Source organism: Octopus bimaculoides, chromosome 3 (assembly GCF_046866305.1).
Source record: "Octopus bimaculoides isolate indiv1 chromosome 3, ASM4686630v1, whole genome shotgun sequence".
Lineage (NCBI taxonomy): Eukaryota > Metazoa > Mollusca > Cephalopoda > Octopoda > Octopodidae > Octopus > Octopus bimaculoides.
Window position 1 is genome coordinate 40,436,460 of NC_142930.1, and position 60,000 is coordinate 40,496,459.

General features: G+C 33.7%; 1 protein-coding gene and 1 non-coding gene across 2 annotated transcripts; one reads left to right on the forward strand and one right to left on the reverse strand.

Annotated features, from left to right (window-relative positions):
- Positions 1-2,239: 2,239 nt before the first annotated feature.
- LOC106869299 (uncharacterized) lies at positions 2,240-28,333 on the reverse strand. Its single transcript, XM_089348820.1, has 8 exons — positions 28,277-28,333; positions 24,695-24,899; positions 16,516-16,674; positions 16,058-16,201; positions 12,858-12,994; positions 9,968-10,109; positions 5,031-5,203; positions 2,240-2,577 (listed from the first exon to the last, which is right to left on the reverse strand). The coding sequence occupies exons 1-8, from the start codon at positions 28,316-28,318 to the stop codon at positions 2,299-2,301; spliced, it is 1,281 nt and encodes a 426-aa protein (XP_089204946.1). The 5' UTR covers positions 28,319-28,333; the 3' UTR covers positions 2,240-2,298.
- Trnal-caa (transfer RNA leucine (anticodon CAA)) lies at positions 21,058-21,145 on the forward strand. Its single transcript has one exon. It is a non-coding gene; the product is annotated as a tRNA-Leu (tRNA).
- Positions 28,334-60,000: the final 31,667 nt, after the last annotated feature.

A 60,000-nucleotide genomic window follows, 5' to 3' on the forward strand; every position in this document is an offset into this window, starting at 1 on the left:
TAAAATTTGGTGTATGTGTGGGATTCACTTCTCGTACACATGAAACAAATGTAAATACATGTATTGATAATAATACAAGCAGAAGTTTTCCCATTAGTATATGTAAATATGTAGGAGGAATGTAAGAATACACACTCATACATGTGTGTGTACATGTATGTGCATGTATGTTTTCAGTGTTATCTGTCAGGAAGTAGAGAATTCAATATCATAGTCAAGGTTATTAATATATTTTATTTTGAACGAGTCACTTTCTTGCTACTTTAATTTTGCCTGTAGGTTCACAGGATCTTCAAACAAGTGATAAGTTATGATCCTGTACAACTGCAGCTGAAATTCAAAGTAGCAGGATACTGACTAAAACAAAATAATATATGTGTGTGTATGTGTATATATGTGCGTGTGTGTTCATATCCACGAATGTAGTGTTGAACACTCATTTTCATCATTCAACATTTATGTATATATATATATATATATAATACTTTCTCCATGCATTAAATCCATGTGTATAGATGCTGAATACATTAATACACAGGTAAACTTATCTGTGTGTGTGTATGCTTCTATATATGCAGATGCTAAAAAGTATTTTCAGCTTTATTTTAACATAATAAAGTATATTTCAATTTATTAATGGATTCTTATGTATGCTTGCTATTAAGATTATTAAAATAATAATAACAATTTTCTTAATAACAATAATAGTCACTCTATGTCTTGTATATTTCTTGAAATCTACTGAGATATATGCTGTTTCTCACTCTCACATGAACATGCATGCATACACCTGAGAACACACGTACACACATGTAATTTTATATATATCTATATATGTATAGATATTTGTATGCATATATATATATATATATATATATATATATATATATATATGTATGTATGTAACTACACACATACATGCTTTCATATGCATTTGCATAGATATATATATATACATGCATTTGTATGTATGTATGTATATTCACACACACACACATATATATATATATATATATATATATATATATATATATATATATATATATATATATATATATATATGATTATGTCAGCTATATCTGGAAACAAATATATATTTTTCATATTAAACTTGAATTCAACCAATAAAACAAATATAAATATAAATATTCAACAAAGTATGTGAAGCAAGCATTTACAAAAACAAAGAAAGAAAATAAATAATAAAAAAAAATAAAATAAAGAGTTAAAACACAATTTATATAACATTTTCATGTTTTTGGTAGTTTTCAATTATTTTTTTTGTTTGTTTTTGAAAGATATCCTTGTATTGGGAAAAGGGTGGGAGTATCAGAATATATCTGGAGTATTTGTCTTCCAGCCTCATATGTTGTTTTTTGTTTCTTTATATATATTTATTTTGTATATATATTATATATATATATATATATGTTTTCCATTTAAAAGATGGATTTTTTAAAAATTTATATTATTTATATTTTTCGGTTTGTTGTTATTTTTTCTTCAATTTCAACTATTATTTTATTTTCTTCTGTTTACGGTTATTTATGTATGTCATTATTCAATTATTCATTTAATTATAACATTTAATGTTGATGACCTGTACTGATTTAAGAAGAATTGGAGGGGTTGCATTTATTTATTTATATATATATATATATATATATATATATATATATATATATATATATATATATATATATATATGTATATGTATATATATGTATATGTATATGTATATATATGTATATGTATATATATGTATATATATATATATATATATATATGTATATATATGTATATATATATATATATATGTATATATATGTATATATATGTATATATATATATATATATATATATATATATATATATAATTTTTTGCATTTTGGTGAAATAATTTTCTTAATTTTCACGTTTGTTTTTTTGGCTTCATAACATCATGCTCTCTATGAGAGAGCATTTTCAGGCCTAAAATGTTTGTGTAATTTTTTTCTTTTTTCTTTTAATATATCGTAAATTTTAATATTATAATTATGATTTTATAATTAATAATATCATCTTCATCACCTTCATCATCATTATAATCACCATCACCACCACTAATATTGTTATCATTAATATTATCATTAGCATTAATATTATCTTTTTTGTTTTAAAAATTATTATAGTTATAATTTTTATTTAATATCAATAATAATTATATAGTATTATAATTATTATCCTTATCTTTTAAATATTTTTTCTTTTGTTCGATTTTATTTTGTTGTTTAATTTGAAGTTATTTCCTCTGCAACATCATTGCCTTAGAAAGAACACTATTGTAAAAAAAGTAGTTAGCAATAAAGTGATGTGACAATTTGTTCGGTATGCCTCATTCTGTGTAATTTGTAATTTCGTTTGCATATTTTCATTTTCGTCTTGACTACCTCTTGGGGGTTTCCGAGTCCGTGGCGGATTTAGAATACTTGGATGAGCAGTGATGATTGAATGCACGTTGTGGTGCATTTGATTTTGTGTGTCGTCATTGCATCCTAACCACCAAGTACTGACTTTACGTGGGTAGCCTTCATCAACCTGAAATACCAAGAATAAAAAGGAGAAAATAGTTTTTTTAGTTTATTTCAGATTGTATATTATGTACTTCATAATTTCATAGTTTGACACGGAGGTTCTCAACCTTCATTTGCTTATGGATCTCTTTGATTCATATTTTAATTTAGCCATTCAATGTATATAAAGTATTAATGCGTTTTTATGATTGAATGTTATTAGGAATTTTATAAAAAAATTAAAATATCTTGTGTATTGTAGATGTATTGTTGTTGGCACTCCATCACTTACGACGTCGTGGGCTCTAGTTGATCCGATCAACGGAACAGCCTGCTCGTGAAATTAACGTGCAAGTGGCTGAGTACTCCACAGATACGTATGCACTTAACGTAGTTCTCGGAGATATTCATCATGACACAGTGTAACAAGGCTGACCCTTTGAATTACAGGAAGTAAGAGAGAGAGAAAGTTGTGGTGAAAGAATACAGCAGGATTCGCCACCACCCCCTGCCGGAGCATCGTGGAGCTTTTGGTGTTTTCGCTCAATAAACACTCACAACGCCTAGTCTGAGAATCGAAACTGCGAGTCCGCTGCCCTAACAACTGGGCCATTGCGCATCCACATTGTAGATATATAAGCAGTTTATTGCACAAATTTCAACAAAATCTTATATGGACCCCCAAGTGCCATATGGACCCCAGGTAGGAACCACTGGTTTAGCAGAATGGTTCTCAAACCCTCCCCACTTCAAGTAATGCTAATAAATTATTTTGACCTCCTCTTGGTTATTGTTATTAATTTAGGTACCAAACAATCAATGCATTTCTTTTTTTTTTGTTTTTTGGTGTGGCAAGTTAGTTGATTAATTTAATTCAAGCACTCGATTTGTATTTTATTTAATCAACTCCAGAGTGATGAGTAGCAATGTTCACCTAGGTGAAAGTAAAAATCCCAGAATAAATATTACAATGAAATCTATTACATGACATATTAGTGATTCTGCTAATCCATTCTCTTCCATTGTTTATCAATTTATCTTTTATCCTTTACTTGTTTCAGCCATTGCACTGAGGCCATGCTAGGGCACTGCATTCAAGTGTTTAGTCACACATATCAACTTTCAAGTGTAGAGTCAAACATATAAACCTCAGTAATTGTAGTTTCAAGGACTTTCCTTTGCCAAACTACTAAGTTATGGGTGCATAAGAAAACTGACACCAGCTGTCAAGTGACGGTGTAAGACAAACACACATATACAAATGAGATGAGCTTCTTTCAGTTTCTGTCAATCAAATCTACTCACAAGGCTTTGGTTAGCCCAGTGTTATAGTAGAGGACACTTGTCCAAAGTGCCATGCAGTGAGACTGAACCCAAAGCAAGGTAATTGGAAAGGAAGCTTCTTACAACACAGCCATGCTTGTACCTAATTATTTTCATTTTAGGCACAAGGCCAGGAATTTGGAGGTAAGGGGCTAGTCAATGACATTGATTGTATTATTTGACTGGTCCTTTTTTTTCTTGACTGCTGAGAGATTAAAACCAAAGTTGACCTCAGTTGGATTTTAACGCTGAATATGAAATGCCCAAATAAATGCAAGATCTTTTGTCTGATGATCAAATGAATTTCCAATCAATTTATTTTATCTCTTATTGTCTTTGTTAATTGTGGTATTAAATAATTATTTCTAATTTACACACAAATCCTGGTATTTCTGAGGAGATTGGAATTAACTGATTAAATTATATATACACGGATAACGTGTATATATGCTTATATATGTATGTATTATACACAAATGTATGCTTCTATGCATATATATATAATTATGTGCATATGCATACATATGTGTGTGAGACTATATATATATATATATATATATATATATATATATATATATATATATGGTGTTTGTCATTGCCGGATGAGACAAAAGTTGAAAGAATATCACCAGATAATTATTCTTTAATAAATAAAACATTATTGTTCCAGAGGGTTAGGGTGTTGCACACACGATCATGACATCATGGTTTCAATTCCTAGACTGAGTGGTGTGTTGTGTTCTTGAGCAAAACACGTTTATCTGCAGTCACTTCGAAACCTGATGCGTGGTACACTGTACAATTGTTCAGGCAATGTCGATTTGATGAAGAGAGTGAGCTAATGTACGGCACAAACATTTGATGATGTTGTTCAGCGAAAAGATGAACATTCATACGTCGTCTCCGAAGGGAGAGTCCCTCACTATTCTACAGTAAATAGATATGAGTGCCATCAAAACATATTGCATATTCAACTGCATGTATATTTCATGTCAACCAGTATTCATTAATTTTACTAATAACATATAATAATTATTATAATACATTCATACAAAAAGTATTGCATGAAAACCTACCAATAAGTTACAATTACAACATTATCCTTTTTTATTATTTTTTATACAAATATCACAAATATAATAAATCTTTACTTACTCTAAAGTTTTTGTCATTGAATCTATAGTAGGTGTCATCTTTGAAGAAGTAGGTTTTTCCATTTTGCCATTTGAACACCGCGGTAACACGGGAGGGAAGGTTAACCCAGACGTTCAGCTGCTTTGGATAACCAAAATCTACTCCATATTTAGCCCATCTCCAATAAAGCTGACCTGTTTATTTGACAAATAGAAACAAAAGTCAAATTTTAAAATATTGAGTTTAAAGTTTCTTTTATTAGCATTCATTTATTGATGGCAGAGATATTTTTTTCTGTTCCTGTCACAGATCTTGAAATCTTTAAAATCAAGTGAAAATTTTCAAAGTTGGTATACAGTTGTAATTTTTCATACTGAATCGGATCTTGTTATTCGCTTGTTCCAGAAAAAAAATGTAGAAAAACGTTACAGAGGTTTATAGTCTGATCATTTTTACCCAATCAGAAAAAAGATTTGGAAGCTGGCATTTTGTGCGTGATTGCTGTCTATGAAAACATTACGACGGCAAGCCTGTAAGAAGTCTTGAAGTCTTAATAAGCCTTAATGCATAAAGTCATGTGAAATGTTGGAACAGGCATGTAAAGTATATAAAAAGGAAATCTTCCTCAATGATTTCTTGGGGGGGGGGGGGCAAAAAATTACAAAAATACAAACTACGTTGAATTACAAAAATTAAAAAGAAAAATACAAACTGCAGTTCAGTCTACGTAAACAATTTCGAGTAAAAATTCAAAGAGAAAATATGTCTGGTCTCACAACACACTCCTTCGAAAACACTGCTTAGGTAGTAAGCACACTTTCTCCGTTATTATTTACATTTTGAGAAGACTGTACCGTCTCTCTCAATAATTTTCCCATTTGGACTGCTTTTCGGAGCACATATTCCGCGAACATAGCTGCTGTAATCAACAGCTGTACAGTGGCTCATCTCCAGTTCTTCAATACAAAACCGGACCCATGAATAATGGAAAAACAGCAGTACAGTCTTAAGAGGAAGGGTGCCACCTTACAACCACGTATCTTTGCTGACAGACACACACTCGTTGTTTCCATTTCGGGAACACCACCAGTAAATTTTACCACAAAGCATCTTCTTGTTCATATAGTGTCTTTTTGTACATAGTTTTCTTTCAGGTATATAGAACTGCATCCTCCTCTGTTTTCAATTTCTCCATCATATTCCAAAGGTTAAACAAGTTGACTGCGGTCATACTTTTATTTAGCGTGAAAAATTATGAAAATGATATAGTGACAGGACAGCAACTGAAAATACCAGGTGGTATATATATATAAAAAAAAAAAACAGGTCAAAATGACAAAAATGTGGTAGTGCAAACGTTTAGAAAATAGTCACTTGTCAAAGAAAATAGACAAGTAAACACAATACAAACACGTGGTTGGAATTTTAAGCAGACTATACCTTGGCATGTTACTATGGAAACAGGCACCAATATGTCTTTGGCTTTCGATTGGCTAAAATTACCGAAAAATCGGACACTTTAAAATCTATTAACTTTTTAATCATTAATTTATTGCAAAAACGAATTTCCTTTCCATGATTAGCATGCAAAACTACATCAGTACACAAACTTTGAAAACAATTGGAGCAAAATAGAGTTGAAAACTGTGACAGCAATAGAAAAGATCCAGTCTGTGCAAAATATATCAATTCAGTGTCTCTTCCAAAGAGATATTAACTCCAAAATACTGAAATATAAGAGAAAAAGTAAACTGTCATTCTGTCAATGCTTCTATTTTATTTCACTATTTTATTTCAAATTTACTTTGAAAATCTGCAATATTTTAAAAGCAGTTGAGGTCTCTAGCAATTCCAACTTTAATTACAAGCAAATGTTTAAATAAATATTCAGAGACATCATAGTTTTACATTATATAGCATTTGTAGCTGATTTGGTTGGAAGTTGGATTATTAGTTGAATGTTAGCGGTTTATTGTATTACCCGTTACATTTAACTTTGCTAAATGTTATTTATTAATAAATCATGTTTAACTGAAACAAACAGAAACGTTACAGAAGCGTTACAGAAACTTCTTTAAATAGCCATCTTCTTGAATATGAACTTCCATCTCACATACACACGCGCGCAAAGACACAAATAGATATGAGAGAGGGAGAGAAAGGGAGAGGGAGGGGAGTAAGATAAAGAAAGGCATAACAATAGTTTTGGAATCTTTTCTGTCTGGCTACTCCTGTGGAAATTTTAAAGTTTAAGTTTTTTTAGAATTTGGTGTAATGATGTCATTTTCTACACTGGATCCAGAAAAGACTTTTAAAAAGTTAGAGATAGTTTTTACCCAGTCAGAAAACCGGGTTTAGAAGCTGTCATTTTGAGCGTCCGGCAGTGTTGTCAACTGTAGACAAAGGAAATATTGACGGAATTCTGCTTTATGTACACCATTTAACTCAGAACTTTTGTATTTTTTGGAATTATCAGAAAAGTTTTGTGAATTTGTATTCTACACACAGGAATTCATACGATTATGCACCCACCCCACAAAATTGGTGCGTGATTCAAGGCCTATTTAGCTATTAATTTCAGCACATCTCACGAACACTTCATACCCGGTGTTTTAAGCATTTAATAAGCATAAAACAACCATGTAGGTAAGCAGCTTGGTATCAGCTTGGTTTGTTACTATAAAAATAGATACTTATATGTTTGTGGCATTCGCTTGGCTAAAATTATCCCAAAATTGTAAACTTTGTAATCCTTATTATTGATCAATGATTACCATTCGACACTACTCCAATACATCAAATATGAAATCAATTAGAACAAATATCGAAGAAACTGAAAAGTAGCAGCTGAACAGAAAGGATCCCAGTTTGGTACTTCACCCAATATCTTGGTTCTTGTAAAACTTTAAAAGAAATATGCGTTTTAATTATGGGAATCCTACGCAGGGCTTTGGTCGGTTAGATCCATAGTGGAAAATACTTGCCTAAAGTAATATGCAGCGAGACTGAAACCGAAACCACATTGTTGGGAATAAGCTTCTGACACAGCCACATCTGCAGCTCTTTCTCTCTCTCTCTTTCTCTCTCGCCCCGAACTCTCCATATATATATATATATATATATATATATATATATATATATATATATATATATATATAAACAGACAACCAGAGAGATAGCCATTGATGTATAAAATACATCTGGATTTCTTTAGACGTCTGGAGGTGGGGTTACACAATGCACTTTAGGCGCGTAATAAGGAAGTGAAAGTAAACAAACCAGAAGTGACGACAGTGAAGTCTAATTTCATTGAAACAATCTGCACAATATCCAGTATAAAGAACATACATTTTAGATAATAGGAAAACTCTAGATACAGTTATATACCAATTTAAAACAATTACGTTTATCAGGAATCGTAACAGATAGTAGGCACAAAATGGAATTTGCGAATATTTTTAAAGATCTGTATATCTTTCGTCGAATATTCCCATAAAGATATGATGTAGATATAGCAAGTCACTGAATTGCTTTCTCAGTACTCTTTGGTGCTGGGTACAACAATGTTGGAACGGTGTACTCCAGCTGTCATCTCTGTAATATTTAAGACATCAGGATAAATAAAGGTGTATGTGAGCTCATCATGGTGACGGATTTCACTTTTTCTATAATATTATGAGATGTCACTGTCACAACTTCCGCTCAGTTTACTTCGATTTTTAAAATTATAAATTGAATGGTAACTGTTTAAATAATGCTTATGATTACTAAGTTTAATTAAACTGACAGAATTAACATTCTATAGTATATTTTGTAAGCAATAAAACATACGGTGAAATGTCTTCATTCTTAAATGGTCTTTGTGTAAACAGGTAAACAGCCACAAAAGGCGTGGGAATTGGAATAAGAGTCATGTGTCTTTAAGAGCATTCAATATAATGTTTTTGCATTTAAAGTTTATCGATTGTCAAATATATATATATCTTTATTAAAAAGTAAAAATTTATGACCGGTCATAAAGTGATTACCAGTCGCGCACCTACAAAGCGCTTCGCAGTATTGGTGACTCGACAAACTCAATGGCTACTAATATAACTCCAGAGTATCCGAGAGATTGTAGCTTTCGTACTTATGTAGCGGCGCACAGCCTCCAGTACAGCTATAGAAGACAATCCACTTGGCGGCCTTTTGTAAAATACTCTGCGAACAGTGGTGTGTAATGAATTGTCTGTAGTTCATATATCCAAAAAAAAAAAAAAAAAAAAAATGAAACACACTCCAAAGCATTAGGTAATATATTTTAGGAAGTTATATATTGGAAGTTATGGTCGGTCAGAGTGTGACCACTGGTCTTGCACCATAAAGTGCTCAGCAGTATAGGTGTGAAAACAATGATCCCTATGACCGGCCATAACTTTTAACTTCTTAAAATATATTACTGTTTTAATGTGTGCTTCTTTTTCGGATATATGAACTACTGACGATATAACACACACACACACACACACCTAAATATATATATATATATATATATATATATATATATATATATATATATATATATTGGGCTTTTAAGTTACTTTTCATCGAATTTTGCTATACCATGGTAGAATGAGTTGCCCGCAGTACTAAATGGGGCAGTGGTGTTAAACCCGAAGCAACATGTATACGAAGCGAACTTCTTAACTATGCAGTCAGTGTTTTAAAATAGACAGGTGGCAGAGAGAGAGAGAGAGAGAGAGAGAAAGAGAGATACGGTTTTGTGTAGACGACACCTTTGTAATTATTAGGTCGATAACGGGAAATTCCTCGAATAGGTGTTCTGAACAGTGCATAAATCTCTAGATTGGATAAAACGTTGATATTGCAGTTATATATTTCTGGTTGTTTTCTATTTAACACCCTTATTCCTAAATATGATTAACTTATTCAGTCACCGTAGTTCGGAAATAATATACCTTTAATAAAATAAGTCTTTCCGTTTCCACCCCATACAAAAGCTGCGTCTATATTATCCGGCACTCCCTTGAAGCCATCGCGTATTTTACGTGGATATCCACTGACTGCTTTCATGTGGTCAAACTTCCAATATTCATCACCCTATTGAAATAAAAAGTAAAATAACATTATATATATATATATATATATATATATATATACAGCAAATTATGATTTACATATGAAATGATCAAAGAGTATATATATCGTTAGATCTCTTCAGTGTTTTAGTTGAAATGGATTGAGAGAGATGGACCTAGGCGGTGGAGTTGTGAGCAAATAATATTTTAAAATAATGTTTGATATACGTGTGTTATTGTTATCAGCAGTGAAGCGACGATAATGAACTGTTTGATACCGCGAATTACCTTATCTATTTATTAGTTTGTTTGCTGTATGAATAAACTCATATTTACTGATTATCAGCAGATTTTATGTTTCTACATAGGTGAATGTTTTCATAATAAATGTTCACGTGAGAGAGAAAGAGAGAGAGAGTATGCGTTTGTTTTGTTATTTAACCCCAGGTCAGCATTGATGGTGCAGATCTATGATAAATGACGTTCCCTTCAAGATGTTGAGGTGATTTCAGAAAGATTTGGTAGTCACATTTAGCAGGGTGAATGACCATATTTATGGTAAAGATATGTTCCAGTTTTCAGCTCTAAGCATTCTTATGGTAAAAATGTTTTCCAGTATGACCATAACTAGCTATTTCCCGGTGTTGTATATCTAAGTCCATATTGTACTTCTTTGATCAAAGCAACATTGTGTTTCTGAAGGAGAGTTGCTGTTGAAGACAACACATACATTCCTTTTCAGCTTATGTGTGTACTTGTAGGAAATGCCTGCACAATATTCTATGAGGTGCACATTGGTCAATGAGAAACTAAAGTATAATTCTTAATATATTCTGGCAGATTCGAATCTGAATACCTGATTGCTTTTGTTTTTCGTTATCGGAGAATATCCCTTCCCTTTCAACGGCGTGCGTTTACAATACATACGATTCATCGGAATAAGACTTCAAGATACCGTGGTGTTTCAACATCGTTATGTGTCTCTTCAGTCAAAGCTATCACGCTGAATTTCTTCGATGACGAAAAGCAATACCCGTGTGATATTCACGTGCCAGAACTTATTTTGCAGCCAGCCCATGAATTACTGAGGTTGATAGACATCAGCATGCACCTGCAACTAGTTTGTCTACTAATTCCTATAAACAAAACTCTTGCTTTGTCTAGATTCAATGAACTAGCGGGATAGCTTCGACTGAAGAGACACACAATATCGAAACATCACATATCTCAAAGTCCCCTTACACTGGTGAATCGGGTGTTTGTAAATACCTCATGCATGTGAGGGAGGTGTTGTCCGATGAGAAAGCATGTGTGAATATATATTCACGTTTGGATCTATCAGAATGTATTAAGAATACCAAGATGCCTAAAGAAACTTTACAGTAGGTGGATTGTATGAATGTTCAATAGATCCTGTAAGAGAGGGATTCAATCTATATACTGATACGAGATCCAGAGCGCCAGAACAGTAACTTGACTAACAGCTGCACCTCTAATTAAAAACAAATTTCACAGTCTATTTCAAGTTTGAAAGACGCCGGCTCTCCGGGACCAGAAACTATTCAATTCCAATTCGTCAAATTTTGTTGGTGGCACTGACTTTCAACAGAATTTATTTGTAAAGTTGCTCTAAGTTGTGCAAATCCGAACCTGAAGGAATATATCGTATATATGACGTATCGGTCAACTTCACTTTTACAATGAGTGGAGTCATCAAAATAGTCTATGTAAAGCACCTTCTATTCTAGTCATAAGCACTCTTTGATGTTCTGGCACATATATTTTAGCTATATCTATCTATATCTACTGTATTTTCGATGTCGCAAGCTTATGTTCAGCTCTCTCACATGCAGTATAGAAGTGCAGACATATTGCATCTATGGGTAACAACCAGAATCTGCAGCTAGCGTTTGCTATCCTATGTACTCAACAAAGAAGGAGGAATTTTTGTTTACATTTTGGAGGCCATATTGAATTAGTTCTAATCTAATATTGAGCACATTAAAAAAATTGTTAATTAGATATATGAAAATTTATAATTGCATTTGTAGTGAAAATGTAATTACAAATATCAAAGTAAGAAATAAAAATATAAACTGATATTTAATGAGTTTTTAAAATAGTCTGTAATCAACATGTTTTGAGATTTCTTCCAGAAAGGGGTAAGTTCCTCATGAATACCTTACAACTGTGGTTCGCAAAAAGGTGTTCTATAGCACACCAAAGTGCCAGATAGGGGCATTTTAGGGTTTCGTAAATTTTTGTAGTCATAATTTAAACTTTTAGCCTGTAATCTGTCCATATCGTACATAGATATTCCACCTGTTTTATGTTTGAACTGGCAAGATCCGGTCTCTCACACCTATCCTACACTGCCATTTAGAAATTAAACAATTGCACCATCGAAACAATATGAATAAATAAGCATTACATTTCACTGAGTTATCTGAATACTAAATAGTTAAATTCTTGCAAAATCAATACTAACTCAAGCGTTAGTACAGATTGTCTTAATCTTGTAACTTGTAATCACATTGAATACATGCCTAATTGACAAAACTAAGCAAAGAGAACGTTTTCTAAATTTTTCTTCTATATTTTCAACAGCTTTTTTAAAAATGTGACAATAATTCCTTTTTTTCTATTTGGCCTCCAGCGGGCCACAATATCGAGGAGATTGAGAACCAACGTTTTAAACAAAGGTATACATTTCTGAAACACAATATCAAATGATGAGCAATATGTAGGAGGGCTGTTAGATGATGCTTACCTTAAATATAAATGTGTAGCTATTATCCCAGGTAAGGGCTGCGTCAATAGGACCAGTGACACCGAACCAGTCCCATTCAATTTTTCTCGGATATCCTACATCAATTCCTGTTCCTGACAATCGATAATATTTATCTCCTGAAATATATTAAAAATCACCGAATGTACTTAGTGTCCATAGTTTGCTTTACATTAATAAGAGACCTAAGATTGTCACGTAACGAATTAAATCTAACACGTTAGCTCAATAACTCTGGCTACTGGCTTAATAACATATCACATTGATGATGACCTCACCGAGGTCGACGACAGAGACAACAAAGCTAATATCGATAGTAACGATAATGGTGATGATAAACGATGGTGGCAGTACAGGTTGTTGTTGTTGGTGTTGTTGTTGTTGTTGTTGTTGTTGCTATTGCTGCAGCTGTCGTTGTTATATTGATAACTATGATAATGGCAATGACGATGATAACCGTGGTGATGATGATCTGAATGATCGCGATTATGATGAAGACGTTAAGGAGAAAACTTATGATAATTATCAGTCTCGTGTTTGTGTACATAGCAATAAAATTGAAAGTGGTGATGGTGATGTTACTGTTGATGAATACGATGATGATAGTGATGATAATGATAAGCTAGCAAGAGAAGGAGAAATAGGTGGTGGTTATACCGAGTCATATTGGGTAATGGAATACTAGATATAGAATACTTCAGAAAGTACGGAATAATCACGGTAGGAACTCCATTCATCTGTGCTATGTAGTACACACACACACACACACACACACGGGTTACTCCATATCAGTCAGGAAGGACTATAGGACCGGTTTCCCTGTGTCTTTGGCACAAGTATACATATTCCTCACTGATGGGACGCCGGTTGATTACAGCATCGCCTGCTTTTTGTCAGTGCTCTGTAGCAACGTGAAAGGAAATGTATTGCTCAATAACACAACGCTTCACCCAGTGCTAGAATCTTACGGTCACGAGTCCAACACACTAGCCATTAAGCCAGAGTATGGGATATTCTGTCATCCTAGAAACAGCTGTAAGTCATTGAATCTTTTCCAATAATAACAATGTATATGAATTGAGATGTTTGACTTGCCTTATCGTTTGTTTCCTCCTTAACAATCATATATTCGCTATATCGGAAATCTGCAATGGCTCCATAACTACCGTCTCGGCTATAATCTTGGAGCCCTAGTAATCCGTTACAGTATTTACGTAGCGTACCTAATCGTTTAGCTCACCTGTGTGACTAAACCCCCATATTTTGCATATATACTCTTTTTACTCTTTTTACTCTTACTTGTTTCAGTCATTTGACTGCAGCCATGCTGGAGCACCCCTTTAGTCGAACAAATCGACCCCAGGACTTTTTCTTTGTAAGCCTAGTACTTATACTATCGGTCTCTTTTGCCGAACCGTTAAATTACGAGGACGTAAACACACCAGCATCGGTTGTCAAGCGATGCTGGGGGGTGGGGGTGGACAAACACAGACACAAACACGCATATATATACATATACATATATACGACGGGGTTCTTTCAGTTTCCGTCTACCAAATCCACTCACAAGGATTTGGTCGGCCCGAGACTAAAGTAGTAGACAATTGCCCAAGGTGCCACGCAGTGGGTCTGAACCCGGAACCATGTGGTTGGTAAGCAAGTTACTTACCACACAGCCACTCCTATATATATATATATATATATATATATATATATATATATATATATATATATATATATATATATATATATATATATATTTATTTATTTATTTATTTACATGCACATACACACACAAACATATCTATATTCTGTCGCTACTGGATTTGTTAACTATATAATATACGTTTATATATAATATATATGTTGTATATATATTGTCTTATATTATATTTTTATCTCCGTCAATCGTGATTTTGACTTCGTATCATGCACCATTCTTTCGTAAAATATTTTATTTTACTGTGTATTTGCGATCAGACATATATATCCTCTTGGCCCTCTTACATCTGGCGCAGCAGAACATCAAAATTATTACAGATGGAGGGAGTTGCACTGGCACTTGACTGCTAAAAATTTCAGCTGACTAGACTGGAGTAACGGGAAAATAAGTGCCTTGCTCAAGGTAACAGTACATCGCTCACTCCAGGAATAGAACCTCGACTCTATGATCGTGAGTCGAATATACTAACCACTACGTCATGTCATAGACCTACATGTATGTAGTGTGTATGGAAGAGCATACGTCTTTATAAACACTTATTTCATATGCAAAGGCTATGTAGATGAAGAAAAGAAAAGAAAAGCATATGAACAATTTTCATATAAAATATTTAAATAAGTTAATATTTTTGAAGATACTCTTTTACAATGAAGGTGATGTCTTTATGTTTCCCTTGTCATTTGATGTCTACATCTATCGGTGGATACGAGCCACATGTGTGAAGTGTGACGGTGGTGTGGCAAAGTATTTCATGGTCTATAACACAAACTTCTGTAATGAAGTATAGGTTCTCAGTAAGTAGGTAAATGCAACTTGGAGAAAATGGGGTAAACGTTTCCGTTATATAGGGGCTTGCAGGAACGAATCGATTAGCCAATGGGTTTTGTTCAGTTTTTGTCTTTTGTGGCTAGCTTGTGTTATCTGATAAGAATAGATTTGTTCATAACATTTAAAACAAATTCAGCATTTCGGTAGAAGTTAGTTGCAAACTTATTGGGGTATAAAGGATAGATTTTGTTTTTAGAGAGTAAGAAATGTGTGGATTAATTCTAATCTGTAAGTTTATTTCTTGTGTTCAATAATGTAAATCTTTATTAGTTGTCATAGTAGTACAATAATAATGATGATAATAATAATAACAACAACAACAATAATAATAATCCTTTTTGCTAAAGGCACAAGGCCTGAAATCTTGGGGGAGGGGACTAGTTGATTACATCGACCCCAGTGTTTCACTAGTACTTAATCTATCGACCTCGAAAGTATGAAAGGCAAAGTCGACCTTGGCGGAATTTGAACTGAGAACCTAGCAACAGGCGAAATACCACTAAACATTTCGTCCGGTGCGCTAACGATTCTGCCAGCTCGCTTCCTAAGTAATAATAATAATAATAATAATAATAATAATAATAATAATAATAATAATAATAATAATAATAATAATAATTTGAGTATTTACCTTTAAAGACATATGTGGCATCATCAGGTAACTTGGTAATGGCATCTATAGAAGCGTCATGGCAAATAGGAGGTCCACTCATTCGGCCCTGTGTCGGCAATGGGTCGGGAGGGCGCGGGTAAAACCGCGAATCTGACCGACTTCCTGTAGATAACAGAAGCAAAATAAAAAGAAAATAACCATCATGAACCTCTTTGTCATCAACGTCATCGTCGTCGTCTTTCACTGAATTTTCATCTTCCTGGCAGAGGAAGATGAAAGTATGATAACTTATTGCACATTGAAAGTCAGTGTATGTATGTTTGTGTGTGCCCGATCGTGCATGTGGGTGTGAGTGTGCGCGCGCGCATTCATGTGTGTGTGTGTGTGTGTGTGTGTGTGTGTGTGTGTGTGTATGTGTTGTGTGAGTGGGTACAAATACTGGCCAATATTTCCAATTGTTATACGTAGGAACCTACCATAGAGTTCTTGTACTGCAGCTATATCATCTCTGCTTAGTTTAAAATTTGGTTTATATCCTCGATAGAACGGTGCCATCAAAGCATCGTTGACATCAGAATGAGCCAAACCGAGAGAGTGACCAATTTCATGCGCCGCCACTTGAAAGAGATTAACCCCTAGAAATAGAATAGTTCAACAGTTACTTTTCGTCTTAGTGAAGCAATACATATATGATGCATGGATGATGTAGACATACGTTCACATTGCGACATACAATTGAGAATCTATAGTATCTAGAGAAAACATTAAAATCAGGAAAACAGGTTCTTTTACTCTTTTACTTGTTTCAGTCATTTGACTGTGGCCATGCTGGAGCACCGCCTTTTGTCGAGCAAATCGACCCAGGACTTATTCTTTCAAAGCCTAAGCCTAGTACTTATTCTATCGGCCTCTTTTTGCCGAACCGCTATGTTTTGGGGACGTAAACACACGAGCATCGGTTGTCAAGCGATGTTGGGGGGACAAACACAGACACACAAACATATACACATACACACATATATAAATATATACACACACATATATATATATATATATATATATATATATATATATATATATATGCGATGGGCTTCTTTCAGTTTCCGTCTACCAAATCCACTCACAAGGCTTTGGTCTGCCCGAGGCTATAGTAGAAGACATCTGCCCAAGGTGCCACGCAGTGGGACTGAACCCGGAACCATGTGGCTGGTAAGCAAGCTACTTACCACACAGCTACTCCAACGCCTAGATTAACCTTTTACCTGTACTGTTTATCACGTGACACATATTTCCTTGGCGTCCATGCATCATATATGATACATAATCCCAATTTTTTTCAACCGTGTGAGTAACTAGGTAAGATTTATATTTCTCAGATCATATGAAATAAGGGATAACTAAAAATCTGGAAGCAGGGATGGACGTTTTGGACAAACTTATGAAAATGCTTTGGACAGACAAACCGTTAAATTAGTGAGCGTACATACATGCAATAACCCTATGAACATACAGATATTTCAAGGATTTAACTGGTTATAGTTTGGGGCAAAATTTTAAAAAAGGGATATGAAATAGAAAGAAATTTAACTATCATAGAAATAATGTATAAATGAATATAAATAACATATATGAAATAACTTGGTAATGCCCCCCCCCCCCACATATATAATATAAGGTAAATATATACATTAAAATGAAATGCAAGGAATATATATACACTAAATTAAAAACGTGCGTATGTGTATGTGTGTGTAGGTATCCTGGAATCGATATTTGTAAGAGAAATTGTATAAAAAATTATGATTAATATATCATCATCAGTAGGTTGCAGGGAACAGTATGAGAGCATTATTTCCTTGTATATATGTAAGCTATGCAACAATTTGGAAAACTACAGGATCCTTCGGAGATCAAGTAAAATTTAAAGAAAATGGAAATACCATCTCTGCATGCGTACAGTTTATATACTCGAAAGTGTTCAACTGTAATAGATATACAAAAATAATAATATTCAGAAAAAAAAACCTGACTTTGTATTGGAGATAGAAGTATGTATACATTTCTTAGGTATTTTTCAGACTCTTAAGGTAGGAACATCGCCTTCATCACTACCAAATATAAATAATAATTTGTAGTCAACTAAACTGAACTTACATATTATAACTGTATTACAGGTATAATATGTAATAATGAATGTATACGATTATTTCTTCTTGCAAGAACTTAGCAACAGCTTCAATTAAATTAAAATAAGATTCAGTCAATTAGTATGTATATCGCGAGGTGTCAACCGAGGAGGGCTGAGCTCCGTTTAGCAAAAAATTTATGGCCTAAGAAGGAACTGGAATTAAAATTAATATAGTCTAATCTTGCGGATCATGTATAATAGTAGAATTATTACATTTAAATCTATATAGAAATATTCTATTTATAGTTTAGTTAGCTACTTTTCTTTTGATCTCAGAATTTTGAGCCCATTATTAGTATCAAAAAGAGAGAGAACATTGTAGATGTGTTTATATCGATCATCATTAAAACAGAGAAATAGCTCTTCAAATGATTCTATAAATCCAAATTTTTAAAACCGCATTTGCCGAATATTCATCCACTACCTAATGGCAACAACAATAGCCTTTTTGAATATTATGAAAATGCTCTGAAAAAGCTTAAACTGAAATGAGCAAGGAAGTTTCAAGAACCGACCCGAGAGATCCTTAACGCTTCACGTATTGTAACACTGAGAATACAGAAGTTAGAGAATATCGCATAAAACAGAAATTTTAGTCAAATCATGTGCTTCCAAAATGGTAGAAATTGTAATCAGAATTGAAACATAGAGACACAGCTTGTAGCAGTTTTACTACCATACTAAATAGTAGTGTTCGAATAGTACAAGTTCAAATTGTGAAGGATTTTGATTCTTTTTTTTTTTTAGATCAAATTATGCATTCACTGATGTGGCATCATATTCCCAGTGGCTCAAACTTGATTAAAATGTTCAATTCGGGTCATCTAAATAGGATTTTGTCTTGTATATCTTTGAAATAAATCTATCGGTGCAGTAAAGATGCAGCACTGAGTTGGGAAATGTCTACGCGAAAAAAGCTAGCTCCAAAATTAGAAGACAATCATTGTATTATCTATTGTCAGATAATGGATTCTGTGTTACTAGAAAAAGGATTTGGATTAAAAAGATCAAATCATGATTTTTGTCAAATAATGTACTCTCAGCTTTGAGAGGAAAGCAGGACAAGAAGCCACTTCTATACGATTAAAATATTTTAATGTCTTTCGAGAAGAAATGTAACCAAACGTGTATTTGAATCTGAATATGATGAACTCATTCTATATTTTGAAGTACAGGGTGTGGCGGAATTATTTTCTTGGCTGAATGATGAGGAAAGATCATGCACCCTGGCAATTTGTTTCATATTTATGAGGCTCTGAACAAATTGAATCTTCAGATGCAAGGAAGGAATACAAACATGAAACAATTTATTGATTCATTGAATGCCCCGAGGGCAAACTGGATAGCTGGAAAAGGAAAGTCAATATAAAGAATATCTGAGAAATTGTCATCAAGCTTTGATGGTGACGTTGAAAGCCAAGTAGTTTCAAAATTTAAAAACAATACGTATTTGCTGCAAAATACATTTATTTAGCCGTTGAGGAAATGGATTTAGTGTAAAATCCATTAAAATTGTCACTTGAAAAGTTGCTTATGACTGTCAAGATGAATTTCTATAATTGAAGAATGTTTTAGGAGCAAAGGATTATGTTCGATTAGAAATGCATCACAAAAGATTGATGCTTGATGTGCGATTCCTATCCAGGACGGAAGTTGCATTTTTATTGCTTCCATTTGTGTCAACATATCTTTGTGATTCAGATTCTTTAAGTCTGTTGGAAATGGGAACGAGGCTACATAGTAGATTAGAAATTGAAAATGATTTGCATTGTGCCCTTTAAAGAAATTTTCCACAGCTCCAATAAATGGCAAAGTAAAAGGAAGACAAAAACTCATAGGATTCCCATTCACTGCTATTTTCATGAGATAAAAATAAATTACAATAGCTAGGTTTTCTATTGAACATTTTGTATATTGAAGTAAAACGTAGCATATAGTCTGTTAAATAATTAGCTATGAATACAATAAATATTTTATTGAAATTTAAAAATCTATCAACATTCCTTTATTACTAGATCGGCATTATAAAAATATCCTAAATAATCTATATGAACTTAATATAGAAAACTAAAGATTTCCAGTGTTATATGTTTATTATTTCGAATGCAAATTTTGATTCAGACAATACTGAAAAGCAGAGAATATAATTTTGAAAAATGAAAAATAAGAGAAACGACGCCAGAAGATGGCTGAGAAATACTACACTGGATCTTGTTGTCTCCTTTCACACATACACGGACACACACACACACAAACACACACATACACACACACACACACACACACACACACACACACACACATGTCCAAAACAAGTTGGAAAAATAGTACTGCAAAATTATCACAGAAATGTTACTCGGAGTTTCACTTTCCTGTTTGTCGGACAGTTCAAGTACCTGAACAATCTTACTTCGCTATTTACATTATTCACATTTGACGGATATTTGTCCTCATCTTGTTTGTTGTTAACACAATGTTTCGGTTGATATACCCTCCAGTCTCCACCATGTGTCATTGGAAAATTTCGAACCTTGTATTTTTCGATGTTATTATTATTATTATTATTATTATTATTATTATTATTATTATTATTCAGGTCACTGCCTGGAATCGAACAACAAACGAGATGAGGACAAATATCCGTCAAATGTAAATAATGTAAATAATGTACATAATTCCTCATCTCTTAAATATAGAAGTGTATAATCTTAATTCGGTTTTCATCACAACTGTCTGACGAAAAGGAACGCGAAAATTTGAGCAACAGTTCTGTGATAATTTTGCAGCTATAATAAAAAGTTTATATATACATAATACAGAATATATATATATCAGGATGGCCAAGCGGTCTAAGGCGCCAGACTCAAGTTCTGGTCCACGAATGTGGGCGTGGGTTCGAATCCCACTTCTCACAGATAACATTTTATTTAAGGCGGTGCTCCAGCAGTCAAAAGACTGAAACAAGTAAAATAGTAAAGAGTATATATATATGTGTGTGTGTATATATCAATATATATTGGATGTTTCTTTCTCTGGGGTTAGTCTAATTCATGTGGACATCTCTGATATAAACCCAATTAGGTTAAAAATTCGATTGAGTCTATTAATCGCTTTTTGAATCAACAAGAAATAGTTAAATTTGCTCCGTTTATATATCCACTCCGTTGACGCTATGTAAATTGGACCACTGACTAGACGTCCATCTACGACCATCCCACAAAAGGGTTCATAGCCGAATTAAAATGTCAACAAAGCTTAAGAAACCACATGATATCGTTCGTGGTAGTGGTCAACACCAGCACCTTACATACATACTGACAAATATATCTATTTATCTATCTATCTATTTGAAGAAAAACAACAAAAATTCAATAGGTTATACCATGTTGACTGGGCTGCCATTCAACAGACTACATTGTTGAATGGCAGCCCAGTCAACATGGTATTTTCTTCTTCTCCTACTCTTGTTTTTGCACACATCTACAAAATGACTTTCTATAATGAAATTCCATTATGCAGCTGAGGAGTATATTTTCATTGCACATTTTATGTAGTATTCTCACTACATGAAGTTTGTACGAAACGTACGTACTGCTACAACCTATTGAATTTTTGTTGCTTTTCTTCAAATTCTATTCACCAAATCTCTTGACTTTGTTTATGGTTTTCACCCTACCAAATTCTGGTGCCTCATACATTTTCAGTACCAAATTTAATCGTTTGATTAAATCTATATTATATATATATATATATATATATATATATATATATATATATATATATATATATATATATATATATATAATAATATTAGGGACAAAATCCAAAATTACAGGCAAAAAACTCAATTAAAATCAATTTATAAAAAAATAAAATTAAATTGAGCCTTATAGATAAAGTATATATAAAATATATAGTTTTAGGGAAAATAACCAATTATCAAGAACTCATCGATGAAAATCCACTATCACATATAGAAAAATTAATAATTAAAAGCACAATAAATGAGTATAATATAAAGTAAAGTAAATATCATAAGATAAATATAATAAAAAGATTATACGTGTTTCATAACCAATTTTCAAATAGAAAAGAAATTTAAATCGATTAAAATCAATTGAAATTATTGAAAATAAGTTCTATTCAAAAATATAGCTACTCGTCAGATCTTAAGTAGAACAATAATTAGATATATATCTCAACCAACAATAAGTACCAAATGAATTAATATGAAATACTTATTATATAAAGATAGAAAAATTGTGCTTTTAATTATTAATTTTTCTATATGTGATAGTGGATTTTCATCGATGAGTTCTTGATAATTGGTTATTTTCCCTAAAACTATATATATATATATATATATATATATATATATATATATATATATATATATATACGGTGTGTGTTGCGTTCCATTACTTGATGATTATAATTGAAAAATATATAGACAAACGACGTAAAGTATACTGAATGTAAAACCGAACGGAAGATAAACAGAAAGTCCATAATTCTTCATCAATTATCCACCAATTTTACTGTCATAAATCACACTCTGTGTCGTTTTGCTTGTTCTGTTTAGCTCTTGTTCCAAATTCAACGCAAGAAAACTGTTTCCTTTGCGGGCACCGCCGATTGGGAAGTACTCAGTCTTATCTTCAAAGGTGCGAAACTGAACAGTACCATTGGTCGATATCTGATGAAGAATTATGGACTTTCAATTCGTCTCCCGTTCGTTATTACATTCAGCATACGTTACATCGTTTGTTTATACAACTTTTCATTTGTCAAGTAATGCAATGCAACACACACAGTATTTATGTTAACAAGTTTGTTTTTATATATCCATGTGATTCTCTATCTCTCTATCTCTCTTTTGCCTTCATTCTTTCACCTTTACTTTCTCTCACCTTTTCACTTCTATTCTAGCCTTTCTGCCTAGTTCTTCTCTCTCACCCTCCTATATTCCTTGCATTTCTACTTCCTCCTCTCTCTCCATCTTATATTCCTAACATTTCTACTTCCTCCTCTCTCTCCCTCTCCCTTCTGTCATTCTCCTCTGTCTGCTGCTGTCATGTGACCAGCGGCCAGTTTCTCTTTTTCTTCCTTTCTTAGAATGGTCCCTAAGCTGACCAGTCGCAGGTTCTGTCTCTCCGTTCTCCATCCTTCAAAACGTTCGAAACGTAACCCACTATTCTCGTCTCCCTGCCTCAAAGGCCGTATTCTGTTCGACTGTTTGTCATCGACCACTGTTCTAAATCACACTCTGTGTCATTTTGTTTGTTTTGTTCTGCTCTTGTCCCAATTCTACACAAGAAAATATGTTTTGCGGGCACCACCAATTGAGAAGCACTCAATCTTATCGTTAAAGGTGCGAAACTGAACAGTACCATTAGTCGATAACTGATAAAAAAATTATGAACTTTCTGTTTGTCTCCCGTTCGTTTTTACATTCAGTATACGTTACGTCGTTTGTTTATACACCTTTTCATTTATATATATATATATATATATATATATATATATATATAGAGAGAGAGAGAGAGAGAGAGATAAAACATAGGTAGCAGTTTGTCAGTAGCAGTATCTATATGTGCCTATATCACTTGGTCTAATTTAACGTAAAATTTACCAAATATAATATGGGTAACGAATTTATTAAATTTCTAAATCTTTTGAAATATAATTTGCTAAAATAATAATGCAAATTTGTTGAAAAACTTATATGGAAAATGCCGTCTTTTTAAAAGTACCATGTTGCAAATATTACATTAAATAATAATTTAAATAACCATTTCCCTGCATTATTATAAGGTAGCAGTGCGTTAAAACTATTTTAAAAATAGAATGTTATGTTAACATTAATTTAATAGTACCTTGCTAAAAACGTACTGCTTTCTTAAAATGATATGGGAAGAAATTGTTATAATTTTCGAAGTATTTTATTAAAATTTTGTTAAAAGTGTAGAAGATATATTGCCAAATTCATCTTACAAATATTAGTTTAAGCTTAGTATATTAAAGTATGTTAAAATTGTATTACTTTGCTGAAATTATTATGGTAAAAATATTAAAACTATTCGGTTAACATATGTTAAAATATACCAAGAGCTAAAAAAATCATTATATTACTCTAAATTTGCATTACGATATGTGTTGTTAAAAATGTTAAACAGTTTTTGAAATATGTTAAAATTGTTAGATTAAAGCAATATTGCTATGTTAACATACATTAAAAATATGGTGCTAAAATACAAAACAGTTCTATATAGAAATATTTTGAAAGATACTTCCAAGAAATGCCTCGTTATGTTAAGAATATTACCATAACGATATATTGTTTGAAAAACGTTATGTCTTAATAGCTGTGTTAAAGTATATTACGCTTAAAATATCCCTTGAAAAATATAATCGTTAGAAAATATTGAAGAATGATCGAAAAGACAAAAATGGAAAGCTATTGTTACCTTTCCAACTGTCAACAGACCAAGGTTCGGAATCATCAAAATGTGCGTCACCACCAAACTCAGGAAAGAAAGCGTGAGCTAACGTTCCTCCGATTCCATCGAACGGATGACGATCCCCGTGTTCATGAGCCGCAAACAATACATCGATATCTGTATTCCTGATAGCCAACTGTTTGAATGTCAAAGATGTGACATCACTCCAAACCTGTAAAACAGAAATACGAAAATATATTAAAGTGCCATATTTAATATATGTTATATTATTATATATAGCGGTCACGTCTTGAACTCATATTCCACTCTCTTAAAAATGTGGAAAGACGGTGGAAAATATAGACTGGAAATAATTTCAATATAGTAGACATATTGTACATGAAAGTTTGAAGGCCATGACTGGAATGAAATCAATCATGGCTCTGCTCCTTCAGAGCTGATTTGGAATTAGATAGCAATACGAGTATAACACGCTTATGATTTGAGGACAGTTGCACTAATATTTAACAGAGCGGTATTTTATCGCTCATAGAATGATGAAATTCTACAATTAGAACTACGCAGGAATTATAAACAAAAGAGCAATACAAGTTAGTGCTAGGCGCACATTAAATCATGCTATTTCATTCAACTTAGATGGGCATTATGAAATGATGAACCCGTTACTGAGAAGAAAATCGAAGATATAAGACAAAATGTAGGCATAAATCAATATAAGTAAGGAATCTGATTATAAACTTTAAAATTATCTATCACAGAACAGAAAAAAAAACCTCATACAAAAGAATAAGCGCAACTCGACACTTAACATATAATTATCAACAAACTAATGAATGCATCACAACCGAAAACGCTAATCAAAATAAATGACAAAGAGTTTAAAACTCTGAATTAGTGGTTCTCGATCATTTCTTGCCTATGGAACCCTTCAATTTCTATTTTACTGTACTGGACCTTCGCAGTCATTCGATGTATATAAAAAATCTTATTTTATTTTTATAATTAAATATCATTAGGAATTGAATTAATAAAATTAAAATATTTCGTATATTGTAGAAGTACAAGCAAATAAATTTTAACGACAAAATCTTATTATGGTCCCCTAAGGAACTGATGGACTCCGGTTCAGAACTACTGCTCTAAATGGTCAATCGGTTTGCGAGAAAGGAATACCAGCCAAATTCTCATCAAATCGCACGTTACTGGGCTGTCTTCAACAAAGTAAGATATATTAAAAAATGTAATTTTATATATACTGGCTCTGGCAATATGTCAATGTTCGTGCTTGTAGCCGAAGAGAATTTCATTAAGTCATACGTCGGACCTGGTGAGTACAACAAAATAAGATTATATACCCAGAGAGAAAAATGAGCAACACTAAAAGAAGAAATATCCTGAAAGTCCCTTTCGGAGTAAACAGAATATACATTCTTCCCCACACTATACATGAAACGCAATTCCACACAAAAACTGAAAAGAATATAAAGACCTTGTAAGAAACTCTGTCCACAGACAAAATCTATCCAAATATCAATATGCCGAGTGATCAAATCTAAGCAAGGGTCACCTGGTTTGATCTTAATGTAGTCAGATGCTCGTTAAAGAAATCTTATTGAAATATGTCGGAAGAAATGTTACATAAAATTTAAAAATACAACAGTCTCATTTGTCATTAGTCAACAAAGGAGCAAATAATTGTTCTTAAGATGAAAAATAAAAAAAAAATGAGAATAAGAAAGACCAACAAAATAAACGAAGCGGAGAGAATGTGCATTGAATATTGTAAAGAAGAAAAGGAACGAAATGATATATTTTAGCCAAATTGGAAAGTTTTAGTATAAAAAAGAGGCTTCCTTTTGCAAAGGCTAATATAAGATTGATAAAAATAAGAAGAAAACATTCTGGAAGGGAAAGAAAGGTTTCTATAAATCTATAAACCATTTCAATAAAAGCATGCAGGAAAAAAACACCACTTTGGAAAAAGTGAACTCATCTTTCAGGGGAATAAAGTATTTGAATCAAATAGCAAAAATGTTCGCAAGTAACTTAACACAATCAATTTAAAGCCTAAAACCAGATGATAGTACTACAGTGCTTTTCATATTTCTTCTGCGCATTGCTCCACCGCGAAGATAGAACGTGGCATAATTATATACAAAACGATTTTTACATAGAAAATTTATTACACGGTTATAGGGAAAAATTACCCCAAAAGATTGTATATGACATTCAGCAGTGCTAAAATATACAAAGAGTTACAAGTAAAGACATATTGATTTCGAAATTTGGTACAAGGTCGGCAATTCCGAGGGAAAAGATAAGTCGATAACATCAACCACAGTGCTCAGCTGGTACTTATTTAATCAACACTAAAAGACGAAAGGCACAGTCAGTCGCGGCGGAATTTGAACTCGGAACATAAACACAGACAAAATGTCACTAAGCATTTTTAACTGCCTGTTCGCTGCCTTGTAGAGCTAAGAAAATAATTACTTCAAATTTTGTACAAGGCCAGAAATTTCGGGGGAGGCAATATGTCGATTGCATCATTAATGGATCACTTAATATATAAGAAATTAATATTGCTAAGGCGGAAATAATATTGATCTTTCTCTCTCTAAAAAAAAAGAAAATACTAGAGACCGACAAAACTAGGGACGAATAGAGTTTATATATCAGAACAACATACAGACCGGATCTTCAAAGAAGCAATAATGACTTAGAAAAAGATAATGGAGGAGGAATGGACAAGAAAAGGTAATATGAAGTAAGAAATAACTTAAGACACAAAATCTTTAGCAAAACGCATTAAATATCATACGAGGGCATGGATAAAACTGTGCAAAGATGAATGCATGTGTGTGTTGTTGTTGTACTTCAGGTTGGCCATTTTTTTGTTTTCCAAGTAAATACACGCACTGCGTATTCGCGCTTTACTCGATTGCAAATGTTCATATTCCATTAAACAAAAGATTGTTCTATCTAATGTGGTAGCTCTAAATCTTTCAGCAAACTTCGAAACCGAAAATGTTTTTTACTAATGGGACTAAAAAGCATACGAGTAGATGAAAAAATGTCTTAGACAAACATGTACACAATATTCACGATTAAAATATAATATTTCATCACGTTTTCCTTCCCTAAAATCTGGATATTACAGATGATAGAATGACCTGATATATATATATATATATATATATATATATATATATATATATATATATACATGGCTGGTTTGTTGACTTGCATTCATGGGATTGCTGCTTTATTAAGAGAAACATTGGATGTTATCCCAATCTCATACAAGGAAATACATAATTGAAATTGAAAAATTTACAAATATGTGCAACATACACAAAATAAAACTACTGGTAATTGCCTACCAACTGATACTGTGAAAAGTATAGAAAATACAAAACAAAAACATATATAAAGCACGGTATACACTCAGGGCCTACAGATCTGCCATCAAAAATGCGTTGAAAGCACGTAATAAATATAAATCTATTACTATTACTGCTTATAGTACTAATACTTTCTGCTATAGGTACTAGAATAGAAAGCATGTTAGAAGGGTTAATCTTTTACATCAACGCCGGTGATCAGCTGATACTTCATCGACACCGTCATTTTGAAAGGCAAAGTCGACTTTAAGTGAATGTGAGCTAAGAATGTAAATACGAATGACGTGCCGCCAATCATTTTGTCCAGTGTACGAAGTATGTTGCCTGCACATCGCCTTTATTTTGGTGATGATTTCAAATTGTGGCAGAAAGCCATCAATTTCGGGATGAGTCGATTACATTGACTCGACTATTAATTCTTTTATCGATTATTACTTCTTTTATCGTTCCCGGCAGCATTTGAACTCAGAACGTAAAGTCGGAAGAAATTCCGCTTAGCAGTTTTTGCCGGCGTGGTAACGTTTCTTGCAGCTCACCGCCTTAATAATAATGTGCTCTATAACTGAGGCTGCGTATCCCTTTGTCTAACGAATAGTCAAGAAGGAATGCGAAAATGTAGACACACAATCCTCTAAAATGAAAAATATCTCGACTGTAGTAAAGAAGAAGGTGAAGATAGTACCAATTATTGTTGGGTCCTTGGGAAAAATATCAGAAGTCAATATGTGCATCTCTGATCACGAGCAGGAGTAGTAGGGGCGGAGCATCAAAGCCGTGTGTTGAGAGGAATTGTTAGAGTCGTGTATAATTCACCTTTGGAAATATGGGTGTTTCTTTTCAATATCCTTAATCAGCCCTCATTCAGAGACGTTTTGAGTGGGATCGTCTACTCAACTTGAAGGAATTCTAATTGGGCCCCACCTGCAAAGTCAGGCGCTGTTTATCTTAACATAAAGTCACCATATCGCTCGCACAAATATGGTTGTGCTTTAAGTGCCTCTTGTACCCTTATCAGATGGGTAGTCATAATGGGTATATTGGGTTTCGTATATTTTACACCATTGTCATTTTGATGGCGTGCATTGCTGTCTCACTGAATAATAATAATAATAATAATAATAATAATAATAATAATAATAATAATATAAGTATATCTGTAATGATAATGTTATAATAAAATAAAATTATATAGATAAATAAATTAGTGAAGTCATACATACATACTGTACATATTACAAGTTTCCTTATGTTTTCCGAAGGGGCCGAAAAGTGACAAATTTTTATAATCTACTGAAAATATGTTCTTCATTTTTCCCTGGAGTCGTGAATCAATAATAATTTCAGCGATAAGCATTGCGCTAGAACTTGATGGGCTGAACATCCGCAAGTTTGCTATCTCCATCCCCACTGGGAACTATTTCACCACTTCCCTCATATCGTTGCGAAAGCTAATCACTATTTCTATGTTTGCTATTATATTTAAAATATCAACTAACTGATACGTTTCTAATTTTATACATTTAATCGAATATGTACGGATCGAAAGAAAAATGGCTAATGATTTTGCCAATTACATTTGCTAAGAGTCCAGGGAACTATACAGACGTGTTCGAACACTGTAGCAAGAAGTAGAGTTATAAAGAGGTTTCTAAGTGATAAGTGTTTCAATATCATGTAAAAAAAATATCTACATTAGTCTTCACATTACTGCTATTATCACAAGATTTGTTCTGTAATTTAGTTGGAGAAAGAGATTATTCAGGAGTAGGCGGCCCGAGGTATTTACTAGCTTTTCTCGGGTAGTCAGTTTAATGCGTTTGATGTATATCTTCAAAGTCTGAAGTTAGGGAGGGGAAGAAAAATCCGGAAGATTGACGTTTTATGGAAACTGGTCTGAATAAATTATCTCGATTGGTATCCAAGTGGCGAAAAGAATGGTAATGATGTTGTTTTATATGTGTTGGAAGGTTGTGTAGTTACACATTCCCAGAGGTTTAAAGCAATTTTATTTTCAGTCATTCGATTAGTTGTGTCGATTCTGAAGAATTTTGGAAATCTAGGCTAGCGTGTTATTGTTACTGTTTTACACCAAGTCTGCATTGACAGAAGCAATCTCTGATGAAAGACATTTCTATGTTAATTTTAGACGTTGCGCATTTAGTACTATATTATTCAATGTGTTCTTATTCTATAAGACGATATGGTAAATGTGACCTGACGAATAATTATATGCTATTGTGCAAAGGCGGTCGTCGTCATTATGTACCGCTACGCTTGCAGCTCGTTGATGGCACTACAAAAAAAGGCTTCTAGATTAAGTGCCAGTTGTCTCTTTGGATGAAGCCATTGCGTCACTTTGTTCCGACATTCGCATGATGTTTTTTTGAAAGAGATATTGTGTTGGTTTGCCATCACTTTCCCCAGGTGGAATGCCATTGGCCTAAAGGGCTCATCTGTCCTTTGACAGGTTTTGTCTTTAGCCAATACTGGGTACTCAGTCACCCTTCTCCCAAGAAAATCGATTGATTGGCGGAAAAACTGGCTCCCCCACTTCAACTGCACTGGCAGTACCATAACTAATGAAATTAATCTGATACGTGATTATTGTAGTTGAAAATTATATACAGAATATCAAATAAATACGTAGTGGCTTTTTAACTGGTTCGTAATTTTCTTGTTTTTGGCGAAATTCCTTTGGGGTAGCCATACTATCAAAGATTTTACAACCATGACATCTCTTTTCTCATGTATTATGTATTTTCTATTATGTAATCCCAGAAGCCTTATCTCATTTTTAACATTGTAAGACGTACTTCGAGAGAGACTTCGTTGTTATTTCTATCACGTTGAGCTTCCTTAGGACTAGACCTCGTCTAATCTAGCTTTGTAGTTGAAAGATGACTGAAATGGACGATGTTATATGGAAGAAAAATGCGTGAATTGATTGGGAATGAATGTTTCTGTTAGTTATATCAATAATAAAATGAAAATTGGTGAGCAGATAGAATGGGTCTCTAATAGAACATAATTTTCAAGTCACAAATGATATGAAAAGATTGTAGCAGTAAAGAGACACAGAAAAGGATAAAAGGCGTGTCTGTAGGTGAGTGGTTGTAGGGTTGCTGTGAGTAGAAAATTGCTTAAGAATGCTTTAATTATTTCTTGGATATCGTCCAGAATTTGTTTGTCTTTGTGAAAACTATTGTCTCGAATATAGAACTTTAAATTACCTACATCATTCTATTTATTCTAATTGATAACACCACATTGAAAAACAGTTGTTTTCGTAAAATATTTGATACAGATCCCTTCATTATCGTCTACGATGCAAAATTGAGAAACAGTTTATGAAAGAAAAACATCAAGAAATTAGACGCTATTCGTTCTGTATTCGTGTTTCAATTATTCTTCATATAATGGTTAAGAATATCTGTCTGCTGGACATGTTAATATGGCAAACATTAGCAACATCAGTTAAGCTAATTACTATACACACTTATTTATTATGCATACAAATATATAATTATCCCAGCAGTACAATTTTGCAGTGCTTTTATGTTTTCTCATAAATGCATTGAACAGAGCAACGAAAAATCGAAAATTCTGTTGATTAAAGTTATGTAGAGCCACATAAAAGTCCAACAAAAATTATATATAATTAATTTCATGGAAAAAATCATTAAATTAATTGAAAGTCTAAAGAAAAAAATGTAATTTTCTATACAAAGCTATTTCTCAGATTCTGGCTGAAATTTGTTGTTAATTACAGAAAAGCGTCTTAAACATTTTATTTTTTTAAATCCTGAAAATTTTATTACAAAACTCTGACATTGCTTCTGGTAACATTCCCTTAATAACAATTGGTCAGAAGAATATTGCAACCTAAAGTTACACTCATGTAATCTCCATTATTACATGTCTGAAAATCCTGTATAACATTAAAATTTTCTGCAGGAAATTTCATTCATCGACTTTAATACACGTTGGAGGCTAGAAAAGATATATATGAATAATTTACAACGAATCAGTACAGTAGTTTAGTTAATTAAACATGGATTGATGAATGTTTACGTTTACAAACGGATAGAATACATAGAGTGAGTTTATTTTATTAGATGCTGGAACTTATAACATAGTTACACTAATGTTTAGGCTTCTGAGTTTTCAAACGATAAAATATATATATATATATATATATATATATATATATATATATATATATATTTATTTATTTATTTTACGTGTTTCAGTCGTTAGACTACGGTCATGCTGGGACACTGTCTAGAAGAAATTTAGTCGAACGAATTGACTCCTGGAATTTATTTTGTCGTACTTATCCTATCGATCTATTTTGGCGAACAGTTATGTTACGGGGATGTTAAAACAACTTCAGTTGTCACACGGCGGTGGAGGATGAATACAAACACAAAGATACCCTGTTTCTTGTAGTTGTTTCCCAGCCCTTCGCTGTTTACATGAACTACACGCCTACAGACTCTCTCTCCGACATAAATATCATCTCATCGCACTACACCTGCATCAGAGTGTGCATCATTTACTCTGTGTCCCACCGTTTCTGTAGGCTCCAGTGAGGATCATAACTTCGAGACAGCCGTAACCCATGGACCACCATTTCACCCATGGAGATTACTCATTTCATTGTTATCTAAGCCACCATCGGCCGCAGTCGCTCTGTTGATCACAGCTCTGTTGATCACAGCTCTGTTCTCTCGCTTTGTGTATCTCCAAAACGTACCCACCTACTTTTCTCTGTGGTCAATATTCCATCGACTCTAACCCACAAACACACTAATTTATGCAATTTCAACCCACTTCAAGCCGACCCCGCCACCTCCCACAACTTTTCCGTTCCACCTCTTCTTTCCTACAAACGCGCTCGTAATCTACGCAACTTGCTATTCCGTAGCTTTATCCCTACTCTCGGTAGCCACTCTGGCTCCTTCTTTTGCACTCGCCGTCGTTGTCACGCCTCCCCTTTCCTCTCTAACACCACTGTCTTCTCTAGAACACACCACCGCTCCTTCCTGTGACTAATTCTTTCAGTTGTACGTCCAGTAAGCTCATTTACTGCATCTCCAGCTTTTGTCCCCTCTCCAAAATTGCCAACGCCTCGCTGACCATTTTGCTGAACGCTTATGATATATAGTACTCGGTTATGACACACTGTTTTGCGATACTTCGGCTCGGCTGTCGTTCCTTTCAGCATCTGTTTCTTTTCGGGTTGGCCTTCCAGAGAGGCCTCCTGGGATTCAGTTTCCGTGTAGAGCAGTAATAAATTTCCTTCTCTCCAGACTTCGGTCTCAACGATCTAAATTTCCAACCCCTTTTCTTTTAATCCTTTTTTGTCTCTCATTCCACATGCATGCACACACCACTCTCACTTACATTCCTACAGTCCCCTTAAGAATAACTCTACATACTTACACCACCAGCACAACAATTAAAAAAAATCTGAATTCCAGACACACTAAACGTTTAAGCAGTCTACACATACTGCTACATATGTACTAACGCACACAATCACGGTCTTCTATTATCTAATTCACGCACACTTCAATTACTGTTTAATTAGGATATGTTTACAATACCATACATATTGCAAACCTATACGAATTGTATAACATTTTTATGTCACCTTTATTCCGCCTAAACACGTTTATTTCCTACGATGCACACACTGACCTAACGCATACAACCAGTAAGCAAGCACACACTCACACATACACTCCTGCACATACACACTCCTGCACATACACATACGCTTGGTTTACAGCACTTCCCATTTGCCACACACACACACATACACAAACACGTGCTCGCGCACAAATACAAACCTATTAGCCGTACATACATACACCCACAAAGATGCCAGATTCACAATTATCTCCCTTGCAATTCACGTCTAAAACAACTTCACTCCCAATCATTTCAGCTAGCCATGACTGTCGGACACACGTGCATCCTTATCATTCGTTCATTTTTCTTTCTCATTTTTTTTTTCTCTTTCTTTCCCTGCCTATCATTTCCTTAAGAGAATGAAGACTCGAAATGTGAACATTATTTCCTACGTTTACCCCATTCTCTGAACGTCAGCTTCATACACTGTTTATTTTACTACCTCGTATTCGTGCTCTACTTTTAGGACCGTTTGTCTTTGCAATAATATATATATGCATACAGATATATGTGCATAAATGTTTATACATATATGGACGTGTTAAATGTATATGTATATAATATGTGAGTATGTGTGTGTGTGTGTGTGTGTGTGTGTGTGTGTGTGTGTGTGTGTGTGTGTGTGTGTACATATTTAAGGTTAATAAGGTATTCATGATTGTTTGGGCTAATTTGGGTTAAATCTTAAACATTATTTATTTATCCTATTATTACTTGTTTCTAGAACGCGTTTGTGCTTATATTTTCACGTAAGTTGTGGATATCATTATATAAATTGCTTTGTATCACTCTAGGTCTGTCACTTAGTGAAAAGATGATAGGAATATTCATTAACTGTCTCAATACTTTCAATTAACAGCGTGGTTGGTGTCATTCCTTTGCTGTTCACTACCCTATTAAGCAGCATTATAATAATCTAGTGTTATATTCATTCATAATTAATACGCTATTGTCATATATTTGTAGGGTGAATGACGTTAGGTTTATGTGATGTCTAGTAGTCTAGCTACTTCATAGGAGTAAATTTCTGTTAGAATAGCGAACGATGTATATACAGGTGTATGTAAAACAGCATTGCAACTTCATTGTGCTACCAAGTATTTTTGTTAGAGTCAACGTGGGGCATTCTTATAAAATGTAGTGTATTTAATAAAGGAATTGTCCCAACTGGAAACATTTGGGATACATATATACTAGAAGAGTTGTGATTATAACTTTCAATGTTTCTAGTGTTAAAGTCCTGCTTCAATATCTGTTTTTCTTAATGGTAGGCCATTCAAGCCAAATTTGAGCTTCCAAGCAAGAGGCAAATATTCATTTAAATATGAGGCATCGAATTTTCGAAAATACAGGCTATGTAAAGGATTGTTTTTAAAATGACCCACACCACTAATGTATGTACCATCAGAAAGTTCATTTTGCTGCTTCTTTACGTTCTAACTTTTGCTGTTCGATGTTTAGATTTTTTTCTATTTTTTTTGCTCCCGATATAATCAGTTTTCTTCCTGTTTTTGTGATTATAGGCAATGATACATACGGTGTCTTAAAATTCTTCTTCTTAGTATTATTATTATTGATATTAATATTATTATAATTAAATCCTAGGTAGGATAACGCTGTCTTTCATTCCTCCGGAATTCATATCCATCAGCAAAGTCGAATAGTATATATTGTAAACGATGAACATCTGATTGCAATATTTGATGAAGATCATGTAAGTATTAAAGTAGAATTGCATATGATTAAACGGATCTAAGCAGAAATGCCACCATTGGGAATGCATTTTCAGCATCTTTTCAAACAATGCGTTAAATAAGCGTTGCAGAATACTGAATTCAGACGAAAAAATATCAAGCTTATCCCTAAATTAGAGACTGTTAATGAAAGCAAACACAACAAAATCATAACAGAAATGCAAAATGTTTCAGTCCTCCATATATTCTAATGTGGAATTCAAATATGGTCAAAAACTTCCTAAAGTGCATTCCGAAACATTTCCCTATAGAGCATAAATATTCCACATGCTTTAATTGACAAAACTTAAACGTAGGCTATAGTTTCATGACGCTTCTGCGGAAATACTCTTTGCAAGGAGTTGTTACCCGAACCCTCATAATGGGCCCCGCAAATTACTTGATTACCCGAAGAATGATCATGAAACTAATTCTCATACTATTTTCCCCATACTAGTATCCCCATACAATTTTCAGTATAAGTAGTAAGGTATTTCATTGCATCTGTTAAAATATATGGTTCTTCAACTCAAGCCTGTTAATTTACGCGAAGCTGTATCTTTGATTTCTCGACTTACGGCACCATTTCAGAATAGTTACAACTGTTGGCATCATATATCGGAATGTGCGAGGAAAGCTCTAAATATTCTAAAACATGTACACCTATAGATATAGAGACAAAAGATTAACATTATTCAGTATCATATGATATTTTGAAAGATCAGCATGTCGATAATTTTCATATCTTTTATTAACTCCTGTACAAAAACGAGCGTCCCTGAAAAATTACCATAACTTCTATAAAGAAGAAATTTATTCCATCTTTACCAAAACAGCTAACCCTTTAACCAGGTTATCTGAGTTAATTCCTATATGCTGACATGAGAACCATTTCTAACTTTCGAAGCTTAACCGAACTATTAAACCAGATGAAACTTCATCACATGAGCGATAAGAATTTGTCTTACCTATCATCGTATAAACAAGATAAATCGGATACAACATAAACACTGAACCATGCAAATAAAATCAGACTGCAAAACATATCCGTACGACCAGTAAGTCGTCTAGGATATTCTTGAAAGTATAACCTCGCTTGTTACAAAGCCACTCATATATTTTAATGAATAGAAACACTACAAAAGGAAGGAACAAATAAATGTTTTAAGGTAAATTTGGATTTGATGTTGTTGCTAAATGCATATCTTTAACCACTCCGTGACAAAATTACGCTAAAAAGATATATCAAATGAATAGAGAAAAATATGGCAACTGCCAGAAGTTACCTATGTTAAGGAACATGCAATTTAGCATGTGATTAACCGCAAGAAAAGAAATATTGTACGTGTAATAGTACATTTGTAGTAGTAGTAGCAACAGCGATAGCAATAACAGCAACACCACTACCACCACTATAGCAGCAGCAACAACAACAACAACAACGACGACGACGACGACGACGACGACGACGGCGACGGCGACGGCGACGGCGACGACGACGACAACGACAACAACAACGACAACAACGACAACAACGACAACAACAACAACAACGACAACAACAACAACAACAACAACGACGACGACAACAGCAACAACAACAACAACAACAACAACAACAACACCAACACCAACAACAACAACTACTACTACTACTACTACTACTACTACTACTACTACTACTAATAATAATAATAATAATCCTTTCTACTAAAGGTATAATGCCTGAATTCTTTTTGGCGGGTATAAGGCGATTACAGATGCTTCACTGGTACTTAATCTATCGACCACGAAATTCCTCGCATCGGAATTTGAACTCGCCACGTAAAGACGAACAAAATGCCATTAATAATTTTTCCCGGAATGTTAGTGGTTCTGCCAGCTTGTCGCCTAACTGTTACTACTACTACTACTACTACTACTACTAATAATAATAATAATAATAATAAAATGGAATAATGATCTGCCTTATTTGCCTGTGCACATATAATCCTGTTCAATTCATACTAACAATACCGCTTCTTCATCTTGTCAGTCACTCATATTTTTAGCACATTCAGCTTTATCAATTAATTATTTTCAGCCAATCATCTGCGTTAAAATGGTAGTCGATGATTAATTTACAATGTGATTTTGATCAACATTTAATTACCAACTCATCTACGCTTTCATATTCTGATTGATGTTACCTTCATATTATGCCATGGGGACATCATTTTATTCTTTATAAGATAAATTTTGGATTTCCATTTTCGTATTACTTTTTGTCGGAATATATGTTCATATGTGGTAATATGTGTATGTGTGTGTGTGTGTGTGTTTGCGTGAGTGGCGTGTATTTGCACTAATGAGAATGTGTACATATTTTTGTATATGTATTTTGTATATTGTTTCAGATTTTTGTTTTAGGTTTCTGGATAATTGTTCAGAAAAGAACGCAAGGACATTTGCTATTTGCATATAATTGCAATATGGAAAAAAAAATAGTAAAAAGATTAATAAAGCTTAATAAAAGAAAAAAAATGGTAAAAAGAAAGAAAGATACGCGTTATATAATATTTAAAACCCACTGTTTAATGATAAGGGGGATTCAATAATGGAAGTAAATCTTAATTTCCTGGTATTTCAATATGAAGTGACAAAAATATATATTTGGATCATCTACAGCAGCTTTACTTGCCTGTTGTCTTCTCGAATAAGAGATTAAAAAATTGCAGAATATATTTTCTACGAATTGTGCAAATCGTCAAAGTTAAAGATTAACAAATATTTATATAGAAGCAATTAACTACACGAAGTGTCCAACATTGTTATTAGAAGTGCTATCAAAACAAGGCGGGGGGATGAATAGTTCCTGACTTTGAGTAAAAGGAAATACAAGAGGATCATTGAAATATGAAAGTATTCAACATATTTCCCGCTCAGATTCACACATTTATTGCAGTGTTCATTCAGTAATTCTAAGCCCTGTAAAAGAACTCGGATGGTTGGGGCTCCAACCAGACATGTCGCGATACCTTCAAAGCCAGGAACTTTTCAGTTACGTCCTTGTATATGTCGGGATGTGTGAGAACGAACAAAGCTAAAGTTCTATCAAAAATTTCAAATATAGCTTTGTTTCAAAGAAATCTGATGCATGAATTTCTTTCCTCTATTTTAACGTCACAGCATTGAATATTGCCGAAGGCGATCACTACAGAATTTCGACAATTATTCTGAATGTATTCAATTAAGAATAACATATATCGTTTTCATCCCTTTGAAATGCAAAGATATTAAAAAAGACATAAAACTTTCAAACACACAACGTTTTTGTAACAGTAGCCGTGCATCTCTGTCCCTCTACCACACTTCTCTCTCTCTCTATCTCTCTCTCTCTCTCTCTCTATATATATATATATATATAATACCTAATATGAATATCATAATATATATGTATGCATATATATATATATATATATATATATATATATATATATTTACACATATATAAATACACACACATACACACAGGTGCGTATAAATATAAATAACAACATACCTATGTATTATAAAATAATATATAAATGTAGGAAATAAAACACGCAGGTTACGAAAAAAAGTCCATGTTGATTTGAAGCTTATCTATCTAACATCTTCGGGTCGACCTTGTTACTGCCATAAACTATCAATTTAACCAACATAAATATTCATTTAATAAATACTTCATAGGTTATGTGACCTCACAAAGAGACAACTGTGGCATCATGTATCAGATGCTGGGGTAACCTCAATAAGATAAAAGAGATGTTCAATAATGTTATGGATGGATTCGTCTTTTCCGATGTTAAAGTTTATAATAATTTATCACTATTACGGTAACATCCACATGCCTGTGTGTGTATATATATATTTATATATATATATATATATATTTTCAGGGTTTGGACAAAATAATGGAAACACATAGCATCATAATTTTGTAATATCTATAAAACTGTCAAAAACTTGTTTATTTTTATGCTTTTTGATATAATATTAGTGTTGCTTGAAGATTTGCTAAAATTGCTGTTTCTTTTTAGATGTTGTTTCTTTTCAAAAAGGTCAAATTGTTGGTGCTCGTAAGGCATGCTCGAGCATAATGAAAACAGCCGAAATATTTGGTGTAACAAGAAGTACTATCTCGAAAGTAATGACAACCTTTCAGAAAGAGGGAAAAAAACCTCCTCATCGAAGCAAAACTCCGGAAGAAAACTAAAACTTTGAGCTATGGACCGCCGGAATCTTACGCGAATTGTTGGAAAGGATCACAAAAGTACAGCTCTCAAAATTTCTGCTGAGCTTAATGACCACCTCGAGAACCCGGTTTCCACAAAAACTGTTCACTGGGATCTGCACAAAGTTGGATTTCACAGTAGTGCTGCAATCAGAAAACCACTACTTTCAAAAACAAATGTTGCAAAGCATTTAGAATGGAGTTAAAACCTACAGAATTGGTCCTTAAAGCAGTGGAAGAATGTTATTTTCTCGAACGAGTCATCTTTTACCTTATTTCCGACCACGCGTGGATACAGCCAAAAGAAGCAGACTGCATTCTTCCAACTGTTAAACATAGAGGAGGATCTGTGATGATCTGGGGGACTATATCTTGGAAATCCGCCGGCTGAATGCTTTCCCTTCCTGGCAGAATTAATAGTCAAGACTATTTAAGTAGTTTATTTGAACAAATACATTCTATGGTGGCGAAAATGTTTCAGGAGGGACACGCAATCTTTCAGGATGATAATGCACCAATTCACACAGTTAAAATTCTTACTGAATAGCACGAGAAATATTCTAGTGAAGTTGAAAATCTTATCTGGCCACAACAGTTCCCAGATCTGAACAGTAAGATTATTACTATCATATAATATATTAGAGCAAATACTTTTAAAATCACGCGAATACCATACTAAGAAACATTCATCATAAAAATATTAATCCAAAAATCAAATTAAGTATAAATTGAACTATAAAAATTAATACAATAATATAATGTATAAAGTAAGTACTTGTACATCGACTACACGCGTTTCATGGCTGAATTAGGACTATATAAAATCATATAAGAAAACCATATTCAAGTTCATTAGAACGGAAAAATTATTCTACTCCCAAAAGCAGTCATTCCTCAGGTCAAATCCCTAAAATTTTGAGGTTTTAGTTGTTTTTTTTTTAATTTTGAAGAATTTGACCTGAGGAGTGACTGCATCTGGGAGTAAAATCATTTTTCCGTTCTATTAAACTTGGATATGGGTTTCTTATATGATTTTATATAGTCCTAATTCAGCCATGAAACGCGCGTAGTCGATGTACAAGTACTTACTTTTGTTCATTATATTATTGTAGTAATATTTATTGCTCAATTTATACTTTATTTGATTTTTAGATTAATATTTTCATGATGAATGTTTCTCTGTATTGCATTCGCTGTGATTTTAAAAGTATTTGCTCCTATATATTATATGATTGTAATAATCTTACTGTTCAATATTATATATTATTAAAATTTTAGATTAGAATTTTGTATGGTATATGTCTCACAACATGGTTTTGGACGAGTTCATTGACTGAGTTGTGGAATGGTGGTTCGTCTCTAAATTAGTTATATACTTACACACACACACGCACACGCACACACACACACACACACACACACACACACACACACACATATATATATATACGCTGCTTCTGAAATATGCAATGGGTTCTCGAGGTGGTCAAAAACTCTGCAATAATTTTAGGAGCTGTACTTTTGTGATCCTTTCTAACAATTCCCGTAAGAGTGGACGGTCCCTATCTGAAAGTTTCGGTTTTCTTCCGGAGTTTTGTCTCGACGTGGAGAATTTTTCCTCCTACTCAAAGGCTGTCATTACTCTCAAGACAGTACGTCTTGATACACCAAACATTTTGACCTCTTTGTTTCATTTTAACATTTTTAGCGTTATGCCAATCTCTATCAAAACACCATCTTAAAGTCTACGAAGACATAATGTTGCTCATCTTAGACTGGGGTATTTCTCACAGGAAGTACTCAGTCATGCATCCAATTTTAAGTAAACAAGTTTGCTACTAGTATATGGTGTAGTCTGCCTCGGTTTTCATCTCTTAAGTTTAAACACAGCGCTGCTTGATTTACATAACACATCTTTCTGAGGTATCTTTAATACTGGTGTAGTTGGAGATTGCTTTTCTTAGGAAGTATCATGAAAGATTGAATCCAGAATTTGCCGTTCACGAGTGTGTCAGAAGTTATTGCAGAGTGCTTCAATATTGTTCATTGTGGCTCCTTCATTAGTAGTACAGCAGACGTATTGTAGGCTCCTATTGATTTTTCATATTTCAGGGACATTAAAGTGACTTTAACTACATCACGCATAATTTGATAGTCATTGCAATTTAAAGATTCCCGTACGTTCAACACTGTTAAATCTCCAATAAGCTGGCAACTGTCTACTTCTGAACAGTAATCTGTTCGCCTATTCATTATTTTTCTTTTCGATGTTATGATCAACATTTAAGATACTGTTTACTGATACTTTGTTTTCTTTTAGTAGATAGAAAGCATCTTTGGGTTATTACTAGAAAGGCTGTCTTCAATATCCTCACACTGTTTGTTTACCTATCTTGGCTTTGCTTCCCTCATTTCCTTCTTAATTTCCTCGTTGAATTCCTTCTATGTATTCTTCTATATATTCTTTTGCATTTAAAGAACAATATATATATGTGTGTGGGTGTGGGTGTGTGTGTGTGTGTGTGTGTGTGTATACATGCAGGTATGTGTGTGTATGTATATATACTGACACGCATCCATGCACACATATGTACCGGGAGAGGGGTATTGAATAATGAAGATAGAGAGAACGTAAATGTTTTACTCACGCTGAGATAACATTTTTGATTCTGAGCAGTGTGTGTTAATGTGATATTATTGCGCAGGATATTGCTAAAACGCTATCTAAAAGGGATTCATCATGTGTTTGTATTTATTTATCAACATTGCAGCAACTCTTTTTTCATCTAGATTCCTTGACATTAATCATTACTATCGAATAGTGACCTCAAAGAATTCAGGTATTAAAGAGATTTCACAAATAGAAAAATATATATTTAATATGTGACAAAACAATGGATACTCCCAGATTTTATCTACTTGAAAGGGCTGAAGTAACTTCTTGTCGAATTTTTACGTTTGGAATTGCCAGATATAGATGTAATGAGTGCCTTGAGCAGTTGAGGACGTAATATTGTTGTCAACATGATTTAATGTTAGATTAGTTAGAATCTCCAGTCAATACACTGCACTAACGGCAGCTGTGCACTTGATAAATGTTAACTGATTGTCAGAGAGATTTAGGGATTTACTATCAGATAAAGGTTATAGAGTGAAATGAACATCAGAAGATCTGAAACTATGATTCATAGACTACAAGTTAAACAGTTAAATGTAGTAGTAAGCATATAAGCTTTAGTTTTGGCAGACTTATTTCTTTTTCTTTCCGTTTCTTCTGTTTTCAAGTTATCATGCACACATATTTCTAGATAACTACTCCAGTTGTATGTGCATTATATTGTTCTACTATTTTAACTGTTTCAATTGTTGCACTATAACAATGACGGCGGCATTGTTTGGAAGAGTTTAGTTGATCAAATTTACTCAAGTACTTGTTTTTGATGTTCGGCAGTTGTTCTGCCGATAGTCTTTCAAGAACTCCAAAGTTACGAGAAAGTTAATATGCTATCCTCATTTGTGAAGCACCACACACACACACACACACACACACACACACACACACACGGATTTCAGCGTATGAAATTCACTCACAAATAATTTGTCAGCGCCACACTTTTGTAAACTCAAGTGCTCAGGGTACTGTGCAGTGGAAGTAAGCGCAAAACTGTTCAGTTTCAGTGCAGTCTTCTTAATGACACAGCCATTCCTGCTTTGTTAATCGTAGCATTGTTACTATCACTGTTACTCATACGGCTGGCGTGAGATAGATATTTCATTTGTGTTGTTTATATTCAAATCTTCTCTTAACAAATGAATCTATTTTGAGCCTTAGGTAATCATACACATTTTCTTGGACATGAAATTTCTAGAAACACATTTTAAAATTTGGGCTGTTATTCTCGAGAGTGTAGGCAGTAATTTGAAGAGCATTTAACTTCTATCCTAGCTAGTCGACCAACTGTATACATGTATATAAGTTGAAAATCTGTCAACGATACTCCATCTCCACTTCTACTATAGACACACACACAAACACACACTCAAACACATGCGCACGAATATAACATCGATAACTTAGATATGGTTCGATCAAAGATTGGCCCAAGCCATGCCTAACGTAATAGCACCACCATATATATATATATATATATATATATATATATATATATATATATATATATATAAGTAAATAATATCTTGCATCTGTCATTGAGATATCCCTGGTATTGGGTCAACATCTCCATACACTAGGAGATAAGGTGTGTGTGTGTGCACACACCTTATTTATTTATTTATTTATTTCTGAGGAGTTTAGTTCACTGATGATTTAAACCAATTGCTGTCATCTATTCAATCACTCGCAACCCCCACTTTCTCTGTGATCTCTCTGCCTATGATGATGTCTATCTCTCACACACTGTACTCCGATGTGGACCATTTTTCGTACAAACTAACCACTCGATCAATTTCTTCAATCTGAATACAACATTCAAAATACTGCCTGGATTTATCTAGGATTATACTTAAGGGGCCATACTATCACGGAGGTACGGACTATACCCCATACCCTCTGAAACAACATGAACTGTGAACTTTATTCCCCTGTCTTTATTCCTATATGTACAGTTTTAGTCTTTTATATACTGTGAATTCTCGGTCTTAATCTTTTCTGCACACACACACACCTTATCTCCTAGTGTATGGAGATGTTGACCCAATACCAGGGATATCTCAGAGACAGATGCAAGATATTATTTACTTATACTTCTCCATTTTGATTCACCTTACCTAATTAAATATTCTAAATGATCTGAGATAATTTTCCTGCCTTAGTTTTGTTTTCCATTTTACTTTAATATATATATAGATGAATGCATATATGCGTGTAAAATAAATTTAGTAACACACACACGTACACAAACATACACAAACATACACACAGTACACGCACGCATCTTCAGTGTATACTGCTGAATGGCTTGATTATCAAATTCATGAATAAAAGCACAGTTTACACTTTGATACTAAGCCTCAGTAACGAAAACCGAAAGAAGAAAAAGAAAAACAAAACAAAATAAGCCTATAACAAAAGTGTGGACCTTAATATTTTCGGTAGCTGGTTAGCTGCTGGTGAATTAATTGTTATTTGCCGTCTCGCTAGTCTTTATTGAAATGTGTTTAAATAAACTAAGGATAGCTTATCCTGTTTACCGGAATGATATTCATCCCCGCACGAAAAATTGTATATAGTTTAACGTGAATAACTATAGAGTAAAGATAAGCTGGCGAACAAGGTTCTCCTGTTAAGGAAGATCTTCAATCTGAAGTTATAAAATGATACGAACGTGGTGACAATAAAGGAAAGAGTAGAGTAAGACTTGGGCATGAATTAAGCTATACATTTGCATTCTGTTTGTACACCAACTTTATTCCTACTGTTGATATACACTTCTATTGTTTGTACACATTTATGCTGAAATTTTCCGCGAAAAATTAAGAGAATATGAAAGACTTTAAGGGGAAAAATAAAGCTGCATTAATTTTTGGTTTGCTACAGCAATGTATTGAAGCAATAATATTATTAGAAAGGGTCTTCCGTTGGATGGTTCTAAACACAAACGAATTCCCCTAATTACAAAGAGTATTGAAATGAAAGCTTTAAGTAACTTTTCTGCTAAGGAAAAGAACTCGATTTAAGAAAAAAATAAAAAAATAAGAAAACAAAAAAATAATTCGAGCAAGAATCTAAAAACGTCCCCTTTACTATTAGTGATTTGTGCAAAAAGTCATATTTTTTCTTGAACATGATATCACTTTTACTGCAGATGTATCAATAGTTAATTGCTATTTTAAAATAAAGAACATTTGCGCAAACAATTAAGTTTTCAACGAGAGAAAATGCAATTTCCTTGTTAAAATTTTGGGAACAATTAAATATAATAGATGCCATCGAAAATATTCATGAACCATGGGAAAAATTGAAAAGAAGATATATGAGAATAGTTTGGAATCATTACCTCAATGTGTTAAGAATTTCGTTGAAACACCCACTCTTACTCCGACAAGAAGAAAACATTCAAGAATTAATATAACTTTGGAAGTAACCTTGGTTTCGATGAAACAGATTTTAAAGTTGTTTGTGATTTATGTGAATTGAATCAGGAATTATATAAAGTGACCACACACTCCTTAATTTGGAACAACATCATACATATGAATGTCATTAATGCAGTCGAGGAAAACGAACAATGAATGAAAGAAATGGCAGTGAAACACATTCATTTCAAATTTCAATTACTTGACAAATTTATGCAATCAAATTGGTAAAATTTAAAGATATTTTCTTTTCTACAGAGAGAAAAGGACATAGGCAAATTAAGAAAAAGATGAAATGGGCATCAAAGGGCTGCAGTTAAGTATTTCGCAAAGAAAGAAAATGAGAAAAAGTATTTCTCCTTGGTTTCCCCTATTAACTAGAGTAGTTTTATTTCTGAAAACAAAAGTAAACCCTGTAGTCATTTCTTTTATATCACAGAATATGTTCATGATATGGGGTCAAGGCTCTTTTTCAAGGCCTGCAAAGTTCAAGAAACAACATCCAGGACAATAAATAATTATTGTTACTAATGAGAAGACAAGGAGATTTCTCTTCAGGATTTGGAGGTACGTGGCCGTAGTGTAAACCGTAACCGGAACATTGAAACAGTCAAAAGGCTTTGAAAAGCCATTACGGAAAAAGAAACTGAACACGTATCTAAAAGTGATGCACATTCAAATTGAGAATACGAAACCAGACGTATCTTTGGCAACAAATCAGGCAATCAAATGGATCCACCATTCAACGTACAACCAGGATCTAGTAACGTGCGACTTGTTTGGCCGAATGAAAGATGCTCTTCGAGAACATAGATTTCCTGGTGCAGGCAATATGAATGTTGCCGTAAAAACAAGATTCCAACAGTGCACACCAGAATATTTTCAAAGAGAGTTCAAAAGTTCGAATCAACAACGGCAAAAAAACAGCTCTTGAGATAGAGACTCCGTAAAGTAAATCGATCCTTTAAAGGAAGATTTACTGTACACACAAGTGCTGTTTTAGCATATACTAAAACTGATAATGGATTACTTCTCTGTCTCTCTGCATGATACTCTCTAGTCAATTGGTTTATATGCCTTGATTCTTATTGAATCCAAGATAAATCTGTAGGTGTATGTGTGTGTCTATACATACATACATATATATATCTATACATATATATATATATATATATATATATATATATATATATATATATACAGAGAGAGAGAGAGAAAGAGAGGGAGAGAGAGAGAAAGAGAGGGAGAGAGAGAAAGAGAGGGAGAGAGAGGCGGATAAATTGATATACATGCATATATGTATGTATTTGAATACATTCATACTCACTCACTGAAGCACATACCCAAAAATATATTTATACACACACATATATAAGTGTTGTTTATAAATCACCTTTGCAATTTGGAAAGTTCTGAAAGAAAGGAAACTAAGGATAACTCAGTAGAGTTTTATTAGCAAACAAATGAAATTTTATTAGAAATATCAGATCGCTTTCACGTGGACATTGGTTGCACGCAGCACATCTAGACGATTCGATATAATAAATTGTGCAAGTTATAAAGGAATTTATAAATACACGGCATATTTATATAAGCGTATACAAGCTTGTAAAGGCAAGGTCGTAGCTGTGTGATAAGAAGCCTTCTTACCAAGCTTATGGTTCTGGATTGAGTCCCACTTCGTGGCATCTATGGTAAGTGTCTTCTAGTGTAGCCTCGGGCCCACCAAAGCCTTGTGAGTATGTTTGGTAGAGAGAAACGGAAGGAAGCCTATCGTATATATACACATACATACATACATACATACATACATACATACATACATGTGTGTGTGTGTGTGTGTGTGTGTGTGTGTGTGTGTGTCTTTGTCCCCCACCACCGATTTCGTGCTGTGTTTACGTCCCAGTAACTTAGCTGTTCGGTAACAGAGAGTGATAGTACAAGTACCAGGCTTTAAATAATATTTATTGGATCGATTCATTCAGCTTAAAGTTATCAAAGAGGATGCCCCTGCATGGCTGATATCTAATGACTGAAACATGTCAAGCAAAAATTAAAAGGAAAAGTTGGTACATTGTTTTTTGTTATAAAACAGAAAAGAATCTTAGAATATTCAGCATGTATACTTTAGGAAATTCAGTTGATTGTAGTCCCCTTAGTGATAGTCCACGTAATGAGGAAACGCAATGAATTATATCGTTTTTACCACCCGTTCAGCAGGCATTATTGAGAAGTTCTTGCATACGTCTCTAATTATTTCTTTCCAGTTGTTTTCCTAATTTACCCTTACATCTCCAGATAGACATTCATCGATATCGATTGAGAATGCATAGACAATCTACATGAAGAACATATTTATACATATGCGTAAGTGTATAGACAAACGTATGTGTATATATGTATTTGTAAGTATGCATGTATGTGTGGAGGCGCAATGGCCCAGTGGTTAGGGCAGCGGACTCTTGGTCATAGGATCGCGGTTTCGATTCCCAGACCGGGCGTTGTGAGTGTTTATTGAGCGAAAACACCTAAAGCTCCACGAGGCTCCGGCAGGGGATGGTGGCGAACCCTGCTGTACTCTTTCACCACAACTTTCTCTCACTCTTACTTCCTGTTTCTGTTGTGCCTGTAATTCAAAGGGTCGGCCTTGTCACACTGTGTCACGCTGAATATCCCCGAGAACTACGTTAAGGGTACATGTGTCTGTGGAGTGCTCAGCCACTTGCACTTTAATTTCACGAGCAGGCTGTTCCGTTGATCGGATCAACTGGAACCCTCGACGTCGTAAGCGACGGAGTGCCAACAACAACAACATTATGTATGTATGTATAACTATACACGAAAAAAATTATACACTTCTTATATATTTCTTGAAGTGTGAAAATATTCACCGCACAAAAGAACTTGATCACGTTATATCCAATATCTGTTTCTCTGTTGGTCTTTCTGCTCACCTACATGTCTGTCAGTCTGTCTGCCTATCTTTAATTTTCTGAACATCTCTTCCTATGGGAACATGTGGCTTTGATAAGGTGGTTCAACCTGCTATACAGAGCAATCTAATTATATCATAAGAAATTTTATCGTTTGAAAACGTTCTGAAGTAGTCTTAGATGGCCTGTTTTTTAATAAAAAAAAAGACAAGCTGGTCGAAACTGTAATTGTTAAAAAGAAACAACTACAACACCTACTACTACTACTACTACTACTGCTGCTGCTGCTGCTGCTGCTGATGCCGTGGCACTGTAAATCATATAAATATAATACCTAAAACAGCTACATTAATAATGATTTCAGTGGCAGATCAGCTGTTGCTTTCGACATTGAACATTCGGTTGTGTTTTCAACCAATCATCCAATTCTTTAAATTGACCTGTAATGGGCAGAGTATTCCATAGATACGCGTGATGTTTGCTTAGTTCTCATATAGAGTCGGCATGACACAGCGTGATAAAGATAGATGTTAACAGTAGAGCTACTTTTATAAATATAAACTCCTCGCCAGTTTTTGTCCACCTAATTTCATTCAAATTTTATATATCAATCCAACTACATAGAAAATGATACATGTTTAAAATGCTACGCAGAGGGTTTGAACGTGATATCGCTTGATCGTGAGGTGAACTGCTTCAGCACTTTGTCCGTTATATTATCATTAATATGTATGTCAACATCAATAATAATGAGAATAATAATAATAATAATCATAATAATAATAATAATAAAGAGCAACAAAAAAATAGCCATAGCAATAATAATAATAATAATAATAATAATAATAAAATCATCATCATCATTATTATTGTTATTATTATTATTATTGTACTATTAATATTTTACATTTTTTTTTCCAAACATCCATTTGAAAATATAACTCCGATGTTCTTGAAATTTCCTGTACAGCATCTATAGATTATTTTACAGGAAAAATTTGCTATCTTCAAGTATTCTTAGATGCTGCTCCTTCCTCCATTTATTTCTCTTCCCACTTACATTTCAATAAATTATAAATGTGATGATTTTTGAATTAAATATTTTATTCATTTATATATTTTTTTTTGTCTCAAGAATATCTAAGAGCAGTTTTGATCCATCTTTGTCTGAATTTTTTCATTGATTTCAATTGATTTCAATAGAAAAATGATCACTTCAGAAATATCCCATTCCTCATTAAGTGATCTCATCGAGTTTGATTTTAAATTGATTATAAAACTTTCAATATGTATTTTTTTTTCTTTCAGCAGCAAATTTCATCTCCAATTTTTATTGATTTCTGTTCTTCATCCGAGAATCATTTCTATATTTCTGAATGTGTGGAAATGTTTAATAGGTGAAGTAAAATGGCGATACCGTTGAAAGTTTCTTACTTGTTGTTTAGCCCCTGGTTAACTCTGATCGAGTAAATTTTGTTCATCTGTCACCCTTCTGTTTATTTGAACATCTAAGACTACATACCCTGTGTACCCTTTTTGAAATACTATCGAATGTCTTGCTAAAGCGATTTAGCTGCAGTGTCCATAGGTGTAAACTCATTTATGCTTGACAAGTTACGTCCCCGATTTGCTCGACTAAATGCGGTGCTCCAGCATGGCCGCAGTCAAATAACTGAAACAAGTAAAAGAGTAAAAAGACAGTAAGGAAAATATTTTAATAACTAAATAAAAAAAACATTGAAAATATGGAAATGGTTGACGTTCGTATATCGATTGACATGATTTGTTTCGATAATACAGAATGAAAGCAATCTATCACACGTTTTTACACTTGAAACTGGCTCTGGGGGGATTTAAACAGTGTCCACGTTTTGCAAGCATTCAGACCAAAACCCGGTTTCAGGATAAGAAAATGTCTTAGTATAACTCTGACTACAAGGAGGCACTATAAAAGTCATAGACTCGATAAGTTATACTCACCCACACTCAAACACACACACATATATATATATATATATATATATATATATATATATATATATATATATATATATATATATATATATATATATACACACATATATACATACATATATTCTTCTTTACTTGTTTCAGTCGTTAGACTGCAGTCATACTGAGGCACCACCCTCAAAGTTTTTAGTCGAACGAATCTACCAAAATACTTATTTTTTAAACCTGCAACTTATTCTATTGAATCTTTTACCGAACCGCTAGTTTAGCAGCAATATTTGTCAAGATGTGAAGGTCACTTACATACTTGTGTGTGTGTGTGTGTATGTGTGTGTGTGCTTCGTACGGTAAAAATATATCGGCATTATATACGTAATTTCCATTTATCACCTAGTGATAACAACTGGGATCAATAATACAGGGAAAATCATTCATTTGCTCTAACATTTCCGCAGCCTCTCGATCCGCTACGAATAGCTGCAAAAGTCTATCATAATGTATTTCGTTTTGTAAAGAAAGGACACATTGCGTAATGTTATTCTCAATAAGCAGTACTACCAAAAACTATTTATGATTAAGTATGAATCGTCTGTCGAAACGATTGCTTCTTGGCATTCGATCGACTACGTGCTGGAATTGTCTTTGATTAAAGTTGTCCTGGAGCTAAATAACATGAACAAGAACTATAGCAACAGGAATAGCTAGATATAAATATTTATTCTTGGTAAAAACGTGATCTCTACTTATTAGATTTAAATTACATTCACTACGCTAGTGTTTGTTTTAGTTGCCGGTGCTATATGAATATAAGAGCATCAAGTTTTCTAAAGGTCTACAGTTTATAATATTACAAATCGAAATACAAAATATGAATTGAAATACAGAACTGTGAAGAAGACCATCGTTTGCTATGCAGCTGTTGTCGTGACCTATACGTAACGTACACTCCAGTTTTGTTTAGGCAGCTGGTCGTTGGATACATTAGTGGAGTCTATTCTATTAGTAGCAAAAATGACGGGTTTTTGGTTTTAGGGTAATTTGATATAATGATGCGTGATTCGGTAATAAATAAAACGTTGAGTTATAGTTTCCTACTCATAATCATTCTTCTAACTTTGATAATTATTAAAAATTAATAGGAAATAATATTCGGTTTGAGGGAAATATATGAACATAAGCCCTCAGGATACACAATAAATATTTAATTACATATTTATACATTCTTAATTGGACTATGCCAGTAGAAATAAGACCGTTCATCTGAGATCTTGGATAGTAAGTGACCAATTTCTTTCTTGAAAACATCTACTCTCACTCCATGTAGGTCCCTCAGTTATTTTGGCAAGGTGTTAAATAGGTATTGGCCGTGAGTCCTAAGCTATTGCAATACATCTTCCTCGCCCTAGATGAGACACATGGGACTTTTGGAAGAGTGCAGTGACGTCCATTTCTAATTATGCTATAACTCCCATTTCAAAGTTTGGTGCCCCTATAGTATCTTCCATACATCTATCAATGCGTACCTCTCCCGTTTTCTCTACAGGGATTAGATTCGAAGCTATTTCAGTCTCTCCCAAAAGCTCCGCTGTTCCATTGATGCAGTCTTCCTAGTGTAGTATCTCTGAACCGCCTCAAGTTCTACTATTAATCCTATAGTGTAGGGTGACGGTGGTTGCGAGCAGTAGTTCAGACGGCTGAGGACAAATGTCCTCCATAGGACCAGTATAGTTTCATGGTCCCTTGTATTGAAGGATCTCAGCATTCATGCGGTCATTCGCCTGCACAATGCCACCATCTTGGTGGCATGGATGAGGAGCAATGCATCGTTGCTTATATCAATCCTAAGAACACGCACCGTATGCGATTATTGGATTTCCGCTCCTTTGGTATAAAGTATCGTTGTTGTGACTTCTGAACACTGGTAACGGGTGGGCTTGGAATTTGCCTGCATGAAACTGCATGTTGTTGTCCTCATCCCATTTATATATGGCGTCTAGGTGAATATACAGGGGATACTGATAATGAAAGGTAACATACATATTTCAGCCCACCGACTTACTAAACATAGGCACACGTATGGATATATGCATGCGCAAATAAAGACACATGCAACAAGAATACAAAATGGCAGATCGTGAGGAAGGAGAGATACAAAAAGAAAGCAAAGTACCACTGATGAGGTCACAGAAGTGTTACGCACTATAAGCAATGAATATGAAATAAAACTAAAGTAGGTGAACACCAAATATATAGTGCATGTGTTTCATTGGCTAAACTGGAAAAATGACCATCCCCAAATACAACAATATCTGCTTCAACAAACGAATTCACACCACGAATCTTGTAAAACGAATATATAAACGTGTATATATATATATATATATATATATATATATATATATATATATATACATACATACATATACATACATGTACATATATATACATCATGGTTTTATGTAATTAACTTTTTTTGTTGTGCTCGTTTGTTTGAGGGGTGTAAGGAAATTTAAACTTTTAGTAGCATGACATGCTTTAGAATTTTTAGTCGAATGTATATATTTTCTTGATAGACCGTTCTATATATCTGTATTTTTATTCGCATATATAGTTTTAACCTGCTGCATATTTTTATACATGTATACTTTATATGTATTTTTTAATAAATGTATACTTTATATGTTTATGAACCATGGCAATACTTATATATATGATCAAATGTTTGGAGGTATGGTGTTATATATAAGGTCGTTGACTCGAATTTGATGTTTGTTCTATGGTCAATGTTTTATTTATATATATATATATATATATATATATATATATATATATATATATATATATGTGTGTTTATATTATGTACGTTATATATAATTATGTATGTTACATATACCAGTAAGTATACAACGATAAAATTGAATTTATCATTTAATACTTCTTATATATAAAGTTACGAATTTTGTTGAGACATTTACGGAAAATGACACACGCTACGGACAAGTATCGAATTAGTGCGGCTATGTCTAACGTCTTCATATTCATTTCGCATATACATTCTTTCATTCACACATACGCATCTATCCATCCATCTACACATTCAGCCATCCATCCATACACGTATATAGGTACCTCGTCTGGTATATCTAGATACCTGACACTATAGATTCATTTTGCAAAACTTGACGTCGAATTGAGCCGCGGCAAACTATCATTGAATATTATATGTACCTCCAGCTGAATGTATTGTGTGCCATTTTTTTGTGTCAATCCACACACACACACACACACACACACACACACATATATATATATATATATATATATATATATATATATATATATATATATATATATATGTATGTATGTATGTATGTATATGTGTGTGTGTAAACATGTGTGTGTATTTGTGTGTGTATGTAAATGTCTGTGTGTAATCTTATATGTATGTATATATAATATAAATAATATATATACATATATGTGCATATATACATACATATATGTACATACATCTATACGTATATATATATATATATATATATATATGTATATATATATATATATATATATATATATACTTTTTTAAGTTTCAGCTTAGAGCTGCGGCCATGCTGATGCACCACCGTGTTGCTACACTGTTATTATAGGGAGCCTCTTACAATATGTGGCACTTGGTGAAGAATGGAGTTTGATTTAGCAACCCTCATTTGCACCTCCTGCCGCGAGGTAGGTTCATCTGGGACTCTCGATAGGAAGAGGTCCAACTTTGATTTAAAAACTCCTACATCTACTTTGTACAGATTCCTCAGGCTCTTTGGGAGAATATTAATATATATATATATATATATATATATATCTGCATTGTACACCAAAGATGGGTATTTATAATGCAAAATTATTATTGTCATAGGCATTTTTATTGTATTAACGGCAGTTATCCGAAACCTTGAACATTTTAAAAGCAATCTAGATGTCTAACCTCACGAGCCAATATTAGATTACTTAGTTTACTTAATCACCACACACTGAACCGACTGTATTTTATTTATTTATTATTATTTTTTTTTTCTGAGATGATAATTTACCATAGCAAGAAAAGGAAAAGTTAGGATATCAGCGAACCTTTTTACAGTATTTAATAGTAGTGTGATTTAGAGAGAGCATAGTTTTGACATTTAAATAGTTGTTGTCTGTCACGTTTCGTAGAAGTTTGCTTTTGCTCTGTGTATATCTACGGCATTGTGTTTGAATTATAGTTCTAGAAATAAACTCTGCTTGTTGGTGGAAAAATACACAGACACTTTGGTAATAAATTATTACCAACATATCTCTTCGTGGTAAAATAGAGAAGATAAGGTAAATACATTCTGGCGCTGCTATGTACGTGTGCTCGCGCATGTGTGTTTGTGTGCTCGCGCATGTGTGTTTGTGTGCTCGCGCATGTGTGTTTGTGTGCATGTGTGGTTGTGTGTGTGTTGTGTGTTGTGGTATGTGTGCAGTGTGTGAATATTAGAGAATTTATAGAAATATATATATATATATATATTGCCATATTTGGAAATATTATTAGAAACAATATTATCATTAACTTTCAGTGATTAATATATTTCCTCCCAGATGACTTGATCAATAAACAATGAAATGTTAAATGTCGAAGTGGTTATTAAGTTTGTTACTACTCTCACTCCCTCTCTTTCTGATTATATGAATATGTGTGCGTATATACATACCTTTATGCACACACACACATATTCATACATATACACTAAATAAATATCTTGGAACATAATATATCTTGTGTCTCACGCATGATAGTATAACGTACATTCATTATGGTTTTTATGAAATATTATCAGAGAAAATATATTTCCACTATTGACTGCCTTTATGTTTTTGTCTAGATTTTGATATAACTCATGAAACGGGGGTACATGTCGCTTCAGTGTACAAGTTTGTAGGTGTGGTTACTCACTATGCATTAAGCTGTGTATTCCTTAATCAATATATATATATAATATATGGCTTAAGTGGCTGCAACTTCGAAGGTCAACAACATTCTTGTTTAAGAATAATAAATTTTGTACTCCAGAAAAGTATAGAGTAACCCATCAGACTAATGTAAAATTGTTTTTTATGACGGAACGTAAATGAAACATTAACACACACACACACACACACGCACACACACAACACACACACACACACACACAGTAGCTGAGTGTCTCATCGTTGCCGGGGAATTTTCATAACAAACTGCTCTTTATTTCAATTATTATTTTTTTGTTCCATGTAAGACCGTGTCTTCTCCGACGGATAGGCGTCTTGATCAAAACAGATTTTTGCAATATTTGGAGCAATTTATGATGTATCGATAAATTAATGTTTTGTTTTGCCATTTGGTGCATAAAGATTTTTCTTACCTCGCAGCTGATGCTTTGTGAGGTTCTTTTGACTTTGTCACCATAATGAAATTCCTTACACACACACATACACACACCATGAGTAATATACATATACAAAAAGTGTGGTAAATATATAGAGATGGGAGAGTATACTATAACAAAACGTAAATGAAGGAGCTATATATTGTGTGTGTGTGTGTATGTGAGAAAGAGTAAGTGAGAGAGAGAGAGAGAGAGAGAGAGAGAGAGAGAGAGAGAGAGAGAGAGAGAACGACAGCGTGGGAGAGATGAAAATACAAACAGAGAGAGAGAAAGAAGAAAAGAGAAAGCGCGCGAGAGAGAGAGAGAGAGAGAGAGAGAGAGAGAGAGAGAGAGAGAGAGAGAGAGAGAGAGAGAGAGAGAGAGAGAGAGAGAGAAATGTTTCTGTTGCTGTCACAGATTTTTGAAATTGTAAAATTAAGTGAAAATTAGGAAATTTGGTATGCTGATGTACTTTTTCACGCTGAACTCGATTTTGTGATTCATTTATTCCAGAAAGAAAAAAGAGAAAAACGTGATAGAGTTTTAATGTTTCATAACCGAATGAAAAACATGGTTTGGATGGTAGCATTTTATGCGTTATAACTGTCTATCATAAAATGGAGTTAAAGCATTACAAAGACGATGTTTTTAAAGAAAGTGAGATCAATTATGTCATATCAAGAGAGAGATAGATAGAGAGAGAGATAGATAGAGAGAGAGATAGAGAGAGAGAGAGAGAGACGTGGGGAGTAGTGTGTGTGAGAGTTATACACAGTGATAAAAGTTGAGCTAAATATATATAGAGAGTGGAAGGTGTAAAAAGAGAGAGAGCTTAACAGAGACAGATAGGAAAGTAGTAGATTTGTCGATCTAAGAACTGAGTTGTTTCTCCTAGCAAAACCTTGTTGCTGTGGCGCGGATTTCGAAAACCAAATTCTTTCGCTTGAGGATGTGCTTTATTTGTTCACCGGTTCGCTGTTGTGTACCATCTGGGGTACAACTTGCTCACTACGCTAAGTGTTAAAATACTTGAATGTCATAGACAGGCAAAACAACGCACCTCGGACCCGTTCAGGAGTGATGGATACTGATATTTCACTATTTTTGTGGCTTATCGATATCACGTACCCGAATCGAATCGTCAGTCGATGAATAATAACGAATCAAATACAACGTGATCGATTCGAAAGAAATTTAACTTAACATTCGATTGATAGTCGATACTTGTTACCGATGACGCGGTAGAAACAGGGAACAGGTCACAATATGGAATATATGTGTTTGGTATGTGGAAGAAGTTAGAGAACAAAACGTTTTGAATAGAGCTCTTAACGAGATGATGGTGAAATGTTGAACATTCCAATTTGAGAAATTTTTGAGAGTTTTTATAATCTGATTCTTTAGTTCTACTTCTGCCTCACGCATACACACGCACAAATATATGGATACACATTTACATGTATTTATGCGTTTGTATGTGTATATACGGGCTGCATGTAGGCATAATTCATAGCAGAAAGCAATTACATTTCCTAAAACACCGAGCTATATTTGAAATGTTTATTGAACGCAAGACATATTGAAATTGGAACTGAGAGAGACGTTGGGAATGTAAGCAAGATGTGATGGAAGGACGATCTAAAAGTATGGGGAGAGTGTTTGAGAACGAATGAGGAAAAGAAAATTTGAAAGACAGAAAAGTTGAAGAGTAGGAAGAAGTAGAGCTTAATATTTTACTTTGGCTATGAGGGATTGTGCATACACACAGAGATAAATAGACACACATGCACACATATTGATAGACACATATACATTTGTGTCCATATGTGCGTGTGTATGTATATACTTTTACACACATACATATACACATGCGCGCACAAAACCTGTCAAGATGTACGTGTCTCTCAGTTTTATCTGTGTGCATGTGTGTATGAACCTAAAGCCGTCTTTAATGTGATTATCTTTGAATGAACGTGTATCCATACCTGAGTGTATGCAACTGTTTATCTCTACGGATGTATATCTCTGCATTTATAAGCTGCAATATATTTATTCTAAAACGGTTACAAGACGTGAGAGTATATTAAATACCTTAATCTGTTACCTTAATAATATAAGACTGATTGATAAGGCGATTGGTCAGACATGACGTGTCATCAATTAAACGATTTGTTATTTCCATATACTGCCTGTCAAGATTAAGTATTTATATTTGGGCCATCAGCGATCTACCTACCTGTGAACCACAGGAGAAAATCCATAGTTTTCTATGTTGTCTTTACATATTTCTTCCCAGTTAGTAATATTCATTCCTGACATTGGCATAAGACCTCTTGTTTAGGGAATAGTACTTATTGATTACTGAACGGTAACTCATCAACCATCAAGGAAAACTGCTGTGATATTGACCTGTAATTTACCCCCTAAGAATGTACCCCTCCGGCTGTTTTCCACACTGTCGTAAATTCTCCTCTGACATCGACCAGTAACTCATTACTTAAGACAGTACTCCTATGATACCGATCAGATATTCACCACTACGAAGGTAACTGTCTCTTTGATAACCTTATGAACTTCAGCTATGAAATATTCCGTACATCTAAATATATCAAATACATGATGCCAACAAACGATGCGACACTCACCTCAAGATGTCAGCTGTTGTTTTTATCGCTGTTAATATTGATGGTTTTGTTAAGGCGGCGAGCTGGAAAAATAGTTAACAAGCCGGGCAAAAATGTTTAGCGGCATTTTATCTCACTTTACGTTGTGTGTTCATATTCTGCCGAGTTCGACTTTGCCTTTCATTATATCCATTTCGGGATCGGTGAAATTAGTATCAGTTGAGCACTGGAATCTATGCAATCGACCGAGCCTCTGTCTTAAAATTTCTGACATTTTGTATAAATTTGAAACCAATAACAATATATTCTTTGGCATTTCACCAGATCAACTTAATTTTACAATTTAATAGGTCAGGAGGAAAGGACAACGCCAATGACTTTTGCAGAAAGTAGGATTAATGCCATGAATGGTGCTCTTAAATACAGTTAAGTGAAAACGCACTTAAAAGATTTGAGTTGAGAGCAATTGCAAAAGTTTGACGTACTAGGAAGAAAAGCTAGGCATAGTGCTTAGTGCGAGTTTTGTCGGTTAGATACAAAAAGGCTGATTTAAACCTGGACGGTATCTGTGAGCAAATGTATGCCAGTCAGTTCGGGTAGCCTTGTTTTAGATGCTTTTAATGTTGCTTGTGTATGTAGCAACAAAAGCAACGCTCTATATGTAAGAGCACTATACCATTGTGAGTCTTACTTTAGATTCCTAGAGTAGACAGTAGGATTAATTTCTGGTGAAAGTTTGGGCAAACATGTTCTACGCTGCACTTCTTACGAAGAGCATGTAAAACATTCTCACTTCACTCCTACCATTTTCTTGGTAAACCGGACGGACATTCTAATTGTAGTTACTCGTAAACGAATGGAATAGTTTACAAAGGGAACGTATTTGAAGAAACTTTTACTCGATCATGGTGAAACAGGGTCTGGACAATAATAACTCCTCACTACCAAACACTAAGTATTTATGCGTGCACATGATCGCTCTGTGGGAGTGTGCCCGTGTGTGTGTGTGTGAGAGAGAGAGAGAGAGAGAGAGAGAAAGAGAGAAAGAGAGAGAGAGAGAGAGAGAGAGAGAGAGAGAGAGAATGTGTCTGTGAATATGCGTGAGAGTATGTACATTTCAACTAGTTATATAGCATCCCTTACAATGTAAGCCAAGCTTTCAACCCTAGCTTATGA

Excerpts from the sequence above, each read along its gene's own strand:
- LOC106869299 (XM_089348820.1), bottom strand. The coding sequence starts at position 28,318 with ATGACGGTGTCGATGAAGTATCAGCTGATCACCGGCGTTGAT. Across the intron at positions 16,675-24,694 it reads GTCTGTTGACAGTTGGAAAG|GGGTTAATCTCTTTCAAGTG; the intron begins GTAACAATAGCT and ends TTCTATTTCTAG. Across the intron at positions 2,578-5,030 it reads TCAATGACAAAAACTTTAGA|GTTGATGAAGGCTACCCACG; the intron begins GTAAGTAAAGAT and ends TTGGTATTTCAG.